Source organism: Falco peregrinus, chromosome 9, assembly GCF_023634155.1.
Source record: "Falco peregrinus isolate bFalPer1 chromosome 9, bFalPer1.pri, whole genome shotgun sequence".
Lineage (NCBI taxonomy): Eukaryota > Metazoa > Chordata > Aves > Falconiformes > Falconidae > Falco > Falco peregrinus.
In genome coordinates this window covers 27,277,331-27,349,419 of record NC_073729.1, presented here as the reverse complement: position 1 = coordinate 27,349,419, position 72,089 = coordinate 27,277,331, and the positions used below count along the sequence as shown (strand labels likewise).

Genomic DNA, 72,089 nt, shown 5'->3' with positions numbered 1-72,089 from the left:
CTGTGCGATTCAGGTCTTTACGAAATACGTTATTTTAAAATTCCAGGTATAGGAAAAAGGATCTATTATTGCTGAACCCTTTTCTCTTAGCAAACCATGGATTTACTGAATCCTACCAAGGAAAAAAAATAATTAAATAATTGTGGGTCTCTTGCCTAAAATCCTGATTTTTTTTTCAGTCAACGTAAACATCTTCACAGTAGTAAATTGCTATTAGACTTAAACCTGATGATGTGTTATTGTTCTACTCTGGCTGCTTTTAAATCACACGTACTTGTTTACCCATTCAATGCCATTGGCAATGCAGGTACAGAGGGAGGCACGTGCATGGATATGCTCAGTTGAAAATGAGCCAACTAAGCAAGCGGCATTGTTTTCCAAATGGAACACTGGATGCTTTGAAAAAGGGCTGTTCATCACAACCCTGTAAATTTAGTAAGAAGTGCCATTCTCCTCAACCAAAGGTACAAGGTAAGTATTTTGGATATTTTTTAATGTATTGAATGTTTAATTTGTAAGAGAATGAACGCTAGCAGTATCTCTGATATAAACCTGTTCCACACGGAACTGCAAAACCACTTTTGTCCTTTAGCATGTTCCGTGAATAAAAATACAATAATCTTGCACATTTTCAGAACTGAATGCACCGTGACTTTCATACACTTACTTACATCGGTGAATTTGACAGTTAGGAGGTTTTGAAAAACACATAACCTTCCACTAGAAGCCTAGACAGTTTTAAGATGGATCTTTATCAGTTTTTGAAACAAGACAGTATGTTTGCAGTATAAAACAAGTTTGGTGTGATGACTTGCTTTCTGTGTTTCAATGACCAGCCCCCCATTTAAGTAGCAGTATTAACACAAATGATGTTTATGCCACAACCATCTTGGAAGCGGGCACAGTACCTTGGGCTTGTTCATAGCAGATATGAATAGCCGTTACTTTGCAGGACAGTAATGGACAATAAAAAAACACCCCAAACCAAACACGTAGAAATAAATGAGAAAATCTATCAGGCTTTGAATAAAGATTTATAGAAAAAATAAAAACATAGAAGCTATTCCAGTGATATGTTGTGAAATTTAGTAAGGTCTAGCATGGGGGGGAAGTAAATATCAAAGTAAAAGTTTCTTCAACTTCTTTTCAATAGAAAATTACCTACACCAGCAAAAAGACACACCTTGTTCCACCTCAGACAAGCCACTTCGCAGAAGGAAAAAAGAAGGAAAGAATAACTCAGGAATATCTTCCCATACTGAAAATCTAAACCATGTTAAACAAAAAGACAAAATGGATAAAAAAGTAGGTATTGTACCTTAATTCATGTATTACTTTCTGTTGAAAGAAAAGATATTGGTGAAACTTGAATTATATTCAGCTGGTTTGAAGTTTAATTTGAGACTACTTTGTGTCACAGCGTTTGTTTAAAGATGTGTTAAAGTTTTTTTGGGGTTAAAATATAATTAAAACTTACTTATGTTAGAATTAGCTTTTTTAAAAGAACAATTAAACTTGCATCAATCAAAAAGGATATTTCTTGTCCTTATTGTCGGAGGACTGATTAGCACTGATGTTGGGGGTGCCAGTAGATGCAGCGCAGTGTCCTGAGACAGAGACAGTAAGCTTGAAATCAGAAAAGTGAGGAGGGTGGTAATGGCCACACAACGGTGGGAAGAGCGTGTATCCAGCATCACAACTGAATTTCTTTAGCCCTTTTGGAAGGCAGTGCTGCTGTGGTTTGAATGCTACCAACAGCTGCATTAGTGAGAGGGGTCCTTAGACACATCTGCATGTGCTGCAAATGATGCTGTTGTGTGCAGTGTCAGCACAGCTCATGGCAGCATTCTGTGCTTATCCTAATTATACTTTTCCCTGGACTTCTGCCGGCTGCACTTGAAGACACAAAGTACTGAGCCAGACTGCTGTTATGTAGCGTGAGCACTGGTACTTCATGTAGCAGAAGCAGTATCATATTTAGGAATGTAATAAGTGATTTTATTTCCTGCATCTCTTGCCAATCCTCAGACATTGCAATATTTCTTACATATTCATCACAAAGATTTTCCCCTACACTGCACAAACACCGTCACAATATGTATATTAAAATATCTTAATGAAAAGAACATCATCCTGGACAATACATAAGAATGCAGCTTGAAACCCCTAAGTCCTATAATCTATAAATTATTGGCATGGTCTGTCACCTACCCAAAGGGAAAAAAAACCAAACCCAAACCTAAGGAAAAAAATACATCCTTTACTACGCCTCCCACAGACATTGGGAGAAAAAAATAGTTTTCTCATCAAAAGAGGGGTGAGTAACTTGGTCTGAAGAAAAAAAATAAATAAAAAGAGTACAAATATAATCAAAGTTGTATAAATAAAGGTTGATATTATGCTTAATTACTCAGTTGATGTGAGTTATAGTAGAGGTAAATTTTTTCTACTGATATAGTCAGCTTAGTTACCATTGCACTTTTATGAAGGATGGAATTTCTCTGGATTGAAATACTTAAATGTAAATTTTTTCCCCCTCCCTAATTTCTACAGGACATTTCTGGGCAAATCAGGAAACACACAAGAACAAACTTCTCATTTCAGAACATTACAGCTCCCCTGGAAATCTCTGTGACAGCTCATTCCTTTTCACCCACCGTCAATACAGCCGTGCAGCAAGTCAGCAGCGATGTGGAAATCTGCTGTTTAGTGACACAACCGCTTGTGCACCAGCGATCAGTACCAGGGGAGTCACAGCTAAATGTTCACAGTGACTCAATGGCATCTTCTTTTTGGTCTTGCCCTTCTGATTTTACAAATTCAGGCACAGGTGACAAACTTGACAGCACAAACTCAGAGACTACTGGTCCTCTTTCCTTACATCTAGAAACAAGCCAGGAAAACATACTAAATGTAGAGTCAGAGAGTCAAAGATTGGGTATGTTAGACCCGGTGATCCAGGCCTCGGGAAATGAGAAACCTCCAGCTGAAGAAAACACATATTCGCCTCCAAAAGAAAACTCAGCTCCCGGTTCCCAGCCTGCATGTTCACATTTATTTGGCTCAAAAGCTGAGTCTCTCCCTGAGTCAGTCCCAAGGGCTGCATTACCCAGTACTGCATGCACAGAGCGGGCAAACTTTTCTCAAAACATCCTTGACCTTCACGGCAGTGCAGACAAGAATGGAACCCACTTGCAGTCCAACAGCTCCAGAAAGCCACACAGAACAGCTACTACTACCACCTTTAAAAAGCCCCCAATTACTCCCAGGTCCCCGGAGTTCAAGACTTGCTCTGCAACGCCTTCCAAGACGTACAAAAAGAGAGGTTTAGAGATGATGAGGAAGCAAACCAGAGTTGAGTACGATGACACTAGCAGTGATGACGAAGATAGGCTTGTTATAGAAATATAGCAGATAGGCTGCTAACAAGATGTTTATATGATGGCCCATTACAGAAGGAAGTACCACGGATGTTTGATCTGTATTTCTGAAGCACCTTACAATCAGAAAAGCCATTCCTCTGTGCAATAGGCAGCATTCTCTTCTGAGGAGTCCTTTCTTTCAAGGACTCAAACTTTTTCAAAAAAGCTTATTTGAAGCAAAGAGGGAGCTGGCATCACACATTTAAGTGCAAGTGGTAAACTTGTGTTTATGAGGGGTTTCCAGCATTGTTAACATTCTTACCAGTCGTGTGTAATTCCCACAAGTGCTAGCTGCCAGTGGCTATATTATTAAAAGGCTGCAGTGTGTTTATTTACTACCAACAATACAATAACAGCAGCGTCCTCAGTACATGAGCTAAGATTTCCTGGAAGGCTATGGATGTATTCTCTTCTAGATACTCTTTTTTTTTTTTTTTTTTTTCAGTCACTGCCATCTGTACTGGGAGTGACACACTGGCATTAAGGGGAAGATCTGTTCCCTAAGTATCTGTGATATTGGAAGAGTCTGGAAAAATGCTGACCTTTTTCCATGTTGCACAAATGTTAATGCTTTTTTGTGACAAATGACACAAGCATGCTTTGCTTTGTGTTTTGTGCCTTTTATGCCAAGATTTGCTCAAATATTCTTGATTTCTAGTCGGAGAATATGGGTGTTAGCTATTGATATCTCCTTGTAAAATTTCTGACAAGGATTTTCACATTATATTCATCACATTGTGCTCCAACTGATGTAATCTGGAATGTTCCATTTTTATTGTAATCTTAAATTTAACTGCAATGATGCTATTTTATTGAGAGTAAAGAAGCTATATGGCATAGATTGCTTTCTTTTTTTAACAGAAAGTTTTGTGCTACGAATCCTAAAATTTACTGGTTTCTATGTGAATAAATAATGAGATATTTTAATTTGACCAAGTCTACTCACTTGCTTGATTAAACTGATCAACATTAAAAACATGCCACTTCTACATTATAGTCACATTCCATACTTCTTATATTGTGAGTTATACATAGGGTTTTATAGATTAACCTACATGGGATATTTGGAATTGCTTTTATTTTAAACATGCACAGGTAAGCTTATATAGCTCATGCTTACAAAGAAATCTAGTATACTACATGAGAAAAATAAATGCATATGTGCAAAAAGATGCCAAAACAGCTAACAGAGATAGAACAAGTCCCATGCAGTTCTTGTGTTTTCAGATGTCTTACAAACGTGCCAAGACTTGAGGTTGTCCATACAGAGCTTCACCTTTAGCCTCAAATTATTTTCATAATTTTATTGTTGGTACAGAATACAAAAATCATGATCAAAATACCAATTCCCCATTCTAATGTGTAAAAAAACCCCAAACCAACAAACTTAGGAAAAAAACCCCTATCTTCCACAATAGAGGATAAATCATGAAAGATATTTTTCCTTTTCTAAAGAAGTTACAATATTACATCAATTACACCAATAATTGGTATCAGGACTGCAAGGAAAAAAATTGAGGAATACTAGCTTAAGGAATTGTGCATTTTTATTCTCCTGCTTTACTTCTCATTTACCAAGTGCTGGGGCTTTATAACAATGGTATTACAACCAATCTGTTGGGTTATGGTGAGAATTTGCAGCTCAGACATACAGAACCCTGTGAATCTGTTCTTTTGCTACACTTGACGGTAAAACTGAGGTTTACAGAAGTCTGTCTGTCTCCACACACCGCACAATGAGGGGCTAAGGTGAGGTAGTGGCCTCCTGAGCTGGAGAAGTTTAGTATTCAGTGCTCAGCAAGAACAGGCATATAGGCACCAGCGACGGTGGACCACAAGGCTGTGTGAATTCTGTATTTTGTTGATTGACATAGAGATGAACAGAATGATACAGCTGTAAATTGTTCTTATATTAGACTTTTCTCCTTATCCTGTTAAATTATTTTATCTTAATAAAGATGAAACATGAAGATCTTGGTGCATGCACTAGTATATAGTTCAAGCATACTACCATTTACTGATTCTTAATAGCAATTACGCTAAATTTCTTAAGTCTTCCTCAAACCTTAGCAGAAGAACTAACATGTTACTCTGGAAACTTCTGAGTTAGATTACTAGCAAGAAAAATGCTGATAACATTACTAATACGGTAAGTTTCACTAGGTTTGGTATCACAAGGACAAGAAATGTCAAAGAAAAAACTCTTGAAATCTTTTTTGCTCTGTAGTATTTGTGCTCCAAGACAAACTGGAGAGGTATTTGGGTGAATCCAAGGCTCAAGAATTTAAACAATGTGAATACAAAGAAGTACACTATTATATCTCCAAACTGGGAGAAAAAGAGGAAGAAAAGAGGAAGGAGGAAGGTGGAGGACATGCCATTAATATAGCCACAATATTGAATCATTCAGTTTTGGAACTTTTTTTTGACAGAATCACTCAAGGTTACACCTGGATTCTGAATCTGTAGAAAAGGCAGGAACAAAGGAAATGCACTGCTTACAGAGATATCCAAGTCATGGTGTTCCCAGAAATACCGTTGGCCAAGCTTTACTGAAGGCTGTGTGACTGCTGTCGCACAGGTACTCGCATGAGTATGTTCATTAGATAATCATATTAACAACAAAGCATATGCCTGGTTTCAGCTGTTTTAGCTTCAGATCTTTTCCATCTTCATTTTCCAGCTCCCTATATATCTTTGTTAACAGTAGTATGGATGACATGAAAGTGGGGGTTTTCAATTTTTAATCAGAATTTTCAACTCTCTGACATTCCATCAAAAAAATTGACAAAGCAAAATTTCAGAATGTTCAAAGTTCTGAAAAGTCTCTTAAAAATTTATAGTATTTTAAAGCTAATGGAAAATTTCCATACTTATTAAATCTATCTGATCCAGCTGTAAAGAAAAGCTTCGACAGCAACCTTTAGAAAGCACAGTACAAGAAAGCCATTGCATCAAACCACACCAGCAGCCTCCACAGCTGTATTCACCTCTTGCTTGTGCAAAAATTTTATTATTGTAATGTGTGGACATGTGATGAATATGCTATATGAAGTTTTTTGCATAATGTTTGTGGCTAAATGTTGCATTTTAAAGTGGAGTTTCTAAATCAGTAATTTAGAAATATTTTAATGACAGATGCAGAAGTGCTGTGCATAGAAACATTTATCCTGTGGTATATTTTACAGCATTAAATATAGATATTTCTTTGTCATACTACAGCTGTAGCTGGAAGAAAAATGGGACAATTTGAGGTTAGCTGTGAAAGTACATTTAAAACTCTATTTCCTCACAGAAGTAATTTGTGATATTTTAGCTGAGTATACAGTATAAAAATCTGACCTAATGTTAGAGTTAAACCAAAAAATCGTAGTTCTTTACAAGCACCAACAGGTCTATGGCAGCATTTTTAACAGTATTGCTACAGAAGGTTGTGACTTTAGCACAACTCCTTTTAGCCTTAACAGCCCTTGGAAGAGTAAGGTCTGAATCACATATGTCAGTGTGTGAGGATTGTGAGAAATGTTCTTGGTTTAAGTTAGGGAGCTCAAGGATTTCACACATCCAAATCCAACTGGCCATATGGCAAACAGTGTATTTTGGCTTTCCAGAAGATGCTGTAGCCACAGAAGAACAGACAAGGCTATACAGGCAAATCATTCCCCACCTTTTACACAGCAAAAGTGTCAGCCATGCAGTGATGTCTTCAATTAATTTGCAAGAAGCTGAACATCAAAGCCACATGAGGGCACCAGGCACAGAGGAAAATCTGTGTTTCTTTATCCTTCAAAGTCAGAGCAGTTCTGATGGATCATTGCTTTGCTATAAGCAAATTTGAAATTCCTTTGCACATGAATGCATCTCACCAACTTTTTTCTTCATCAAAGACAGCAAATGAATAAGGACTGCTGATCACTAAGATCTATATTCAACACCTACATGTACTCAAATAGACTTCACATCAGTGGAAGTTTCCGATTCTTCCTCTTTAGATATGAACAAACTGATCCTTACTGTTTCAAACTTTTATATTAGATCTTATTAATTATCAATACTTCAGTGATTTGCCTGGCAAACCCCAACTCGTACACAAGGCGGGGTGAGAGGGGTGGGAACCAACCAGATCAAGCCCAGAGATCACCAACAAATATAAAGATATGCCTTAAATACACAATTTATGAGAAAAGATAACAAGACCTGGCCAACTATCAGAAGCGAAAAATAAGGGAATATGCATAAAAAAGTTCAGTAGGGAGGACTATTGTAGTCATCTGTCTTCCATATCCATTCTGGGAGGACATGAAATGATGGGCTTAATTTGCAGCTTATAAACCAGATATTAAGAAAAGGTTCCCATTTAAGGAGTAACCAAGCATGTAACTTAGTTTTTCTTATTATAGGTACATGGGGTGGGCTGACCCTGGCTGGCGGCCCCGCGCCCCCCCAGCCGCTCTGTCCCTGCCCCCCTCAGCCCGGCAGGGACAGAACGTACAGCGACAGGCCCGTGGGTCGGGGTCAGGGCAGGGAGAGCTCTCAGCCATCACTGTCACGGGCAAAACGGGCTCCACTGGGGGAAATGAGTTTAACTTACTGCCAATCAAATCCGAGTAGGATAATGAGAAATAAAAACAAAATCTTAAAAGGCCTTCCTCCCATCCCTCCCTTCTTGGTCTTCACTTCACTTCGGATTTTCCCTCCCCACCAGCAGCACCGGGAGGGGGACAGGGCTGGGGTCAGTCCCTCACAGCTGTCCCTGCGGCTCCTTCCCCCGCACAGGGAGGGCTCCCACACCGCCCTGCCCCAGCGCGGGGTCCCTCCCGCGGGGGACAGTCCTCCAGACAGTCCTCCACACGCTGCCACAGCGGGAGCCCTTCCCGGGGGCTGCGGTTCCTCACACGCTGCCCCAGCGCGGGTCCCTCCGTGGGCCCTGCCGGGAGCTGCCCCAGCGCGGGTCCCACGGGTCACGGCTCCTTTGGGCACCCCCTGCCCTGGCGTGGGGCCCTCCCCGGGCTGGGGGGGGGGATCTGCTCCCCCGTGGGCTCCGTGGGCTGGGGGCACGGCCTGCCCTGCCAGGGGCTTCACCACGGGCTGCCGGGGAATGGCTGCTCCGGTGCCTGGAGCCCCCCCGCCTCTGTCCTCACTGACCTGGGGGCTGCAGGGCTGCTGCTCTCACACCGCCTCAGCCCTCTCTTCTGCTGCAATTTTGTGTCGCACAGATATTTTTTTCCCCCTTAAATCTCCTACCCCAGCGGCGCTGCCACCGTGGCCGATGGGCTCAGCCGTGGCCAGTGACAGGTCCAGCTGGGAGCCGGCTGGCACGGGCTCCACCGGGCGTGGGGGAAGCTTCTGGCACCTTCTCACAGAAGCCGCCCCTGCAGCCCCCCCGCTACCAAAACCTCTCCATACAAACCCACTAGAGTATAATATTATTCTGATATTAATAAATTCTTGTTTGTCAATAGCCTCCCCAAAACACAATGCCTGAAATATTTAGTACTTCTGTGGCGGCACACACGCCCTGACGCACACAGAGCGGTGCCCAAACACAGTTGGTTTGCGTTACTCGCAAATTGTATAGCTGGGTTTGTATGCTGCCTATGTTTTATATACACAACCAAATTTGTTCCCATTCATGAGTGTTTATATTATAATAATTTTCATGTAGTTAAGTAGCTTTGTTAAACTGTTAATTTTACCTTAAGGATTTGTATGGAATGATGACTGCAGATTAAGACTCCTAGCTTGTATTTTTCATTTACCATTAGTATTCCACAAAAGTTGCATGGATGAAAATGCCAATTTTTTTTTTTTTTTTTTTACTTTAAATACTATGAGATTTTAACAGCACATTTAAAGTGTTCTGATGAAACCAGATAAATGTCAGGTAGAAGCACATAACTTAAAAACTCTATCTTCCAGGGAACTGTCATGTTACCATAGTTTGGTTATAAACCATTCTCTTAAGCTTAAACAGTACTCAAATGTAAAAAAGTAGTTTTCTTTCTCACAGGCAAAATCAATGTACGTATTGACTACTCATGACAACTGCTTAAATATGACCTGTATTTATTTAATGCTTAAGTTTAGAATAATTACAAGAGCAAATTAAACAAGGTATGGACTCACTTGAGCATATTTGTGGGTGCTTTGCAAAGTAGTCAAAAAGGATTCTTGTGCCATGGGTGTATAGACTGTTTTGGCTTTCAAAAACCCACTATGTAAGTCTCATTATCACTCCCTAACAATTGTTAGGGTTTAAAAACCAAAACAAAACAAGGTGTTTCTAATACAGTCAAATAATTAATCCATAATCCAGTTTTTTACGCATCACAGGTTTTGTGTATATGCATTTGTAGCATGTTTTTGTTTCACTGATTGACAAAACAAGCAATTCTAAGTACCACACTGGATATAATATCAGGAGTTTGTACTTAATCCAGCAATGACTGGAAGTGTTTCAGAGTGAGCTAGTTCAGATATACTGGACTCTGATTCTCTTCAAAGATTCTTATGTCATTAACAGAACGAGCAATTGGATGAAAGCCATGGGAGCTGTGTTTCATAACCTACTGTGCTCGTTTGCCAGATGTCTTTGAATGCTACTTAGGTTCAGTAGTACTGCTAATGAGGTCAGTCATTCTAGACAAACATAGACAGCTGAACCTTTATGGAGTCAGGCTTCAATGTATCTTTCTGAATTATACTTAACCTATGCAAAGCAAAGCCTCTTACACATTACAGAGGTATTCATGTGGCAAAATTAAGGTCACATCAACAGCCCTCTCCACCCTTTTTATACTGATAGAGCTATAGTCAGTGTTGATATCTAAAAATCTTTCTATAATTTATCATTCTTCATTATACATATCATATTCAGATTTTTCTTGAAAACATCCTTCTCATTTCATGGTACATTCCTAAATAAAGCATTTTGTCTCAAATACATGGCTGAGAGTATGACAGGGTCATTCAGATGAGCTGCTGTTGTCATCTCACCTCTGTAAAAAGGAGCCGTTACAGAAACTTCCCCCTCTCCATCAAAATGGTTAAGGCAAAAAGAAAGGAACACAATTTATTTCCGTAGCATGCTTTGGCAGCAACCTAGGTTAGCAATTAAATAGGGGAAAGGGAGCCAGGGTTGTTCCTACCTATGTTAGGAAACCAGTCTGAGAGAGGAATACTTTACTGGGAAGCTAAGCCAGGGCTATAATAGCTCAGATCTTGAAACCTGTATGTACCAATGCAATTATGAGATTGGCACAACCAGCAATTTAGATAGTTATATGCACATACACGTTTATGTGTGTTGGCTGGAAGGAGGAACAGGGAAAATTAAACCTCTTAAAAAGTAATTTGACCACTAACTCTACAATGCCTCTTAATATTCCCATTGCTTACAGAGAGTAATTTGCATTGAGCTCCTCAAGTGGAAGGCAATATGGGCATAAAACATATCACCACAGCCTCTGCAGCCTAAGAGTGGTTTTTATTCCAACTCGTCCCTCTTATGAAGAGGTTTTGCATAACTTTTTTGATTCTAGTTATGGGCTATGCTAGCTCCAAATGGAGCAAAAATTCAAAAGGGAAATGATACAAAGGTCTCAGACCTCAAATCACTAGTCGTCCAGAAGCAAGAAAGTAAATACAGCTAAGCAAAACATAAAAAAGCAGCCTTATCCTGTGCAATATTATAAAGCTTAAGAGATTATATAAAAAGGATTTTTTTGATCTGGAACTTTGATTTGAAAATAAGAACAAAGGCAGGATGGTCATTATTACATGTTTGATATGAAAAGCACAAAAACTTTTTTTTATTTGTACCAGATGTGAACTGTTGGACAATAGTCAGAGAAGTGGAATTAGGGAAATATCCATAATTAATAACATGCCTGCGGAAATATGTTCTGTGCTTCAAAAAGAATTCAGGTGCTATCAGAACTGGAAGAACCTCCTTACCCTGAAGATGTTGACAAATTTGAAGAAACCCAACTGATCAGGGAAATAGATTATTTATGCTGAAAGATTAAAGGAATCAGTCTTCTGCTCTCAATTACAGTGATGTGGTCCAACTAAATTCAGTGATGATGTACTAAAATAACCAGAAGAAAAGCTTGACTGAAACATATGATATGAAGAATTTGTTTAGAAATGTTCAGATGAAGAATTCCCTCTAGGAAGGAAAAGAAATGGTAAAATATTTTAGGCAAACAATAGGTCCTATATTAAGATTTAAACTGAAAAGAAGGAAAACGCAGCCAGAGAATGTGCCACTGCCGTTAACATCTACTACATACCTCTGGGATGTTTAACATGAAGCTAGAACAGCCACTCATCGTACAAAATAATTATACACAGGAGGTCGCCAGAGAATGCGAACAGGCAGTTCTTCTCTTAGAAATCCCTGTCATTCATAGAATAAGACACAATGTCTACATTCATTGTTTCTATGCCTACATCCATTATTTCTCTTCACCTTAATTCACATAGTAGTGACTAATGCATTATGACAATTTATCCAAGCTGAATCAGTTAAAAAAAATATGTAATTGTACTGCCTTTATGTGCTAAGTCTACCAGATGCTCCATCTTGTATTAATCAAGAACACACTGTGTTAGAGAAGCTCCTCAATAAAACCCCAACCAAACAACGCCCCCACCCCAAATCACCACTCTTGGTTTAATTACAATGACACTGCAAAAAAATGGGGCCAGAAGGAGAGCAATCTTATCACTTTACCCCCGCCTCCTAGACAGTATGATCAAGAGTGAGTTTCTAAGATAGATCTGAAAATACATATATTTGCTGGCATTTTGCTTTTGGAAACAACAATGCTTGCCAGTATTTTAATTTACTAACCACTAGGCAAAGAGATTCAGAGCATGTGCACTGATGCCCAAAATGCATCAAAAATCTGCAAGTGAGAATACAGATAGAAATACAAAAGGCAGTAAAATGTTTGCAGACATTCATATTACTGTCGTGTTCAAGATTAACAATGGGAAATTTAGCCTCATTGTAAAAAGTACCCAGGCAGCAATCACCTAAACCTATTGTTCATGATTAAAAGTATCTGCCAAATCTCTGAAATTAGTCAGTCACAGTTCAGACTTGTGACTACATTCTTGGCTGTATTCTTCCGCTTCCAACTTCCCACTTTCCCCCTTAGGATTCCGTCCTCCTGTCTGACAACTAAAATCTCTGTCCAGCCCAATATTCCAGCCATTCTTTGCGTCCACCTAGCATTTCACCTGTCTACACTAACGTCCCGAGTAGGATGCAAAGATGCCATGGGAGACCATGTCAAAAGTCTTGCTAAAGTTAAGGCAAACAATATCTGCTGCAATTCCCGCATCCACAGATGTAGACATTTCATCAGAGAAGGCAATGAATCCATGCTGACTATTCGCAATCATGACCCTTTTCATGTGTCCAGGAATTTCTTCAGGATACGGCTGAGATTCACATGCTGAGTAAGAGATGTGCTTTACTCTTCTCAGGAAAAAAAACCCGTGAAAGATGTAGATCTGCTATTGTTTAAGTGGAACAAAGAAAACAAGCAGCAAGTTGGCTTGGTGCTAGCTGTATAGGAGCATCCACATTGCATGATTTGGAATTCCAGAAGCGCCGTGTTCATTGTACTTTTTATTCAGCTCACCTGAAACAAAGCTAGACTAATACCAAACATTTAAAAAAATTATGTGTCTTAGTCTACATGCAAAGCACATGTTGCATGCCAAGTTGCTTGAGCCATTCAGATGACTGTGCTGCCTGCCCACCTCTGCAACTCTATAATGTTTCTGGCTTCAAAAATCACTAGAAATCTTAAGCCAAAAAAATAACAAAACCAAATTTGGTCTTTATCATAGTGAAGAATCCATCTAAAATTAAATGGGATTTAGTTAGCCTCCCAAGCTCTAGGTGTGACAAATTTCAGAACAATGAGATATGAAACATTTAGAATTCAGTACTCAAAATAGCATTTCTGATGGAAAGATTCCAGATTGGTCTGTAGCAACAGTAACTATGTTGCAGTAAGGCCAAGTCTAAAAAAGCCACTAAGATATACAAAGAGAGAAAGCCATTTCTTCACACTTCCTCACATGCATGTCCACCACCCTTGATCCCATGCTGCGTGATAATAAGAAAAAAGAGTGCTTGAGTCAACAGAAAACTATTTAGTTGACTATCCCTAAGCTCTTTACATAGCTTGTATTGCTTTAAATATCTTTGCCCCCTGAAAAGTTAAATTCATCCTACATTCTTTTGGAAAGACTCAGGGCTAGCGTTCCAACGTTAACTTGGATGTTGAATTCCTTCTTTTTAAGTGTGTCAGATAATTTTGTTGAAAAAAAGAGTATGTTTAAATTACCTATGAATGGATCTTTCTGTTACTTCCTATACTTTACATAAATGATAGCACAGTAGCAAGCTACATGTCTTGTTTCAAACATCTGAAAAGAAAACCAAAAAAAGCAGTTATGTGCAATAGTTATTTAACTAGTGCCTGACTTTTGCTTTAAAAAAACAAAAAGTCTTTTTAATATGTGCGCACCAGTGGCAGAACATGCTTATAGCTTGCTCTTCTGTTGTCTCACTATATGCATTCTACTATAAAATCTGCTATTTGGCATTTTAATAAAGTAGTTTCATCAGAGACAGCCAAAACATTTATTACTAAATACAAACATAAAACCTAGCAACTTTTTCTCAAGCAGTCTGTTCACAGCAACTACTGCATCTTCTGGGACAGCTTTTCAGGAACATGTTGATTTCTTACTACCGTGTGTCCTTCCACTTCATTTCATTGTTTTCACTTCCCTCGGCTCCATTTCCGTGCGTTTTCTCCATTTCCATGCTGGGTGGACATTCCTACATGCCTTTGAGTTCAGGAAGAACTAAGCTGGCTCTGTCCAAACTCTCCCAACTCAGGTTAATACTGGAACTATGGAAGATCAGAACAGACATATCAAGTTGGCTTGAAGTAAACTGATTCAAGAGTCAAGTCATGCTTAGGGGAGCTGCACCTAAGCCAGTAAGGCCTGTTGAGAAGCCCTGGAACTTCCACAAATGATAAAAGAAGGAATTTCAAAGCATTTAATGAATCGCTGTGTCAGACTGCTTCTAAAATATCCTTGAAGACTGGTTTCAATGCAACATATTTCAGGCCTGAGTATGTTTTCAGTCTACTCACAAAATATCTAATTCACCAGGTCCATCTTCACTTGCTGAGTTACCATACTTGAGAGAACTGAAGAAAACACAGCAAGGGGACCCAGTCAGAGTTTTAACTCATTTGTTGGTTCTTTATTTCCAAATTCATAATGGGTGAGGAGGGAACTGGCTAGGCTGCGGCTCATTGTGGAAAAAATATCAGAGGAAGGATGGCAACAACCATCTGCCAGAAGACAACTCTGTTCTTCAAGTGACCAAGGAGAAGCAGCATCACTCGGCAGTACAGGAGTTCAGGACAGGAAACGAAGCACAAGAATGCAACAGCAGTGGGATGCTGAAGGGAGACTGGATATAGCCGCAGAGCAAAGTTCAGATAGAAAAACGTACTCAGCCATGGATATAGTTTAGGTAGTTAACGCTGAAGAGCTACATTTTAGGGCAAAGAGACCTCTCTGGTGATTTCCCTTGCTCTGAAAGATGGTAGAGGCTCAGGGGATCAGCTGATGAGCAGGTGCTAAAACCGACAGACATAACGGCCCGAAAAACAAGCACGGGAGTGAGATCAGCAGCAAATAAAGGAAAGCCATGAACATGAATTAGGAATGACATTTCCCAGACACATGGGGAAGTGTAGGTTTGTGAAGCTTCTCTCTCGGCAGCAGTACAAGCAGTGTCAGGAAGAAGCTCAGAGCACCACGGCAATGTCAGAGCAACAAGATAAGACCTTCCTCCATCTCCCACAGGACTGAGTGGCATATATGAGCAGCCATTTGCATACAGCACCTAAGAGGAGCATTCTTAAATGCATTCACAGGTACTTCGCCTTCCTCCACCAAGTGAGAAATCAAAATTATGCAATGCAGGGAGAATTAACATCATTTGGGAGACGAAGGCTTCATAGGACAGCACAACTTAAAACAGACCACAAGTCTGCATTTAACACACTCAACTAAAAAAAAATTAAAAAAAAAATACAGAAAGCAGTAAATTGCTCCAAGCGTTCCTAAGCCTATGGGTCTTTTTTTTTTCCTTTCTTTTTTTTTTTTTTTTTCCTGGTGAGAGAACATTAGCTATTCTGCAAAGAAGCAGAAATAAAAAGAAGTCCTAAATGCAATGAAATCCTAATAGTAAGGATTAAAATTCTTGCACTAAATGAATCAAGTCATAAGATTAATTAAAAAAACCCATACTTTACCAATGATAGTTTGCAGGATTCTATGAGCCTGCCAAACCTAAACGTTGTAGTCAATGAAAACAGGACTTGTTCTTCCACTTCAAGCCACAGATCTGATCATGCTTCAGGTTGTTTGTAGGGCTGGTGTGTTCTGGTATGTTTTAGAAGAAAGTGAGTCTGAATGTAAGAGCACAGGCTTACAAAATTGAACATTACTTGCAAATCATGATTTAGTGAAAACTGCTGTTTTCAAGTTTTCTAATTGTTTTTAGCCAAGATAGTGAATTTAGCATAACACTTTCCTCTAAGCACTGTCTGAAGGGGGTTACGAGATACAAACAAATGTGTATGGAAAGATTTTCAGGCAGGAAAGGTACTTTTCCATGTAACCTATAATTACTTTACCAGATCTCACCTCGCTGGGATTGCACAGAAGTCCCGGCTCCCTGAAAAGATCTCAATGTGTTGGAAAGGTGTAACTAGTTAATATCTTCACTCTGCCAATGCAACTTAGGCTTCACCAGTTTAGGTGGCACATTCACAGTATATTTGATGTACTCTGCCTGTTTTCTATTATATTCACCTTATACAAAAAGGAAATACTCTGCTACACTTCTTTCCCCTAAATGGGGATGAAAAGGAACTCTGGCAACAGCACATTTCAACAGAAAATGTAAACTCCATTGCTTGTGAATATTAGTAACCCAGTTTGTCCAACAGTGGAGCAGAAATGTGTTAGTCATTGCAGCTAAACCACTTCATAACTGGCCTAGTCAAAACTGATAAGAAATCAACTCCTTGTGCCAGCTGCATAATTTCATTCACAATTAAACTTCACCTTTTAAGTAATCTCAAAAGCCCTCAGGCCCTCCCCAGATGCAGAAAGAAGGAAGGCTGCGTTATTTTATTTTGAGGATATCCTCAATTTCTAGTCCAATTTAACACGTTACGGATTTCTATATATCCTGGTTTTTTAGGCTGCCATTGCAAAGCAGGTACTTTTACTCATAGAACAAAATTACCTCCTGCCATGCAGGACATCTGACTTGCATGTCAGGGTGCAGAGTAATTTTAAAATTTTCCATAAATATTTCTTTACTGTACAAACTTTTATTTCAGGTAATGCTGTGTGCAGATTGGCTATAGCCAGTAGCATTTGCAGTGTTTTTATTTACTAAATGAGCATTTTGAGTTCTAACACTGGATTCTCCTTCCACGGACAGTTCATGTTACATGTGTTAGTTCATAAGTTTCATCTTTATCTTAGTCATACAGGCCTTAGCATCTTCTGTGAAATTTTATTACATGGGAAGAATATGATCCCTTATGAAAAATATAAATTACTTAATCCTTAATTCTAGAGCTATTAATGTGCTAAGAAAGCATGCTCTTTGAAGTGGCATAAAGGTTTTAGGCTTCTTTAAAGGATAAAACAAAAAACCCTAGCATGACATAACTACAGTACTGTCCAACAATTCACACACAAACCACAAGTTTCCAGTTTTCTGTTGATAGAGAACAGCCATCCACAGTGCTAAAAAAACAGTTTCCCCATTAGGTTCTCTCACAAAGTTTTCAAACTATTGAAACACAGAAGCATAAATCAAGAAAACAACTCTGGTGCAAGATGTTACATGTAAGTTATACTAAGACGTTAAAGAAAACCATCTGGGCGTAAAATGTAAATACAGCCAGCAAACAAAAATTAAGAGGAAAATAAAACCAACCACACATTTCAAACGCCCCAAATATAGAGCCTTTATTCTGTAAGACCACTGAATTTTAATTCCAAACATCCATCTCAAACAAAACATTCAGCTTGCAAATTATCACCGAAACAGAATACTAAAGCTTATGCAAGATGCAGCTTTTTTTCAACTTTTTGGGTTATTTAGGATATGTTTCTTTAAGATGGGGAATAATCAGCATATCTTCAGTGGTAGTTATGAATCAAAGCTGGAGCTTACTAGTACCATTACTTATTTTATATTTCAGTTGTACTTAGGAGTCAAAATGCAAACAGCAAGGCAGCATTCACACCAAGGATGAGGAGAATTTGCCTCAAACAGCTTAACCTGAATAGACAGGCCTGAAGGACACCACTTGTCCAGCTTGTAAAACACTACCAGAAGAGATTGTGACTTTCTAAAGCATAATGGGAGATTTCTATCAGAATTAAACCTGAAAGGCTTGGTTTCCCTTCCTATGTTGCTGTATCTTCAGTTTCTGAATGGTAGAGCAACCCAGATAAGCTTTACAGACCCAAGAGATTATGAGTAATCCTGAAAAACAGAAAGAAAGAGAAAAAAAGTAAATGCCCAGATACACACCCCAAAGACAGAAGGAAGCTGCAGTATTGGAGGAAGATTAGAAAATAAACCTCAAAAGGCACTATATCTGCAAAGCGACTCTTTTTCAGAGGCATCTAAACCAAACCAAAACAAAAAAACCTTTTTAAAACCAAACCCTAGATTTTAAGGGAATAAAATAGCAGAACTCTGGACTTTTCATGCTGACTTAGTTCAGATCACTTGCATAAGCAACATACTTGAGATTTGATTACATAGCTAGATATTTTGTTTATTTATTTACTTTTAAACAGGATGCTTGCTTCGGTTTAACTTAGTTTGGGGAAAGGGAAGCAGGGAAGATTCTGAAAACAAACAAATGACTGACAAACAGACAAGTTAAAAAAAAAAAAATCTGTTATGCCAAAGCCCTCCCTCCCTCCAGAGGCTGGTACCTTTGGATCCTCAGCACGTTTCCCTTCCCTCTGAGCTAACGTACTAACTGGTAGTGACCAGCAGTCTCACCCTTGCCAGAGCCCAGCTCACAGATGATGAGACTCAGTTGGTTGCTGCTTTCTGAGATAATTATCAAGATAGGGAATCCTGGCTACAGTTCCCGATTCAAGAAGGGAGTACGTGATCCCAATTATAAACCATACTGTGAGCAGCAAACGATGTCTTAACAGCATTTATAGCTGAAGTTTAAAATACTCACGCAGTTTGTATAAAACAGATGGGAATTTTCAAACTAAACAATGGATTTTTACTAAGAGGAAAGAAGTTGAAGCAAGGAGGAAAGCACTGTGTCCTCCTCTGCTTCTGAGGAATCAAAAAGTGAGCGATGGTTCTCTGACAGCTAAAGTTTAAATTTTCCCGCTGATCTGTTTTTATTCTCTTTTTGCAAACAGATTTTTCCTATTCTGCTTTTCATATTTCTAGGAAATTCTAGCTATATATGACTTTGTGGAAAATTCTCTTCTGTTTATTTAAAAATATATGGGTTTTTTTCCCCACAGATAATGATTTTTTTTAATTACAGTCTTCTGTGTTGAAGTTATTGTCCCAGATCTTGTATTTACTTGGGCCTTTTGCCTAGAACCTGCATCCTTTCTTAACCCATCTGTAGGAGCCCTGATGTATCTATAGTAGGATCTGAAATCACCAATGTGCTAAGTTTTTATCTCTCTGCTCTCCTAGACCATGCAATGTGTAATAGCCTGGGCCATATCCTCGAAAGACTGTATGTTCTAGTGGATAGATCAGTTTCTGGATTTAATTTCACTTGGCTTCCTTATGCTTTGTGTAATAAAGAGGGACTGCTAGAGACAGTTCATATTGAACATGTTCTGTATATAAAAAAGGTATTGTCAGCTATTTATTCTATCTGATGTTAGGCAAACGTGTTTCACTGTATTTTCCTTTTTTAGTCAATCTTTTGAAAATCATCTGACCTGTCACTGCCTTCAGTTTTCCAACTGTGCAAACCTACTGTCTTGACCAAGAAGAATTAGAATGGAGGAGGTGAGAACTGCTTCTTATGCACGTGCGGTGCATCTAGCAATAAGATCCTTCTTCTGTTTTGGCTCTTTAGGTTGAGGCTACAAACCAAACATAAAATAAAATTAAAAAAAATAAACAGCTTCATGTAATTTTCAGGGAGGCCTGTGTAGCTGAATGACCTTACAGTCTGTTCTTTAACTCTGAAAAAAATATCCTGAAAAATTTGTACTGATCACTATTTAGCTCTGAAGTCATGGTGAGCGTCAGGAAGGCAAGAGCAACAAAATAAAACAAGTGTTCACTGAAAACTGGCAGCTAAATCTAAATCTTAATAGAAAACCACAGAGTTAGAGCAGACTTTTCTTTATGCATTAGAAAGAAAACAGTCTTAATTAATTAAAGCTTAACAAGTTTCTGCCAAAGGATTGATATGAATACACGCAGAAAGTACAAGATTTCCAGTGCCTGATGTGGCATTGCCTTGAGCAATATGGGACTGGAAGAAGGATTTTTTTAGAAACAATTTGAACTGTGACCCAAAACTTTTCATGAATGACAGTCTCAATAGGTTGAGACATTCTAAAATTACAGGAACTGTTTGTCTGAAAAACTATCCAAAATATCAGGAAAAAGAGTTTTATTTTTTTGAAAAATACACAAGGAGTAACAATGACACAGTGCCATGGTACCAGAACTCTGCAAAGTAAGAGTGCATTCAATTAACTCAGCATCCAACCCCCTACCCCCCCAAACCCACAAAAAATGGCTTCTGATTGTTGTAATAAATAATCATGGAGGATTTACTACATATGAGAAGCATACTGAGTTTAAACACCATTACATCCTTTATCCCACTGCAAATATCTGGACATTTGGCATAGCTGCTGTCCCTGTGTGTACTCACAGTTCAGTAACAAGAACCACAAACAATACGTCGGACAACTGTAAATTTGTTACATTATTTGTGTTGCTGCCTCATAACTTCACCTCCTTGATCTTGCTTTCTTTACTCATTTTACTGGCAGTAAAACTCAGCAGATTAATAATGCAATTAATGCTTTTCTCTGTCAGATCTTCTTGGGTGGCCAGTTTCCAGCAGTAGAACTCTCTTTACTTGCTCACATCTCCTTATTCTGGATGCCAATGCTTTTAAACATTTTTATTATATTCTGCAAGTTAAGTTCCCAGTGCATTTTCAGAACCCCAAATACAAACTATTCAAAGCAAATACATTAAAGCAATAGTTAGCTACAATTTATTAGTAATTCATGCATCTTTTCATCTAGTAACTAAAAGCAAATAAAGCTATCTGAATGAGTCTCTATCTGATCAGACAGCTTTTAGATTCAGTGAAATACTGTTCAATGAAAAACTGACAATCATTACTCAATTCATATTTTATGCTATTGAACTGGAGCCTATAATCATCCTCATCATCCTTTTTGCAGCTACTTTAGAATAAGATGGTGAATTTCTGCCCATTGCTATTATCACAATGATGGGCATATAAAATCCACATTCCCAGATTCTGATTCATCATAAAATGAGTAAGAGTCCTGCATCCTCTTCAGGATATCATATGGATATAAGTATATCATTACGACACATAGTCACTATCAGTCTAACTTTAACTGGTACAGACATTAGGTCAGTCTTTGCTTGCAGAATTGCAATTATCTCTATTCTTAGTCTGAGAAAATACAGATCAGTAAAAGAGAAAAATGTCAAAACAATAATAAATTATTTCAGAGCCCGGGACAATAAATTTCATTATGGCCCTTCTAATGTGTGAAGCACTGTTACTCAAAACTCAAAACTCAAAAGGCATGGAAACAATTGCACTTCAGAGTGAGAAAGTATGATCACAACTCCTTTGTTCTAGTACAAACACATGTACACACATGCAACCCTTGCTAACAGCTGTGATGCATTCTGTCTCATTAGTTCAGCAAGGTATATCCAGAATTTAGAAAACAGCTTGAAGCGTCATTGTTTCTTTGGAAGTGAAAGTCAATAAAAATACTGACAAAGGAATGCAGCCAGACTGTTAACAGAGTTGTACAAATTCAGGTCCTTCTTCATTCCCTCCCTCATCAAGTCTTTCAATCAATAAAATAGCTTTTTGAACTTGCCTGTTCCTCTAGTTTGCCTAGGTAGCCTTTTCCATGCTTGCCACAATGTATCTTCTAAAATATATTAAAAGTAACCCTGTACTAAGAATTGTAGTCTTACTCAGATTGCCTCTTTTCTCCATGCCCTTAACAACACTATCATGGCCTGAAAATGTTTGCAGCTGAAGAATTTTGGCCAGGGAAATGGCATAATACCTAGGAAGCTCAAATGACAATCAACTAATCTAAACAGCCTGGTGCCTGGTTAGCTATTTGCTTTAAAGGAGCACTCAGAGGCAAAAAACAGAAGCAAAGTTCTAGCCACACTGACTGGTAGGGGGATATACTTGACCCCTGGAAAGAGATTAGCATCTCATTTTCTTCCTCTATCCTGTTTTTTTATTCCTTTTCTCTACTTCCCCCATTAAGTCTCCTATTGTTTTGGCTTTTTTAAAAACTTTTTATTTCTCCTCCTTTTGTTGTCTTTATATAGAAAAGAATTCCTTGAAAAGTGAGTTAATTGCCTTTCTCTTTTCCCTTTCCTTTGCCTATTGTTTTCCCCCATTATCTTTCCTATTTTCCCACAAAACACTGCTACCTTCGTTGTCCTGTTTTGGTTAATGCCTCAACATTCTTCCCTAGCAGCTAGGGGAGAATGTTCTTTAGGCACCCACTCTTTTCTTATAAACTGACTTGCTAGCACTTTCTTTACCAACCCTGATAAGGTAGGGTGAATTGCAGTAGTGGAAAATATGAGAAAGGGAAAAGCTGTATCAGCTGCAGTCAAAATTCACATGCAGGCTGTACGGCACACTTCATCTTCCTCTGCCTCTCTTCCTATCCTGATGCTTCAACCACAGAGAAGATAATATATGTACTTAAATGTACAAAATGTGAAGAACTCCTGCTGTATCTAAAGTACTGCATTGCTAATATTCTCAGGCTTATGTTATTAAACTGAATGCAAGCTCAAGACCCTCCAGAGTAAGTACAATCATGTCAATGAGAACAGCTAAATAGATAAGAATTCCCATGTTCTATTAGGCTTATGTTCATTTTGTAACTGTATGCTTATTTTGCATACTCCTGCCTCTTCTAGAAAGAGCATTTCCTTTGGAACCATTCAGAACAATACTGCCAACTCTTGTTCTTCCAACAAATCAGACTAAACACAACATAGCTACAGACATGAATTTCACAACTATGAGTACCTTGGGTATCTGTGTTGTCTGTTATTTACCAACAGTATCTCAAGCTGAAAATGACCTGGTAACCTGGATCTGAATGGCAATTATCACTTTGCCATAAGATGTGCTAGGCCCAAGTGGATTTTTAGAATGCACAAAAATAGCTGTGCAGCCTGTATGCACTGCAGAAAGGGTTAGAGCACAGCACATACACTTTGACAATGCAGGAGCTTCCTTAACATCACTTAGTTAAACCTGCACCAGCCCTAGGCCACACAACCTGAGCAGGTGGTCTGCAGTTGTTACCCCAGATTTCATGCTACAGACTCGGGATCCCCACACAGAGTCTTTCTTGGTACTAGAATGATTTAACCTGCTCAGCCTCTGCACCAAACCTGAACACTCTGAACAAACTTGAAGACAGAGTGTCAGATCACTCACAACATTGATACCCAACTTGGCCTTGTCTTTGTGTTTGGAAGTTTGTGTGATATCATCCCAACAAAAGACCTGAAGAAAATCTGGAGGATTATAATACCATACTATTGCAAAATGTAATGTATTCACAAAGCTTGGTTCAGTAACTAAAGGTTCAGGTTCAATCAAAGCTTATCAACAAAGAAAGCTGCTTTCAGAGGGCTAGGTGTGAGCAGCACTTGCAGTTTGTCATGTCACACTGTTTAAATAATAAAGGTTCATTTTTCATTTTATTTTGCCTTTACTAGTTCATACAGGCAGACACTTGTTTATTTCTCTCTGAAAGTCTTTTCTTAGTGAGAGATAAGTTACTCGGGGAGAGGAAAGGTTATATATTCAAACATGGTGTCAAGGTTGTTGCTAGACTGATGAGACTCAGCTGTGGATCCTCCAGAAAAATAAATTGTCAGACTTGTACTCGTCTTTAAAATTGGATTCACCAAGAAGTTGCAATATGGAGACACTAACTTCATTAGTAGTTGGTAACTGCAGCAGGACTATTTATGCTATTCTACAAGGCAGCACCAGAAACATTAATCTCTTACTAATGGTGCTAAGTACAGATTTGAAGAGGAGGTTTGCCACAGAATAAAAGTAGTTATGACCAGCTTGTTTGATTTTCATATAGGTGAATAAATTATTATCACATGGTATACTGACTGCTGCATGTACATGAACAGCCTTGTCCACCTTGGGACATCATAGAAAATCAGTTTGGGTTTGGTTATTGATGTGCGCACTTTTTGCTACCGCACATTGTATTGAGCTTTGTTCCAGACTGACCTTATATGTGTAACAGGTCTGGCTGTTAGAAGATACCTATGTCATCAACAGCTTTGTAGAAAGATGTTCCTGCCTATCAGTGGTCCAACACAGGGTTTTTTAAACAACTGCAATCACCTGCATGTCACACCACAAAGCCACACTAAGAGAAAAGGCCTCAAAACTGCTTAACTAGTCAAACAGCAATGGCCACCACACACAGAGGCCAACCACTTCTGCAAAATCCATGCTCTTTTAAAATCCAGCAGATGTTGTAAAACTCCCTTCACAGCCAGAAGGGCTACAAAACCACATGATTTGCAACCCAAGCTTTAGGCTTTCATTCCGTCCAAGCTGCTACATTGCTGGACAAAGGAAGCTGTAAACAGAAGCATTACTGCAGTGCCCCAGCGCACTTCTTGTTGCTCCATCCCACTCCTAGGAGCACAGCAATGGCAATGGCAGGCACTCACCTCTCCAGTTGTCCAGTGTATCCCTCCCTGCAGACTCTGCTTCAGACAGGACAGCTGATTCAGAGTTTCTGGACCTTTGGCTTTCCAGCAAATGTCCTCTTCAAGGGCATCCAGGCAGGCTTCAGCTCAGTGCACTCCAAGAAGGGGAGCTCTCAAGGAAGTGCTGTCAGAGAAGGACATGAATTTCACTGTCTGTATTAGCCTGAGGGCCAGCCACAGTCTTCAGGACATACCTAGTCTCTAGTCACCTTCCTCCAGCTAATCTCTACACCTCCCTTTCCTCCCAGGACTACAGACTTCCCCAGACACTCACACTACAAACAACTGACCACAAGTTTCCTACCAGGCTGCTGAGGAAGGAAAACCAGGCCAGAACCCAGATCCTTACACATGCAGACCACTCCCTCCCCTCTTCTCATCACCCTCCAGACTGGCTCCTGCCCAAAGTGATTTGTTTTGGTACTCGTGTTTTTTTCCTCCTGCCAGTGCACCTCCAGAAACAAGCTGTCCCTCCCAAGTGGTCTGCCTCTCTGCCTAATTAATTTTTAAATGTGCCAAGTTCTTTTGGCAGGACAGGCACCTCAGTTTTCCACCTCCAGCTTGTTATTTGCTGGCAGCTCTCTGTCCATTCTTTACAAACACAAGAAGTGCTCAGATTGATCATATTTTGATATGGAATTCTCTTTGTTCAGTAACATGCCCAAACCTGAATATATGTCGATAATAATAATAATTTCACATAATAATTACAAAAAATTCTCTTCCTGTAAAATCCTGTTATTTTCACAAAGACAGAGATTGTTTGGATCCAGGAAGTGAGGTCAGGTTCAGATCCTGGGGAGAGTGGTGTGTAGTGATAATAACACTTAGGATTTTTGCAGCATTCCTTATCCAGAGATCTGAGCCCTGTCTCCAGTATATTACAACAGCAGGATATGTTATCTTATGCAAACTCCTTCCTAAATTTCACAATAGCTGAAACAAGCAGGAATCATTAAATTTGTGTGCTATTGCTCTACAGCTATGAAGGCTGAAAAACAGCCATACAGTTCCTTATTTACTTTGGTTTTATCACAATACACTGTGATACGGTCAGAGCAGAGGCATGTGTCCTCTTCACTGTTTACCAAGTATCTAGATTACTTTTGATGGTACATGTATATTAAAATAACAAAAAGAATGAGAAAACAGAAATAGGTGACAGAACTCTCCTCCTTTAAGTAAGTTACCCAATTGCAACCCCTACAAAACGCTCAGTTGCCCTTTTACTACATCTAGTTCAAAGGCCACTAAAAATGGGATTCTTTGCACTAACATCAAAGGGCTCTGAATAGAGCTGTCTGTAACAGGAGGGGAGAAAAGATTAACTTCAGCTTTCTGGCTATAGAACTCAAGCAAAAAGTAACAAATAATAATCAGAAGATAAGGTTTTCCTGAGAACCTACTGATTTCAGCACATTTTTTCAAACATCAGCTACCATCTATTAAGTTGCTTGCTTTGTGAGAGCGATGCAGAATGTGCTATCAAATGCAGTGTTTGCAGCGTAATAGGATCTTTTCTTTCAATAACGCTAAATAATTATTGTGATTAAGAAGGAAGCAAGAGAGTGGGAAAAGAGATACAAATGGTTTATAAACATAACAAATAGATTGGTTACCTTTACTTAGTATCATACCTGCATTGATCAGGCTTTCCTCAGCCTGCTGTGAAGCTGTAAGAATAGATACCAGTGCCAAAAAAATCTCCACTGCTGCCAAAACCCTACTGTACCTTTCAAATACAGGCTTTATTACTAGTATAAATATATCCTAGAAGGTTAGCTTTTTAAGTGGTTTGTCTCGGTAACCAACCTTATTTAAACACATCTGGAATGTCTTTATAACTCATAACTATTTGTGTAGCCACCTGTATGATGAAGGTTAAATGCTGTGGAATTACTGCTAGGATCTCTGATTGCTTCACAATCACAAGTGTATTTATAAAATAGGGATACAAGGGGCAGAGAAGCACTAAACAGAACCAAGATTATGTTCCTAATTGAAATGGCAGTCCAAGGTTTTCAAATATAAAATCTGGAATCTGAGCTTACTTTTCTTAACGTCATCTGTTTCAGCTGCTCCATATTCCAGGTCTCTTTCAGCCTTGACCTCATCTCTAAGATATATTCTCCCTTCAGTCAATTAGAAGTTCTCAAATATACAATATTTACACCCAGCAACAGGGTAGATCTGCTGACTGTCTTCCTTAAGCTGCCTGGGTGGCCCTAGGAATGAGGAAGTGTCCTGGCACAGGGGAATTCCCATGGTGTGTGGCTGGAGCTGGCTCCTACAGCACTGAGGCTCCTGCAGCAGGGCAGGAGGTGGGAACACTGGAAACTGTGAAGGGAAGGAGTAACTCCGCTCATTTTCTCCAGATTTTTGCAAGGTACCCATCCACTCTAAAGATCTGGCAACTGAAATAGAAAAAGGAGCCTACGAAGGTAAAACAGTTTGAAAGGAAAAGCTGTAAAATAATATGAATTGGATCTCTTGGCTTCTGATCTATGCCAGCTACCTCAATAGCTACTACTCTTTTTCTTTCTTTTCTTTTTAACCAAAATAAAATATAATCCTTAAATAGATTTACAAAACCATTTTGCATCCCATGTTAATATCACTGATGTGCAGGCATCATTTATTCCTACCCCAACTCAAAATGGACGTTGAATTTTTAAAATTTATTTGTTGCTACTCACTTAACAAGCATTCTAGGTTTCTGTGACTGCTACATTTATTAAATAAAAAGGTCTCAAGTCATTAGGCAATATGTGACACAAATAACTGGGTAATCAATGTAAATGAGAATCAGGCCCACAATGCCCAGAAGTATTAATTCCTTTGATGAGAGTCTCTTTCTTCCTGTAGAGTCTACGTCTTATCTTTTTTTGAAGCTTACCTGAGGTCATTTGACCAAAACCTTGCCCTTCTTATTTCTGAACCCTGATAGCTAATTTCAGAATATTTTTTATTACTTCTTTTGTTTACACAGTACTCGGTATCAGTGCTGATATGGCCTCTCCTGGCTTTTCAGAGGTTAAACAGCACATGGAAGAAAAAGTAAAGCAATGTAGAAGAGGCCTCCAAAATATAATTAGAAAAAAATAGAACAATATTTTGTAGGGAAGTGTGGTTAAATCAATTCACAACACATGACCTTCTTTTGCCATAACAAAACTATATGTATAACACAGTTATATATAATTAATTGTAAACTTTTTGTTACTATAACAATTTTACATCATTATTAAAAAAAAGTTGCAATGGAGAAAATTAAATTCGTAAATCAGAATTTGGGCTCATGTCATTGTTACTTATCACATCAGCAACATATAAACAGTACTTCCTACTTGCTGCAGTGGAGAGCTCTGTTTGACAGCAACTGTGTAATAAATCTCTACTTTTTTCTTTTTTCAAGTAAATTAAAATGCAGCCATAAGCATTTGTCAAAATCAGTCCTGTATCCAATGGTATTGGAGCACAGCAGCTAGAACTTCCTCACCAAAGCAATTGATTTTTCTACTTATATAAGAAATGGAAATAACTTCAAAACCATTCTTTTTTTTCAGAGATGTTTTGTCACAATATTTTTCAAAATAGCAGCAGCTCTATAACTATGAAGCCTAACTGTAACTCTGCTGATGCTTGGAGAGCATGACTTTAACATACACAAACCCACAATCCAGCAAAGCAAGCTATAAAAACATTCAAGTCGCTGCAGTTACTCATCCTTAAAGTTAGGTAAGCACTTTCCTAGATCAAACTTCAATATAATGCTAAGTTCAGTAATTTACATGGGATCTATTTTCCCTCCACCATATTAGTTATGAGAACATTAGTGACTGCAGTGAAACTATTTAAAATTAGCAGAACTAAAATCAATGAGGTACTTTCACAGTTCTGTTTCAGTACTTGAATATTTTCTGTACCTGAGCAAACTACTTGCAGTTATGTCCTCATGAACCGCACTCACTGCAGTGGGTACAAACCTTAGAAATTTATGAAATCTTGTCTTTCCTAACCGGGTTTTGGAGACAGGGCATGATTAATGCTTCTGACATTTCGATTCTGTATTGCAAAGGCTTGTCGTTTGCTCGGACTGCAAAACAAGAGGAATTTAGGTTTCCACAGAGAGCCATGGTCTCGGCAAAACTTGAGAAAAAGGAACTTTTTAGCTATTACCCCATCTTTGAGGACCATCGTGCTTTTGTTATTAGCCGGCAATATGGTCAACTAAAGTTTTCCCACAAAACTCTCAATCTTTTGAAGCTGACAAAAGGCAAAAGGCAAGGTTTGAGAAACTGACAAACATGACATCTTAATGAGGGTTTTTTTCTGTCAGAGTTGTTACTGAATAGTCCACGCCAGAAGCTGGAATTGGGGGCAGGGCTGGAGAAGAATGTGATGCAGTAGAGAACTGTTCCTCCTTTGGATAATACAACCTGAGTGATCCTGCACCTAAGTTTTCTACTCACAAAACATATATTAGTAAATATGTCAAATTGGCACAATACATAAAAGCAATTTTGGCTGCAGCTCTTTCTGTTAGTACTGAAACATTCTTAAATAAAACATTGTGTTTTGATTTAATATACCCACAATTAAAATTTCCAATCTTTTTTCCATGTGCTATCTACAACATGTTTCCTATCTATATTACACATGCTACTGTAAGAAAAGATAGAGCCAATTCCCTTAGACCCTTACCTGTTATCACTTAATAACTGATATTATGATAGCAAACGGGGTCATATGCAGGAGTGTTTTTCTAGGCACAAGCATCAGGTATTTCATACAGTGTGAAATCCCCTTTTATCTTAAATTTTGCACTCTAGGTAGGTTTGTCCGCAAAGAGGTGTTCATAATTAAGTGGGGAAAAAGAAAATGTTAATAAAGTGGTGACGTAATTTCACCTGGAAAATCACTGGCAGTCCTAAAAGAAAAAGCCCCAAACAATTCCCAAACCTGTAGCCCTGAAGTGAGTCAAAACTTTGCGCTTTTATCGCAGGAGCAATCCTGGGTCCTGCTGGAATTACACGCAGAACGACAGGACCTGCTCACCTAAAAGCGACGAACCGAGAGCAGCACCAGCAGCACAGAGGGGCCGCGCTGGCTGCCCTTCCCGGGGGGGATGCGCTGCCGTACCCCGGCCTCCCACCTGCCGGCGTGGGGAGCGGCCGTGCCTCCCCGGGGCACGCAGGGGCTGCCCGCGGGTGGGAGCAGGAGCTGCCCGCGGGTGGGAGCAGGAGCTGCCCGCGGGTGGAGCCAGGCAGGGGCTGCCCGCGGGTGGGAGCAGGAGCTGCCCGCGGGTGGGAGCCAGGCAGGGGCTGCTCGCGGGTGGGAGCAGGAGCTGCCCGCGGGTGGAGGCAGGCAGGGGCTGCCCGCGGGTGGAGCCAGGCAGGGGCTGCCCGCGGGTGGGAGCAGGAGCTGCCCGCGGGTGGGAGCCAGGCAGGGGCTGCCCGCGGGTGGGAGCAGGAGCTGCCCGCGGGTGGGAGCAGGAGCTGCCCGCGGGTGGGAGCCAGGCAGGGGCTGCCCGCGGGTGGGAGCAGGAGCTGCCCGCGGGTGGGAGCCAGGCAGGGGCTGCCCGCGGGTGGAGGCAGGCAGGGGCTGCCCGCGGGTGGGAGCAGGAGCTGCCCGCGGGTGGGAGCCAGGCAGGGGCTGCCCGCGGGTGGGAGCAGGAGCTGCCCGCGGGTGGGAGCAGGAGCTGCCCGCGGGTGGGAGCCAGGCAGGGGCTGCCCGCGGGTGGGAGCAGGAGCTGCCCGCGGGTGGGAGCCAGGCAGGGGCTGCCCGCGGGTGGAGGCAGGCAGGCAGGCAGGCAGCTGTCCGCGGGTGGGAGGTGTCTGCAGCTGGAAAACAGCAGCTCCGGTTTCTGATCGGATTTGGGGGTGGGGTGGGAGGTGTGTGTGGGAAAAGCCAAGCGATGGATCTTCCCTTCTTTTGTCAACGCTCTCCCCCTCAGGACTAAGTCTGCACTGGAGGAAATAACTGCGAGGGGGAACCACTAATCACACCTCCGCGTGGGAGCTGGCTCCGGGGAGCAGCGTGTGCCGCCAGCCCCGGGATATTCCCTGCCTCCAACCTGAACTGATTCGTCCTGGAACGGTTCAGTCGCCCCTGCAGTTCACCTTTGCCAGCAGTTAACAAGCGTTCAATTTGGTTTTAATGGAGCTGGGTTTATTGTTCCTCTTTGGACTTACAATTACGTCGACTTCAGGTAACGCGAATTTCTTTCTTTCTTTGCCACTTCCACGCATGCACACAAAGAAAGGCTGGGTTTTGGTTGGGTTTGGGTTTTTTTTTCCCTTTCCCTCCTTCTTCCAAAAGGCTGTAAGCAACAGCCCACTCCGGTGCGCGGTGAGCAACTAGACGCCGGGGACCTACATCATTTGGCGTACGTGGGTTTAAAAAGAGACCCCCTCGCTAGCGGTGCAGCCCCAGGCTGCCGGGGCTGCGGGTGCCCCCCAACCGCGCCGCGGTGAATATAAACATAACGGTGCTCCGAGCAGCCCCGACCCCCCGGAGGCCGGCGCGGTTCGGGCCCCGTTCCGGAGGGCCGGGGGGCGCCGGGGAGGGGGCGCTGGGCGCTGAGCGCTGCTCTTGCCTTCCCGCGGTGCAGGGTCCGCGCTGCCCCGGCCCCGCGCCCTGCCGCTGCCGGCCGGCGGTGAGCCGCGCTGGGCGGCGCCGGGGCAGCGGGAGCGGCAGCTGAGCGAGGCGGCGGCGATACCGGCCGGCAGGGCCAGGGCGGACGGCGGGGCGCAGCGGCACCGGGCCCGGCGCTGCACTTGCTACACCTACAAGGACAAGGAGTGCGTCTACTACTGCCACCTCGACATCATCTGGATCAACACCCCCGAGTGAGTGAGTGCGGGCGGCGCGACGCGAAATGGCGGGCCGGGCCGGGCCGGGCGGCGGAGGGCGCGACCCCCGCGGGCAGGGGGAGGCGCGGGGGCCGGCGGGGCTGCGCGGCCTCTGCCACGGGCCGGTAACGGGCTGGGCTCCCGCCCGCCCCCGGGAGGCCGAGTGCGCTGCGGGCGGAGCCGGCTCCCGCCGGCGTCGGGGTGGGGGTGGGCGAGGGGCCGGCGGGTCCCGCTGCCGGGGCGGGCTGTGCCGCGGGGCCTCCCCCCCGCCACCCCGCCACCTGCCGGGGGAGCCCCGGGCACAGGCCCCGGCGCGGCGAGCTCCGGCTGGGGGGCACGGCGGGCCCCGCTGTGCGCGGCCGGGGGCTGCGGGGGCGGCCGGGCGAAGCCCCTCACGGGGGAAGCAGCCCCCTGGCAGGAGCGAGCTGTGCCCCACAAAGCCGCGTTGGGAAGGGGAGAGCCGTGTGTGCGCAGCTGTGCTGGTCTTGGTAAAAATCCACGTGGGAAAAATACTTATGACGTTAAAAGACTAACTTTTGAAAAACTCAATAGACCAGATTTAAAATGTTACAAAAGACCATCTCTGACAATTACGCTTTATGGGAATGGCAGACATGACTTTTTGTTTCAACTCATGAGAAAAACAAATTTTGAAACCATTTCCCACGAACTAAAAATTCTGTGTTCCACGCGGGTCAGCGGGGGCGCAGCACGCGTGCAGAAAGGCAGGGTCGGTACTAGCAGTACTGAATGAAAAGAACCCACCCAGGAAGATTCCCTGCGTCCCAAAGGTTAGAGGCTGCCTTTTCCTACCCCGCAGTATATAGCCTGTCTCTCTGAGTAACTGCCAGTCTCAAGGATTTGTGAAGATTTACGTAGGCTAGTAGGTTTCAGTCCCGCAGCAGCCACAGCAATCGCTTCTTGAAAAATAATCAGATCAGGTGAATCTAAACCCAGATTTCTTTTGATGAACTTCAAGAATGAATGATCTGACTGCATGGATGTGAACTACACACACCAAGTACTCCACTGACTGCAGTTACGAACAGTTGTACTAACTTGGATCTGCCTTTGAATCAATTGCAAAGCTTTTAAGCAGATTAAAATAACAAAAGGAATATAAAAATTGAAAGTAGCAGTAAAATAAGTTATGTCAGATGGGGTTTAGGGTGCTTAATTTGTAAATTCATGTGTGTGTCCTGGCTAGAGGCCATGTCTGATGACGAGTCTTTTGAACTTCTACCAACCCGTAAGTATCATGTATTCACACAAGGCATTCAGTTCCTTGGGTTCCATACCTGTGCTAATCCACCACAGGATTACTTAGAATTATTTTAGCTAAATATTTATGACTCTATTTATGTCAGAGCTTCATCAGTGAAAATGAAGGAATGACATTCCTTTGCCCCTACACACTGAATAAATAGAATTCTGCTAATTTTAAACACACACCCACTTCTTTTTTTTTTTTTTTCTTTAAGGATATCCTGTTTTAAGTCTACAGGAATTATAACTTTCATTCCAATGGCAAAAATATTTGGTGTGCATTAATAGTGTGGAGTAAATTCAGTGATGTGGAGAATTTTTGTCCTACATGAATGTTTTGTGCAAGCATCACCAATGAAAGAATAAAAAACCAGAGAACAGAGAGAGATGTAACTTTCTCATGATGCATATTGCGTTGGGGCCATAAGTCTCTGCTTTCTTAACAGAAGTCAGTTGTACATAACAGCAAATCTCAGGTATGTGAAGTCTGCCTCCATGGTCTAGTGTATAGATTAGCCTGGAACCATTCGACCTGAGGTCTAGGAAAGTGTGACTGGACATTTCTGTACAAGCTATAGAATGAATATATTCAATTTGAATATTAAATACTCGCATAGAACAATACATTTTAGCTACTGTGATCCAAATACATGAACCTGTATAACCTAATAACACTGCTGGAACTAGGTTAATCGGGATGCTGAGGGCCCTCTGGGGTTGATAAATAGTGAGTGGATAACAGTGGACATTAGGGGAATTAGTCCAGTAGGAACTGAATTTTCTGGAATCTGTAAGTGCTCATTAGAACTGGAGAAAGGAGGTCCTCTCAAAATTGGCTGGCTGCAGTGCCTAGAGCGTGGTGCCCTTTGGCTGGAAGAGCCAGGTGTCTGAAAGGGGCTGTTTGCTGTCCTGCTCCTCTAGCTGTTCCTTGAGGCTTACCTGGTCTGAGCTAGAAAGGTGAGCAATGAAAGGAAAAGCTCTGTTTACAGGTGAGGTAGATGTACAGATCTTTCTCTAAGCTGAAAGAGCGCAGTCTCGATTTTCAAAATTCCTTGGACTCTTTCTAGGAATGTCTCTGTATATGAGGGCAGAGGTAGTCGCTGAAATAAGTATGCATGGAGATATTACACATTTTGGACCATGTTCAGTGCAACAGAAGCTGGATTTAAGATTTCATGTCGCATGGCTGTAATTCTGGCCTGGTGTCCTACCTGGAACGGTATCTCAGTCAGTCAAAAGGTGCTTCTGGATGTGAATGAGAGAACTCAGGCTTGCTTGTGCAATCTAATATCCCATGCACGTTATGCTGCTTCTTTTTAAATGAAAGTAACCACTGGATCTGTACAGACTGGTGGTTTGTAAATGGGGCTTTTATGTTGCTGTTGTATGCATGTTGTTGAAAGTTTTTCTATTTACTAAAAATCTGGCTCAAATGCAACTTTGAGGACCATACGCACAATGGGAGGCCAGAAAGATGGTGTTAAAGACTGGAGAAGTTTTCCTGACATCCGTTGATTCTGCTATTTTTCTTGCTTATTTACTTATCATCTTTTTTTTGGTTTTATTTCCTACATCAAACACTACAGTTGCTTTTTATTATTTTTTTCTTTCTTATTTCCCCTGACTTACGTCCTTTACATTATCATTTCTTATTCCCATCACAAATTCCTTAATATTTTCTCTTTCCAGGTTACTCTCTCCTCGATACTTCAACGACAAACTTTACTTCCTCCTCTGGTTTCTTCCCCCTGCTCTTCCCAACAGAAGAAGCTGTTAAGCATTGTTGTAATACATTCAAAACAAATTTTGGTCATGGCCTCTTCTGGAAAACCAGATGAAGTTTTTATTGAAACTGTTGGAGGCAGAGCGATGATAGAGGGTCTGTTCCTACCATGCTGAGAAACCACTTAGATCAGCAGGGTGACAGTTGTAGAAAAGCACAAAATAACAGGATATGCAGCCTCTGATTCTTTGCAGCTATTACCAATTAAATGAGAAATTACCTCTGCACAAATGTTTGAGTATTGCTTTATACTTGTTCATGAACCACTGCTGTTAGTCCAAACTAGTAAGCACACCAGTGTTGTTTTGACATAGTGAATCTTTTATCCTGGGAACAGTGGGACCCTTAAGTGGAAAACAAGACCTAAAGAAAGTCAAGTCAGTCAGGGTAGAATAATGCAATTATATGATGTAGGCAAAGGTTGCGTAACAAAGGTAATTAAAAGCTGGTAAATTATTCTCACTGATAAGATTGATTACTTAGGAATTAGTTTGCAATGTATCTTTTTTGTCAAGTGATTCATTATGCTTATCTTGATCTATAGCTACAGACATATCTTAAAGAAGAAAGAATTAATTCTTTTAAACAGTACCCACTGGTGTAGTACAGCCACAACTTGATGCTTAATTATGTAAGTTAAGGGAGAAAATACAGGCAAGACTTCTTTTAGATAGGCACTTCTTCAAAGAATATTTCAATATGAACTGAACTTGTGCTTCAACAGCAAAATAATGGTTCAATTAATAATAATGTTGCTGTGTGAAGCATTAGAGATGCTGGGAATGATTAGTGAAAGATTAAAAGGTGACAACTATAAGAAAGTCATACTGTCACGAGGACACAGTACCAGATACTCAAGTGGACTCAATTCTGAAATAAAATTGTAATGAGAATTTATGGCAATAATCCAGACACTTTCAAAAGAGTTAGTATAAATCCACACTGGTAAAGTTATTTCCTCAAACTAAGCACTAGAAATAATAATTTCTTGAAGTGTCTAAATCAAAAAAACCCTATTTTTTTGTAGATGACATGTCTTATTTCAGTATTTGCTGTTACGCTCAAAAGATGAGTTACTGAATGAGATTCTGCGACCGTGATATAGAGAACAGCTTACATGATGATCTAAGAGTTCTGTCTGCCAATTACATCAATTTCTGAATCGGGAGAACTGGGTGGACAAAGTGAAAGGAAGAACTGGATCTAACTTTGTGTTTGCTGCTCTGATCCTCTGTATTTACGTTCTGTTTCCCCCGTGGAAGAGCATGCACTGACTTGCATTCTGTTGCTTTGCTCTGTGGGATGTACTGATGGATGTATGGTGACTGTTTCACGGTGTGTGCTCACATGGTGACACCACAAGGATGTGATATTTTGTCACTTCAATAGAGAAGAAATTTGTTTCTGTAACACACCAAGTCAGATATTCCTTAGCACTAGGTTGTCTCCAGATAGTTCCCCTGTGCGAATCTGTTTTCCTGACCTAATGTGACCAGCCATTAGGGTGAGAAAGGCTTTTCATACACTTCCATTTTTTTGGTCTTCCCTGAAAGCGATGACAAATGGGTTTCTTAGGGGTCCAGGAATTGTCAAGCTGAACAGACAACAGCAGCTGATTCCACGTGTTGTCAGCTCTCTAACAGTTGTAAGTTAATGATCTTTGCTCATTACTGGCTAAGGTTACCATCAGAAAGTCATTTTAGAATGGAAAAAATTTGTACCCTATCATCACTTCACTCATAGCTTTGGTCATATAAAGAGAGGAAGTGATGGCTTGGGGGGGTTGTTACAAAAGAGAAGACTTAAGACAACCAACTGGATACTCTTGTTCTAACTGTATGCTCTGCTGGCTGATTTTGCCTTCGTAACATCTTCGTTGAATGGAAGCCCACATAACAATTTTACATGCTTTTCATCCTTATGGATATTAAGTTGTATTATAAAGTATTAAAATTACTCCACTTTTTGAGAATTATTTTCATAATTAGGTAAGTTCAGATGATGTCCTGTATATTACTGGAAATAAAAGTACACAGCTAAAGATCTCTTGCTCAGCAGAACAACTAAGCATGTGCTTAGAATTTTAACAGATCGGACTGAAAATACCTGCTAGCCAAAGGCAAGATGATAAAACAGTGGCTGCGAGCCAGGCAGTTCAAATAAGGAAGCTGATCTGTTGGTTAAACACTGCATATGGTTAACCATCAGAATCGAGTGCCAAAAGTGAAGTGATGAATATCCTGTTGAGTTGCTTTTATTTTTCTAAATGAAGTTTGCCCTGCATTTTGCAGACTTTACTATCTACATGTTCACCGAAATCTATTTGGCTTGTATACATGGATGCTACCAAGATTAGACTACATATATACGCCGTATGTCCTGATGTATTCTGAATGTTGAAGATAAAAAGAAAAATCTTAACAAGCTAGTAACTGAAATAACTCAAGCTATGGAACCTGTGGTCATACTGATAGGAAAAAATACCAAGCATAAAGCAGATAAAAGAAATTGATGGAGATAAGGAAGAGTAACTTCCTGGTTTTTTTTTTTTAGTTACAAATTTTTGTGCAAATTGAAATGACAGGGTAAATAGCTCTAATCCTAAAAACTGGAGGATCTTTGGTGTTAAAAAGCTGCACAGATCCTCACATCAAATGGAGAGTGTTTCAGATGGATTTACTGAATGTACTAACAGGCTTCTGCTGTTACTGTTATGTTTTATCATGGACAAACTGACTGGATTTTTAGGCTTGTTATTCAAACATAGTTAATTCTTGTTGCATGTTTAAGTCGTGTGTTGACTTCACACTTTCAGTGCCTTACTGTCTGAAACGTGCACAGCTTGCATGTCCTCCACAGTCTAAAAGCAGAGTATATCCTCGCAGTCTTCCTGTAAAGCTTATTTACAGTACACACAATATTGATGTTTTAGCAGCAGTATCCTCTGAAAGACTTGAAATGACTTGGCTCTGCAGGCTAAAATCCCATGTCACTGCAGGAGCTGGCCCCACAGAAGATGGGGTCAGGGATGAGGCACTAATAGCTCGTGTCTGAAACTTCGCTACTGCTGCTCATGTTGATCTCATTCTAAGAATAAATAGTCTTGTGGGCTGTCAAACCACAGTCACTTTCATCTGTCTTGAGTTTTAACACCATGCGTTTATTTTCCCCTAGGTTTTTGTTTTATTTGTTTTAAAACCAGCAGTGGGTTTTGAACTATATACACTGTGGAGAGTGGTAGAAATAGGGGTTGGAGCGTGTGTTCTTTGTGCGCGCTGGTATGGTGGCTTCAAAAGCTAGCAATAAGTACTCCGAATTTTAGTTTGAAAAAGCTACCATTTGAGACATAAATATGGATGAAAGTAATCAAATTTCCAGCTGCTCTGCCTTTTGGGATTTACCTCAGTGTATTTGTCTTAGAACCAGCCCACTTAGTAATAATACTCCAGCCAGTCAGAGGAAGGAAAAAGAATAATGGGAGTCTGGGCCTCACGAACAGAAAATGCTGCACTGGATTTTATTTATTTAAACCAAGAATCATATATCTTGCCACAAAACTGGGAGCAGATTGGGATTGGTATGAGGTACTGAAGGATTTTAGCAGTGTTGTTTCAAGAGAGGTATTTTTGTGAAACTGACTGAGTTTATTAGGTCAGGTGAGCTCTACCCAGCCTCTCTGAGTATTTGGGGTGTTAATGGAAAAATACCCACCCCCACCCTCCATGCTTCCTTCAGATTGCTTACCTCAAGAAATGTATCCCAGCTTTTCACTCAGCTCAGATATTTTTCTGTTCATGTTTGAAGAAGAAAACATCTAACACTGTTTTGACAGCTACAGGAGGAGGAGGACTAGTGGTAAACCCCCTTCATATTCGCTCACAGTCCTGTACTTGGGTACCATAAAGTCCCAGCAGGAGGGAAATCAAAGAACTCATGTGATCAGTGAAACTGGATGATGAAGGCGATGTGTGCAATCCTTGGCTCATTACCTGAATTAGGTATAACTAAGAAACTACAACTAATTTGGGTCCTCACAAATTAACAAGTATTAATTGAAGAATAAGACTGGGAAAAAAATTGAAGGTTAAACCAAATAAGCAAGGTCATGGAGGTGCATCTTTTTTGGATAACATTAGCCTAATTAGGTATCTAGGAATACTGACTACTACTAAATTGAGGATGTGCAAATGAAGGTGTGGCTATAAAGAATAAAAGTTTGTTTCCTCTGAAATGATTTTAACTGCAAAAAGCTACTCAAAACGAGTAGCGCTTCTGTGAATGGAGCATGTGGTTAGAATGGCAGAAGACCAGCAAGTCAAGCACTTTGAGGAAGATGTTTTACTTAAATGAGGAGGAAAAGGAAAGGGTGATACGAGAGGTACACCTATTGTGAACTTCTCTGTTAGAAAACACGCCTGTTACAGAAAGAGTTGTAGCCAGCTTTCAGAGCAGCCAACGATCTCTTCATCTACAGCTACACAATGTTACTGCAGGAGCTTTGTATGAAATATCTGTTATTTGCCCCAAGCATCTTTCATTCTAGAGACATGTTGTTTCACTTGGAGGTTGTTAAATTTTGCTACTTCTCCACATTTTTTTTTCTCAGTGGTCCTTACAGGGATCTCATACATTTTAAGATTGTCTGAAAACACTGGAGACTGTTAGGAGCCTTGCTGGCCTGGATGCATGCCAGAAAATATATTGCTGAATACTGAAATCACAGCATCTAAGATGATTGCTGCAACCCCCTCATCCCTTTGTTTTGCCTGAAACTCTCAAGTGCCCTGGAGCTATCTGCTGTGTGTAAGTGGCTGGGAAAGTAGAAAATAATAGCTGCTCACAGGTCAATTATAACATAGCCTGAGAAACTCAGCCACATGTTATAAAAATTAAAATAAACCAATTGGATTTATCTGCCTGAATTCTGAACACTCACTATAGTATAAATGATTGACAGCAGGACTTAGGCAAATCATACTTCCCTTGAAGTATGATTCTTCCACACAGACATGCAGGTAGTAGTCGTTCAATGAGCAGGTTATTTTTCTGTGGGAAATTTCCACTGATACCACTGGTTCAGAATAACTGTTTCACTACTGCTCAGTACTACTTGTCTTTTTCAACAAACAAATGCCTGTTTCTGTTAATGTAATGGCAAAAACTTGCTTCAAGAGCTAGCTGACTTTCAGGGGAGAGCTTTTATGACTGTGTTCTGTGGACACAAAGTACAGAAATAATCTCGGTTATTTCAGCATCTGAGTGTCCAGTCTGCAAATCTATACTTTCGTTCTTTTAAAATTCTAGGAGAAATACTAGCTGACCTAAAGATTGCTGTGTATTCCTTTTCATTGCAGAAATCAAAAGTATGTTTCAAATGAAAAAGGCACCCTGTGCTTTCTTTGATCAGCTTCGCGCTGCTCTATATTATGCATGGACTTATCTTTAGTTAACAGCTCTGTGGCACTGACTAATTGTAATTTCATCATATGGAATAATTCCAGGTACTGGAGAGTTGTGTTAGCATCTTCTTTTTTTTGCATACAGAATAAAGAAAAAACAGCTTATACTAAAGAAGAAGTTATTTCCTTAAACTCAGGCCTTCTGTAATTTAGAAGGTGCTTTAAAACTGAGCATGCAGGCTTCTATGCACCCACTTGCTGGCTGCAGCAATCATACTGGTAACTGAACTCCACAACAGAGGGTCACTTCCACGTAAATTCCAGGTTGTATGTTGGCACACAGATACCAGTTCAAAGTAGTACCTTGGAAAGGCTGATCCAGAATTGCTTAGGTTTGCTTGTTCCCCAGTTTGTAGAGAGGAAAGGCATAAAGGACACCCAGTACATGGTAGCTCTTAAACATGTGGAAACCTGATTCACTGTTTCAGGAGAATTTTGTTCTCCTAAAGGAAGAAACTATGCATACTGAGTTTGAGGTCAGAAACTAAAATTTCCTTTGAATTGTAAATGTTAAAAAAAAATTACAAATCTATGGATTTTGTGTAGAAATTTCCAAAACATTTGTAAATGGCTCTTAGACAGTACTTTGGCCAGGGACCCGGTCATAACTGCAAGGAGCAGAGTGTTAGGGAGCTGGTTGTTCAGGATCCCTAGAAGCCTAGCAGATGGCTAGCCAACAAATCTGCCTCTGCCTAGGTCAGCTGCTGCACATCTTTACTGTGGAGACACAAACTGCCATGCATATACTGAAGTCAGCAAGCTTTCACTAAAGAAAACAGATGCCTCACCTGAAATGGAAAGCAAAGAGACTTCTTAGCAACACAAATCCTTGGTGACAATTACATCTTGACAATAATTCCCATTCAGTGTGTAGAAATTGTGACTCTGCGCACCTCGTTTTGAACCTGAGTATTGCAGCACCATTTGTTAATCACATGCAACGATCTAAGATTAAGCATGCTGCTAGGCAAATGCTTCTGATACTTGTTCAACTGAATCTCTTCAGCATTTCCTCTCACTTCTGAAGTGCTGAGAAAGAGGCATGAACTAACTTGAAATACTATCATTTTCTGGAGTGATAACCATACACACTACCATTTGCTTAAATGTGATTTATGAGTTGCATCAGAGTAACTGACAGGCAAGAAAACATCTGCTATATTTTTTAGCTTTTTCTGAATACTGTTGGAAAGACACTGGGTTGCTATTGAACTTTATCTGGGGTTTGGATTTTTGGATTAGAAATCAAACTCAGGCATATTGGGATACCTAGTTACACTTTTACATACATCAGTGTATGTAAAAATTTTTGCTTGAGTGTTCTAGTTAAAATTCTTACACTTGAAAATATCGTTGGATCGGCATATATTTCTGGACCACTGATAATGAAGGGATCTTGAAAACATTTTCCAAGCTATGAAGCATACTTTCGTAAATATTGTAAGTTTCATAGAATGTAAGGCACTTCATTAGAACGATCAGGAACAGGATCTAAAACATCAGCCTCCTCCCTTGCTTAGGGCTGTGATGCGTGGTTCTTACCCCTTGTAATTATACTATATTCTCCACCCCTGCCTGTTTGCTGGAATTTACTGTCTCTTAAGAAAGGCAGCAGACTGGTAATGGGCCCATTCCTCAATCACTGTTGTTCACACACTGATGTGTTAAGACAAAATTGATGATGATTGTAGTCGGTCCATTAATTTTCAAACTGCAGCAATAAGGAATAAAACATGTGCCTTTCTTCCTCTCTGGCTATTCAGGCAGAGGCTCTGACACAGGGCAAACTGCAGCAGAGATTCTGATTTAGAGAGTAAGAAAAAACCAGTATCATGTTTTGGAAAAGTGACTTTTTAACAAGGAAACACTAAATAACGAGAATAACATACTACAGTATTATATGTCTTGTTAGCACAATATGGGATGGATGACATCTGCAAAAGCTTCATTTATCCCCTGGCAAGCTATCTGCCATGAAATAGGGGTTTCAAGTTTGGCTAGACCAAGCAAAAATCATCTTTTCATTTTAGCCTAAATCTGAGCGGGAAGTTTTCTACCAGGCAGTTTTCACAGAGGGTTCACCACTCTTTTAAAAATACAGGAACTTCCTCCTGGTTCCTGACTTAAAATATTAGCCATTACTTCATGAAAAACTTGAATGTATTAAAAACATGATCATGCAGGAGCTATTTATGTCAGAAGTTACCTATGTTAGCCATTTAGCATTCATTATTCTAAAGCAGATGGCAGGATAGAGTTTTTAATACTCTTCAGTTATGAAATGGGACTCAGTCCTAATCCTGAAGACAACAAAAAGCTTTTTAAATGACTGTGAAGGGGTGCCAAAATCAAGTCCTAAAAATATTTTAAGACTAACATGCATATTTCTTGGTCTCTCCCAGCGTCTAGACATAGCCGTAGAACGAAGGAAGCAGAGAAAATATGCAACAGTTTTTGCATATAGGTGAGGCAGATCAGCATCTGCTGGAGAAGGACCATCTCATGGTCTCAGACACTTGTGATTTTCTATCTTTCAGCATGATTTTATGATAAATCTATCTATGATTGGTCTGATTCAGGCTGTGAAAGATGAGATGCTGTTACAAGCTCACATGTACTGTAAGTGCAAAGGTTTGAGGAAGTGATTTGCATCAACCATACTGATGTTACATGAAAAATTATTGCAGAGTTTATGAAAGCAATGTTTCTGAACATTTCAGCCCACCATGTGTGTGTGAAAACAGAAAATTTGCAGCTTTCCAATTAATAGTCTAATGATGTTTTTATGAAAACAAATGAGATAAGTACAACTATTGAAGTTAGGGTTCCAGACTGATTATTCAGGCTTTGTTCTGTAACCTTTCTAGATATATTCTTACTTTCTCTCCCTTGCCTTCCACCACCGCTCCCCCCCTTCCTTCTTGCTTTTGAACATGAGATGCTCTTCAGATTTTTAGTGTTTGTGGATTTGTGGGTTGCTTAGCCCATCCCTCAGGTACACAGGAACTTTTATGGGTCTCCAGCATGTGATGTACACCTGCTATCAATTGAGATTCTTTAACAACTTGTAGGAGAATAATTTATGACATCAGTCTAAACTGTCCAACGCTTTTTTTGGCTGTTAGCAGGCAGCGATGAAGCACGTCCTTTTCTGCTAATAACATTGACTATAACCCATTAAAGAACAAAGCATGCCAGACTGCAGGGAGGTAAAGAGAACTACCTCTTGCTATTTCTTGGTGTGCTGTGCGGTACAGAGTATAATCTCTTGTAGAAAAGTACTAGTAGATATGTATGAGGAAGATTATCTGTCTGTTTCTCACATTTATAACTCCGTGGGTCATGCTCCAAACATGATGCAATAAACAAATCATGTTGACAGTTTTCTCAGTGATAAAATTGATGGCAAATCGGGCTCTGAATCATGAATATGATGACAACAACATGATGTTACTTATCTGGTGGAAATCAGCACAGCTTGTTTGTCACTTCATATCAGCTATGGCACTGAACATAAATTTTGTGCATTTGTGGGGGGTAACCAACAAAATAAAGGAATAAGCAGTAAAATAAGCAATACCCTGGGGATGTATTTATATGAGCTCTTAGGTAATCAGAGTTTTTTTAAGATAGCTAATGTAGTTGCCAATTAATTCTGCCTGTTGAGCTGAGTGTCTGCTACTTCATATAACTGTGTGGAAGGCTGAGTTGATTGAGCAGGAGTTGTGATCTGTTATAGGCAGAACTTCTTATGTAAGCATAGGGTTTGATTTTTGTACCGCTATTTATTGCTTTGCATCAGTAGATCTATTTTCTAAACGAAAAGATAGGGAATTTCATTTTAATTGGTTCCTAAAATATACAGTATTTGTGGTTCTCACAACAGGAGAACTGTGCCATATGGGCTGTCTAACTACAGAGGCAGTTTCAGAGGCAAAAGGTCTACAGGCCAGTTCCAGAGTGCTCTCCAGCCGTCATTTCGGTGTTCTTGTTTGGACTCCTATGACAACCAGTGCATGCAGTTTTGCAGAAGAATGCAAGACAGAAGAAGGTGAGTCTCTTAACACTGCAAACTATCTATATGATTTGACTGTTTCATGGAGATAAATTAATCAATTTGCATGTATCAAATGGAAGCAATTAACAAATACATTGATTTTAAATAAAATTCTCATCTGCAGTTGTGGTAGGTTAACCCTGGCCAGCAGCCAAGCACTTACACTGCCGCTTGTTCACTTCCCCCTTAAGTGGGATGGGGGAGTGAACATGAAGAACAAAAGTGAGAAAACTCATGTCACAATAAAGAGAGTTTAATAGGTGAAGGGAAGAGGCCAGACCCAGTACAGTACTGCTCTGAATTTTCTTTTTGCTGTTTCTTTTTATGATGTGGTATTTTTGAAACAGCAGATCTCCTGTCCCGTTAGGGACACGCTTAATGCTGCACTATTTTAGAGTGTTGTAAGTTTTATCTAGTCTGATGAAGAGTATGACATTGTCATTTGATGAATGGCTTTGTAAAGGTAATTGATGAGAATGCAGTGACAAACAGAAAATCTCTCTTCCCCAGAAGTCATGGATCAATGAAAAAGACAGAGGAGAAAGACCAGTGCAGGGAAGAAGAACACACTTTCATTCAGTAGCACAGAGCTCAGAGGATTCTCAACAGTCAGGTATGCTAGAGGTGTTCAACGTTAAAAACAAGAAATACTAATTTTCCACACATTTTCTTTGTATTTGCAGAACTCTTAAATCCTTTCAACTGACTACTACCGCTTCTTGCTAAATAAGGGCAGAATTTGGCCCATGAGTTGTTTGGGTTTTTAAAATGTATTTTTTAAAATAACCTCTAGTATACAGAGAGCTACTACAACTTTTCTCATGCTGATACAGCTTCTTCAGAAACTGGATTCTTTGGCTAGAGGCCAATACATATTTTGGCAACAGTGGGCCCCCCCCTCCTTTTTTTTTTTTAGGGCAAGGTCTGTTCCTGTCTATCATCTTTTTGCTCATTTAACACTGCAACAACTTAAGCTACATGTCCCAGTGCAGTGCTTTAGTAAAACTTAAATTGTCAAGGTAAAGAAACAGAACAAACTTTGTGGGAAAAGTATTTGGAGGGAAAATAAACCTACTTTAAATGTTGGATACAAAGAGGTTATTGTGACCTAGTAGCCAGTTTCAAAAAGTTGCAGTTCCAAATCTACCCTTAATACTATTGCTACAAGGAAATGCAAAATGATGTCAAGATAAGCACACAGTTGTTTTCTGGGTAAAAGCAGCTGCCACTGGATGTGTTTAAAATAAATAATAATAATAATAATAAAAAAAATCACACCATTACCCAAATTTTTTTGCTATGAAGGGAAGCACTTGGATTAGAAGTCCCCAGACTGAATTTATTGCTGTGATTATTTGATCAGAGCTAATTAGACAACTGGGTAGCATTCACTCTATGTATGCATATTAAAGGAGGTGAACCATAGTTCTATCAGGAAATAGAGATTTAGGTCTGAATAATTAAGATGTTTGGTTTGTTTGTTTTTCTTTTGGTTTTTTAAAGCTTTAACATTTATTTGCTGAAGCTCAGAAGCAAGAACTTAAACTACAACTCTTCCTTGAGATGGACAAACTTGATGCTTCAGTCTGATGCCAGTGGAGATTTCAGCAGTATGCAAGACTTTCATTTCAACAATGCCACTTTGAGGGCATGTGAACCTGTACGAAGAAGCTTTCTCCCATGCTCCACTCGCGAGAGTCTCACTAGGATAATGTTTATCATGTAACCTGGCAGCGAGTGTATCACTATTGAAGAAGAATTCAAAGGTAGATCCAAACTTCAGCAACACAGAGTTTCAGCAAACATTTTTCTATACGATTTTAAAAAGTACAATAGAGAAACATACTGTTCCACTTACTGCTTGCTGTATGTCTGAAGAATCCATCCACAGCTTTATGCAGGCAACTGTAATTGGAGAACGTGATGAGTTAGAGAGAGATTGCCTATACATGAGTTCTCATAAAGAATAAACAGATACAAAATATTTCTCTTGTTAATGTATGCAAGCCTGAATCATCATATTGTAACTTTGTGGCAGATGTTTAAATGGCAGTATCTATGCAGAATAAATATGAATGGCTAATATAAATACTATTATTAACTATAGCAAGTTGAGTATACATTGAGTATTCAATAGATTACCTAATTTAGGCACAAATTATTCCTGCACTTCAAAGTTCCATTCAAAAACATTCACAGTGATTATTTAAGGATGCACTGTAGTTGATGAACTATTCATCCCAAAGAATTCCCTAAAGATGAAAGGGTAGGACTGTGGAACTTCATACAGTCAGAGTAACTTACTGTACTAGACCATTTGCTATTCTAAGGTCCTACATACGTTATCATCCACATACATTTGTCTTTGATAGTACTAGAAATCATATTTTTATCTCTTCATTGAAACATCACTGAATAACATGGAAACTTGGCAATAAGCATTATATGTAACCCTGGACATTTTTCAGTGTAAATGACTTCTTCAGAAATTATGGACTTTCTTTTGATAGGAGGGTGCAAGAGTAAGCTAGGAAAAAAAGAGTAACTTTTGGAAATCCTGTTCTATATTATTTAAAAAGAGAGGAAATCCCTTACTTGTGACATTATAGATATATTATTTTGGTTTGACTGAACTTGATGCAGACTTTCCCCAGGGCACGTAGATTAAACTATAACCTGGTGACATGAAATTATATTTTGTCAGGAGAAAGATGGATACCAAAAGAAAAATGAAAAGAAATTAACAGTAAAAATGGTTATATAGGCTTAAAATGGTGGTAGTAAACTTTGTTTGAAACAAAAAAGGGAGGTCTTTGCCAAAATATATATGATATATTTTATATATATGTGGATATATTTCATAAATAAATTATTATAGTTATAAAATTAAATATATCTTTCAGTTACTGCATTTGTATCAGTTTCTTAATTGCTGATCAGCTGATTTTGTACATTTATAGAAAATAGGTTATTTATTGTATAAGAACACTTCACATGCTATTTTCCCATAATTTTTAAAGACACTATTGTTTTGGGTTTTAAAAAAATCAATCAAGCTTTGTTATGATGAATGCTTAATCATTTATAACCACCAACTAGAACTTTTTATCCCCCCAAACGCATATGCCCAGGTCATACAAAAACTTGCCTTCAAGAGGTTACAGTTCTGACAGTTTGAGAATTGAGTATGAAAACATAAGAAACATTTCTTTGATATGCTTAAAAAGTTACATTAGAATTTTGTGTCCCTTTTGGTATAAATGTAATCCGCATCTGGCCTGATTTGTATCTCCGGACAAGGAGGTGATGGCCATTTGGACTGTGAGTTCTTCTCCTGAACAGTGTTTACCTACCTCAGTTTCAGTCGGTATTTTTTATTTTATTTTTTTTTCCCTGGAATTACAAACACGTCTCGGTGCTAACAAGACTGTCAGTGCCTTAACTGATAGAATTCAGCTTTCAGATGAACTGCTTAGCCTGTGTTTGGATTTCTACCGTCTTCCCCTCTGTGAGTTTGAAGAAGGATTCACACCTTCCCCACTCCCACATGCTTTCACTTTATTTTAAACGGTCACAGAAACAAAATCATCAGAGTGGTTTCTTTCTTTGGCATGCAGGTAGATTTAGCACTTGAGCAGTGGGCTACGGGTGTTACTGTTGTACTTTCTTTTCAAGAAAGAAAAAACCAACTTTTTTCTATGTCAGTTCCACATTCAAGTAGTTTGGGTTTGGGACTTGGCACAGTAACTGAAAACATTGTGCCAAGTTACTGCTAGTGGTTAATGTAAAAATGAGTCCATCATGAACACAGCAAAAGAAAGAAAATGAGAAACGAAAAGAAGCGTGGCCAGCAGGCTGTGGGAGGTGGTTCTACCCCCCTACTCCACTCTCATGAGACCCCACCTGCAGTACTGCATTCAGCTCTGGAGCCCCCAGATGAAAAGGACACGGACCTGTTTGAACAAGTCCAGAGGAGATCACGGAGACAACTACAGGGCTGGAGCCCCTCTCCTGTAAAGACGGGCTGAGGGAGTTGGGGTTGTTCAGCCCGGAGAAGAGAAGGCTCCAGGGAGACCTTACTGCACCTGCCAGTACCTAAAGGGGGCTTATAAGAAAGATGGGGACAGACTTTTAGTAGGGCGTGTAGCAACAGGACAAGGGGTTTAAAACTAAAAGAGGGTAGATTTAGATTAAATATTGGGAAGAATTGCTCTACCGTGAGGGTGCCCAGGTTGCCCATAGCAGCTGTGGGTGCCCCATCCTGGCAGTGCTCAAGGCCAGGCCGGACAGGCCTTGGAGCAACCTGATCCAGTGGAAGGTGTCCCTGCCCAGGGCAGCGGGGTGGAACTAGATGACCTTCAAGGTCCCTTCCAACCCAAGCCAGTCTATGATTCTACAAAATAACTGTTACGTCAAATCCAGAAGAGATTTACTATAGGTATCTCCAGATAAAACTATAAACTGCAGCACATACCTGAAAATTGCGTGTGCTGGGTTCTGGAGTTGAACTACAAATATTGTGTCTGGGAATAGTTAACAGCCACGAGATTGTTTTTACCTCATTTCATATGTTTACAGGAAATGTCACCATTAATATTCCTCAGCTGTTAGGGACTCAGCTTGCCTATTTTTAATTCATAACTAGCAGACATTAAGCTAATTTGAAATCCAATTCTTTAAAAATTATACACAAAATTAAATTCATATACCACTAATGAATGCTTTTAGCTAAGAAACAACTCTTAAAATGGGATATATCATAAAATGACTGTCTGCAAAAGTTAGAAATAAATGCTTTTTCAACACACAACATTAGTATAGTTAGTTGTAGTGCAGAAATACTCCTGGTCTCTGGCATTATTTTGAGGACACTTGGGGTTTTTTTGCAGCAACAAATCTGTTCCAGTTCTTGCTCTATTCCATTTACATGTAACTCTGCTCTAATTCTGTCAGAGTTGCATAGCTTTCATTCTAGTTCCTATTTATAAAAGTTCAGTTTTCAGTTGTTAACAGCAATAAGAACAATAAATCATCAAAATTCTAGAAAACAATGTAGAAGGGAGGTGTGGAAGAATTTCAGGCTTTTAGTCTACATAGGAGAAGGAAGAGAGATGTGAGCGCAGGTGTCAAATGCAAAGGGCTGTGTCAGAGGGGAAAGCAGTATTTTGTTCCCTGTGTTCGGCAGAGGAAGTACTAGTAGGGGGCTGTCAGGTAAATGTACTGGGCCTGGCTGAGCCCCACAGCAGCCCTCAGTGTGGTGCTTTCTGTTGGTACCTGGAAAGGTGCTGGTAACACACCCGTGTTTTAGCTACTGCTGAGCAGCGCTCACCCAGCACCCAGCCTGGCTGCACCATTCCCCCTCACCAGTAGGCTGGAGGGGGGGGAGGGGTGGGGAGGACCTTGGGAGGGGACAGAGCCACCTGACCCAAACGAGAGGGATATTCCACACCATATGACTTTTGCTCAGATAAAAAAGCTAAGAGGAAGGAGAAGGAAGGGGGCACTGATTATTTATGACATTTGTCTCCTGGAGCAACCACTATGTGTACTGAAGCCCTGCTTCCTGGAGGGTGGCTGAACATCACTGGCTGATGGCAAGTAGAGAATAGTATCTTCTGTTTTCCTTTGCTTCTGAATGCGTGACCTTTGCTATTGCTTTATTAAACTGCCTTTATCTTGATCCACGAGGTTTTTTCCATCTTATTTTCTGTCCCCCACTTCATTCTGCTGAGGAGGGGAGTGACAGAGTGGCTTGGTGGGCACCTGGCATCCAGCCAAACTCAACCCACCCCATAAACGTATTGGCAAGAACGGTTAAGTGCCATGAAGACAACGGTCTTCATCACCACCTAACTCCTTGGCTGTGCCTTGTGAAAGGCATAGGCTTTGATGTCAGTCTAAGAGGCCCTTAAAGCTGTGAGTGTGAGCGGGATATCTTCTTACAGAGCTAGGGGACTACTCCCCGAGCACAGCTCATGCCTGGTTTCTGTATGTTAGAATAAATGGCTCCTTGCTTGCTGTGCCAGCTTCTGGCAGTACTATTCTCCTAGCTTCTAATTCTTCCCATATATAAAATGCTGTAAAACCCAGGAGTCAAGTTCTTCTGTAGATCCTTGTCAATACAGGGATGGCAAATAAGGCATGTAGGAGAAAAAGAAGCATTTTTAATTGACTTTTCCAGGAAAGATGTTTCATTTTATAAAGAAATCTGCACAAATTAAAACAGACCCTTGATTTAGTCATTTAATTATCCTTACCCTTACTAAGAGTTTTTTGTAACACAGTGAAGTCTACCAGAGTGGGAGAAGGTGTTACATTTTTAGGGTTATTTTGTCATACAGGCAGAAGTAATTCCCTCTTGGCTGAACTGTGATGACTTAAATCATTCTTCATCTGCTTTAAAAATGTGCTAATGGTATTTACTATATCCTCCAACTATTTATTAAGTACAGCAGAACTGAATTGTTTTTTCTGCATAGTAAAACCTGAAACTTCTGGCATGATGTGCCAGCAGAGGTTGAACAAAATGCTTTTCATGGTTTTAAAATCCCCAAGTTTGACATGTAAGCCTTTCTCTTTCCCCAAATCTAGCTGAGCAGAAAGAGCTTGTAAGAATTTCTCTTGCTACAAGACAAGAATACAAATATTACACGCACAACACTCTTTTTATAGCGACCAGAAGCAATGGTGGCTGCAATTCTGGGATGTGTTCTTACCAGATCCACTCCAAATACTTTTAGATACCTAGCACCCAAGCCTGAAAGATCTTTCCCTTAGCAGCATCTAGCACCTTTCACACATACTCAAGATGTTGCTTTTAGGAGCTGTTTTTCAGAAGAGCTAGGCAAAAATAACTCTGATGTGTAAGATTGCTGAGGACAATCATAACAATTTGGTTCAAGATTTAAGATGACAAAATTGTGTGTCAATACAAGTAAAATGTAGGATAACATTAAGTAAGACTGAATAATGCAGCTGAAATTACTGTTAGAAAAGGAACAAATTCTAGCCATATGAACACTAAACCTTTAAATCCACAGCTTGAAATCTATTGGAATAGTAATCAAGCAAAATTGTAAACAGATGAGATTGGAAACAATGTCTTTTTTTATTGCTAGAGTTTTACAATGGAAAAGATATAACCTGACCTGGAGAGCTTTATACTACAAAGAAATGTCAGGACTGAGAGACTTAAAATACATTAAGCATAAAATATATTAAACAAAGCATATTGAACTTTCTGTTTACCTTGCAGTACTATCTTGCCAAACTTTGTTTAAAATCACATTTTAAGAAGTATTTTGACTTCCAAGATTTTCAGAAGTGCTTTAGAAGACAGGTGTGCCTTGATTTGTATTCCAAAGGTGTATCTGTAGCTGAGTGACTCACGTTGATAGTAGCACAGCTGACTGTCCTGCTTTCAGCTGGGATAAAATTAGTTTTCTTCTTAGTAGCAAGTACAGTGCTGTGTTTCTTATCTCAACCCATAAGTTCTACATTCCTTTCCGACTCTCCTCCCTATCCCTCTGGGTGAGGGGGAGTGAGCAAGTGGCTGCGTGGTGCTTGGTTGCTGGCCGGGGTTAAACTACGACACTGACTTTCAGTAGAGGTTTGGGATGAGGTTCAAGTCTGTTCTGCTGTGGGAAGCACCTCACTGAATCCTTGGGCTCTTACTGGGTTTTAACCTAGAGTCACACCAGTATCCACATTGAACACCCCTCCCCATATCTAGGTCTTCTAGCTTAGTTCTCTAATTTTATTTCAATATGGTCCTTATCCATTCTATAACAGACTAGGTTGCTAGTCATTTCCTGTGTGCACCACTTCCCAAAATCAGGTAGATACGTAAGCCCACCTAAAATCTTCTTCTGCACCTCTGTATTTCTTTAGGTACCTAAACATTTTTACCACACACTATCATTCGGTCATCAGTAAATGACTCAGACTTCCTGCAGATGCCTCGGCCAACATACATGGCGCTGTATTGACTTGCAAGCGCTGAATTTTGAGCCCCTTAATAATAAGTTGATTAGAAGGCTCTGACATTCAAACTCTATTTTTCCTATGAATATTTTAAAATCCTGTAAGGACAAGATTATTCAGACACTAAAAGGCCACTATGTTAAACAGTGAAATAATCTTAGAGAAGGTAAGAGTTTCATTTTAATTGGTTATAAATGTGATTTGATGTCTAATGGACTATCCATTATTAAGTAATCATTTCTGTTAAAGCTGTTTCTCAAGAGTGTGAACCATCTCTCCCTTAATTTAGTGAGTGTTTATGTGTTTCATGCATAGTAATGTTGCCATACTTGTCCAGGAATTATTTATTCTATTGCAATCAGTTAAATAATTTTATTTTTTATTTTCATAGTTCATTTTCACTTAGCAGTCTTATTTTTATAAGTACTCTCCCTCAACCCCCCAAACAACTGACTACACAATTTGGAAATGCTTCAGTGTCTTACGAAGTTTCTCTTTGGTATTCCAGGCCTGGCAATCCATATGGCTCAAGAGGCAAGCCGCTTTCTCTTACCAGTGTGAGCTCTTAGACGTGAAGGGGGTTGGAGCCTTTTGTCATTAAAAAATGAATGTGCAAAGTATTGTAACAATATAAAATATATATTGAACAGCTAGTGGATTAGGTGAACTATATAACCAGAGCAAAGCAGATGTAAAAATTAAAGCCCCAAGACTCTTTTCGAAAATTCCTGGAACTATACATGTATTCATGCAATTCTGATACCATTAAGATGCAGTTCCCAAAATAGATGTTTTTCAAACTTGTACTTTGTTTCCCTGTATCTATTACAGAAGAGAATTCCATTAATTTCACAATGAAGCCAGTTTACAGCTCCTTCTGGTGTCAGTTTGGATGGTCACGGGTCAGCTAAGGGTCATGCTTTCAGTGTTTTTAAGACACTACAATTAAGAAACAGATTGAATCTAAGCATTTGAATTCTTAAATGTAAAACCTTTCTTTATACAAATTTGATCATTAATTAAAACATTCAAAACACCTGTGCCAGATCCTGAGGTCTGTCTTTGATTAACATTCTTTCTTTAAGCAGAGTTCCAAAGAGAATGGATAATTCAGCTCTGTATTCGGAGGAGCACAGAAGAAGAAAGCTTAAGGAGAGGAAATCCTGCATTAGAGTTCAGTAATCCCCAAATCATAGTTCTGATTCTGCCACTATCTCGTGATGGGTTCATTGGGCAAATTACTTGAGCTCTTATTGCGTGCACTAACACAAGAGCAAGACCAAAGGCAAGGTCCATGTTAGATCCTACAGGCCCAGCCCTAAGCCATGTTTCTCTCCAAATAACAATCTTATAAGTGCTCTGGTTGTCTTAGAGAACACGCGAAGGATCAATGTCTTTTGGTAGAACCATCACTGTACCTCTTTGACCATTTTCAAGGAATTGGTCACCTATTGCCTACGAGAGAAAAAAAAAGGTATTTACAAACCCATACTGTATGCAGAGTAGCATGCACGTGAGAAACCAAGTGTTTGGCTCTGGAGGTGATTCAGACAGGACTAAGGCATATGGAAGGTTTGAATAGCTGTTCTCTTTAGTTATAGCTGCCTGTGCATTCACGTATATGTTGGCTGTCCTGAAATAATGTTGGTATTGCTTTGGCTGGTTGGTTCCAGTCCCCCTGCATACTTTCAACCAGAAGGGTTAGAAACATTTTTAAAGGAAAGCTAACATGTTATTACCATTGTCTAAATTGAGGAACTGTAGTATTAGGTAGAAACCTAAAGAAAACTAAGCAAGGGGCATGAGGTATTTGATTAGCAACTCGCTAGCAATGTACATGCCATGCAAGAATCTTGAGGAAAAAAAAATAATCCCAGAAAGTAAGCTAATGTATATACATTCACTATGCCAACGTGCTCAGAAATGTCTCATTATTGTGACATCTGTTACTGGTACCAGTAATATTAAAATGCACATCCTAGTTGCCTGAATCCAACCCCTGAGGTACCACTTTGTGTAATATCTTGCACACATTGCTAAGGGCAGCACGCGGTGTAGCATTGGGCCTCTAGTAAGAGAGGCCGACAGCATAGGCACTAGGCCCTCTGTCTTGAGATTCGGAACTGTGCCACCCAAGCAAAGGATTCCAGAGGAGGACATTTCATTGCAACAATTATTTATTTCTGTATAAATAATGCTGCAATGTCTTGTCCCAAACATCACAGAGCAAACTGAGTAAACATGTTTTTCCAGTCACATGCATTGTCTTCCTAAAGAGTTCCCAATGTCTTTATTTCCACATATGCAGCACTATCAGTAATTTTCTAGTACTTTTATGGTGGGGTTGTCTAACAGTATGAATTGGAACATTAGCCATCCAGAAAGTTCCTAAGTTAATCAACTTTTGTTTTTCAAGTGTTCTGTTTGTACACAACTTTTTGTGCTTCATCTGTTTCTCTTACTGCAGATTCCACTGTTTGCAGATTTCATATATGGAAAACAGCCTCAAGATGTTTTTCAAGCTTGGTTTTTGCTTAAAAACCATAGGAACATCGTTGTACAAAACATCACAACATCACTTTCTTGAAAAATTTCTCTGGAAATCTCTGTCAAACATGGATATTTACTAATCTGCGTGCATCCACCAAAGGCTGCTCTTGAGATCTTGTTTCTGCCTCAAGGATCCTTACCGTCCCCCTCACACTGCTTTATATTCCATACAGCACGTGTATTAGCTCAATCCCTCATGATTAAAGGGCTACCTTACTGAGGAACCTCACTTGCTATGTTGTTAGCACTTGAAATGTACTTGTAAATAATCAACTGTTGCAGATGTAGACCCATTAGAAGGACACTATTCATATATTTGTTCATGTTTTCTGTTACCAGCATCTTATGAATGGTATTGCAAAGCAGTTATTGTTCCAGTTTCTGAAATACAAAACATTTTCTAAATTATACAGACAAAATCAGTTCTGATCTCCACTGCTGTTATCATGCCTGCCTCTACTCAAGGCAAAGAGAGACTTGTTCAAAGATAGCCTAAACATCACTAAAAAACTCCTTACATATAATTACGGAGAGAGGAAATCCTAAGTGACATGACTCAAAGTTTATGTATTACAGCAATATGAACACTAAACCATTAATTCTACGTAAACAGATCAAAAGAAATCTGACATCTTATGGATTTGTGTTTTTAAAAATAAACTTGAATTGTGCACAATATCTGTTAATTCCTTGCATACCTATACAATTCTGTCCTTTCCCCCCTAACCCCTCCCTGGTTCTCCAGAGGATTTTGGTAGAGGCAGGCAGCCTGCCTGGAATGATTGCAAACACTGGTTAGGGGGTCATTAAGGACAAACTTGTGAATGAACTTTCCATTGCCTGGAGACCTGCTTGTACGGAACTTCTAGGCATTTAAGTATACCTAAGACTAACAACTCATCCAGCCATCTGCCAAAAGCGGTTGTAAGCAGCCGAAAGTTTGAAAGGTTCAAACACTCACAGCATTTACCTAAAAGGTAAAAGTTTGCTTTCTATAGGAAGTAAGCTAAAATGCTTGAAATTTTAGAATTAGGCTAAATGAAAATAAAAGCATAACACATTACCTAACTAAATAGCTTTTTACACAGTCTTTCCCTCCTAAAAATAGTAAGTACATTTCAAAACTATAATAAAATATTTTATTTGAGTTACAGTTTCATGGAAAATGGCAGCTCAAGCAACATAAAGGAGTAAGTTTATGGTTAAGAGAAACTGTAAAAAAAAATAATAATCCAAGATAGATGCTTTTTCTGTAATGGTGTTGAAGCAGCAGTTACCTAAAGACTTCACTCTTGTAACTGCCCATAAATACGACATGCTGCTTTCACTGTAAGACCATCTATGTTCTGGCATTCTCACCCTACACCTCCTACAGGTTAAAGCAGCTAAACTCTGGCATTTTCCTTACTGCAAGACAGGCAAAGCTCCCCATCACAGTTAAAAAAAGTTCCTGTGAGACGCCTCATTGAAAACAAAAATTCCTCTATGTGGCAGCAGCAATGTTGCAGGGTGTCTTTGCTGTTCCAAAGTGTTTCATGTGAAAGAACAATTCACGTGAATATAGTTTCATTTCTGTACTCCGTTGTCCCTTTCCTCTGACACCACCACTGCAGGCTAGTGGCAGTCCTGGTTTTGATTACGGAGATTTATTTATTGTACTCATGGAGAGGCCCTCATGTGGGAATGATTTGTGGTCATGAATGATCCAGTCTGGATTTAATCGATTTAGCGTTAGTCCAAAAGTATCTACACAACTACCCAAATGCTTGTGTAAGTTACTTCCACATACTGTTACATACCACTTCACACCTCCTGTTACATTTTGTGCTTGGAAAGAAAAAATAAAAGGAAAAAGCACTGAAGACAATAAAAATTCAGTTAGATTTAAGACTATAATACGTGAGATAGGCAGGTCATGGTCTGTAGCTGTAGCTGTCTGGTAATAATAGTTTCTCAGTACTTTTAAGCCTTGATTTTATAAGCAAGGTTTTGGTATGACAGTTACTACCCGCACTGCCTTCCACATCCCCATCTCTTTCATCTAAGGAAATTAATTTAAACTCTGTGACTTTTTTTTTTTAATTCCCTTTTTTCAGTGATTCAAGTTTTTAATGCAAAATTGAAGAGTAAGGGGATGTTGAATACTCAAATTACCTTTATGATCAATATTTAATCAAAATGTTTTTGTCAACATACAATTTTCTGTCCATTTGAGATTAGTCTTTAGAACAAGACAAAGATGATGACTATTCCGTTTTTTCTATATGGGAAATTATCTTCAATTACAGTCATACAGTCTATCTAACCCTTAAGGTTTTGCTCAGTTTTTGCAGCACACCTTACCCTCAAAATACTCAGTGCTAATCACAACATCCATTGGAAACAATGGTACTACTCCAGTAGTATCTAATGTAAAATATCTTTTGTAGCAGACAAAGATACACCGAGGAAAGTTGAAATAGCTGTTTACTTTTGAAGTGTTGCCAGAAATGAACTTCAGATTCCTTGAGGACTAAAGAGATTCTACTGTACAGGCTACAAGAACAGTACTAACTCATTCCTATGTGCCATAATTTACCCACAGCTCTCAAAACAATTCACAGTCAGCATCATTTCTGTTTCACCAACAACAAACTGAGGCTGTAAAACAGTCAATGCCTTTTCCAAATTCACCATCAAGAAATAAAACCCTTTTCCCACAAAACTCTGTTCACCTCTCAATCTGTGAGGCTATCCCAGTGTTCTAGGGATCAGATCCAACTTTCTATTTTTTTAGTTACGTGATATCTTGCAGAATTCAAGTTCACTTTGCAAATACTTCTGTATTTATAGAGCCTCTCTTGAACGCAGTAAGAAGACTGCATACTCCATAAATACTACTGAAGCATGGGAAAAATGCTGTTCTTGAGAAGTGCATTTTCAGAAGAATAAACAATAGCATGTAATTACTCATCTGCAAAAGCAGTGAACAAAGACAAAGGGAAGTGGCTGTCTTGAACAGTTTTGTTAGCTTCCAGAGCAGAACGTTATGCCTGCAAATGTTTCTCAGACATGCAACTAGTGTGGCACTGTCCCTACAGCACTGCCACGTGGACTCAGATTGCAGAGGGGCTCGGAAGAAAGAATGAACATTAGCAAAACAGTAATCAGTCGTGGACAGAAGATTTAAAAAGAAAACTTACTAAAGCTTTAGAAAGAAAAATACAGGAAATAATAGTAAACAGAAAGGGAACTTTATTTCACATTAACATTGCAAAAGATGTTTAGAGGGATAACCAACACTTAATTATTCTATCCCAATCAACTCCTGCAGTAGCATGGAGTCCTGTTGTGTAGTTGGGAGGGGTGTGAAGTTGAATATACTTTCACAGCTGCTAAGAAATCCCTTACACAATAATTAAGGATTTTGGAATTCAGATTTAAGGTCAGGTTTTTAAGTTGTTTTCTGATTTCCTAAATATTTTTCATTTAATCTTTAGTCACTGGAGCTTGGCTCTGAAATTCCAAAGTTGAACTAAACTTGGACAGATTATCCATAATTCTTACATGGTACTGCTGTCACAAAAAGGTAAGTATGAACTGCAAGGGGTACATTTCTACCTTAAGAAACTCGAGAGAAGTGGTGGAATGGCTGGACTTGTGCTTCATGAGGCTAGTTCTTTTTCCTCCTCAGCCACAAACTCTGTGGTGATCCCAAGTTGTTTATGAAACTCAAGGCTAGTAGAAACATGGATAGTTTTTCAACTGGCATTGCCAACTGCAGTTCTACTGGTATATATTCCTGTTCAGGCAGTGTTTTTAACAATTTTGATTGATTCTCAATAGCTTGTTTAAATCAATTTCCAAATTATAAAACAATTCCTAAGCAACAAAAACTAAATCTGAAAGACCATCTCTTATCAATAAATAAATAAATGCCCACATATGGATCGATACTTGAATACCAAGAGTGAGTTATATTCAAACTTTTTCTTGTGTAAGGAAGTTTAAAAGCTCTCCTTAAAAATTTTCATATAACCCTTGTCCAGATTTTGAATTGAAATACAGCACTCAATTATGTTGTGCTAAACCAGGAATAAAGTTGGTATTTGTTTATCACAGTGATCAAAGCAACGCGCTAATGAAATGGAAGTAGTTATTGATTTAAATGATTAATAATTATATATGCTACTAACATAACTAATCATGAAACCTTGACATAAATAGCAGAAAACTGATTACAAACATGTTTATATACAAAATCAACATGGTAGTATTAGCTGGAAAAACATGCACCTATGCTTTGCTTATGAAAACCTTCAGTCTAAGTCTGGGAATGTCAACTCTGTACATCCTAAGAAGTCCTGAGGGCAAATACTATCAAGAAATAAGAATCTAGAGACTACAGGAGAAAGGAAGGTGCTGTGATGGCATGAGAGGCAAAGAGAACAGCTGTATCAGTGTCATCAGTACCTTGTATTCATGTTGTTTAGGCAATTTTTCCTTATTGGTGATTTCCATGGAATAGTCTTTCCAAATACAGGAAACATCACTCTATATCTATCATAGGTAGTTTCCTAAATATTCAACAACAATGACATTTCTAAGGCCAGACACAGAACCTTCTAGTGTTTTCACTGAACATAGCAAGATTTAGACATCACTAATAAACTACTTTCCTGAGCAACCGTGACTGAAAGGGAGGACCTGCATTTATAAGCACTCTTGATAAAGCAAATACACATCTCTTATTCAGCAGGAGCAAAATGACCCTTCTGGAAGAAGAATTCTAAAATGAAGTTGTTGAAATTGCTTACACTCCTTACAGACTGAGTATCAAAATTTATGTTCAGGTTCAATCCAGACTTGGGAATTACTAGCCAAAATAGGAAGCCAAATAAAATTAGGATAAAGGGGAAAGAAAAAAAAAAATCCATAACCTGGAAACATCTGGAAATTATGCATTTTCCAAAAAGTAGATTACGAAAGCCTAAATTATTCAGTTTTCTCCTCTTCCTCTGCCTAGGAAGCTAGGAGAACACAAAATTTGTTTTTATATAGTATTCTTTTCATATTATTTTTTTTTAGGAACGTGAAAGGAATCCAGAATTTCTAGTCCAGTTTTATGTAAAAAAAAAAAAAAAAAAAAAGTGATAGCTTAGTTAACATGGAAATGTGAAAGGGGAAAAGGGCACATCATTCCACATGTAGTAAAGCTTACAAGACCATTCAAAGTATTCCTAACGCACACACACTCTGAGAAAACCTTTGGTGTTTACTATCTAATAAACAAGACAGACTAGCAGGAAAAATGTGTAAACACACATCAGAGGGATGGGCCTAACCAAACAGTCCATGGCATGGACTACCAGAAACAAAACTATTAAAGCCAAAACCAAAATTGTATAAGAATCCTGTAACTTACTAGTGACATTATCTTCTCTTTCAGCCAACAAACCTTCATCTGTACCTTTGAAAACCTCTTCTAAAAGGAGAAGTTACTTTATGCTTCTTGCCAGTGGACAGTTACGGTATTAGCCTCATGACTGCGCTGTGCACGTAGGAAAGGCTATAAGCAGAAGCAGTAACAGAGGACATATGCTTATCATAATCTGACTTTCTGTCATTCTTGTTCCTACCTACTCATTCTCTTCCCTTCTGATTTGGGGAAGGAATAAAAAATTACCAGCCTTTGCTAACACACAGGGGTAAATAAGCATCTCGTCTAAAACAAAGTCATGGCATGATGCTGAGGATTGTATTCTGCTTTTAATTTATCTTGCTGTAAAGTTAACTTAACTCCACAGATTTGAATAGAACTCCAGTGAAAAACCACCGAGAATCAATCTTTTCTATGATGAGTTTATTTAAAAATAAACTTTTGATCAAAACTCTGATTTTGAGTTTGCATTTATACAAACTGCTAAAATTATTGCACTTCTATACTGAGAAAAAGACACCCATGAAACGGACTCCTGAATATGGCTTTCAGTTTGCTGCATGTAGTTGCAACAACTTTCATCACTTCTGGCATTTCATCTCCATGAAGATCTGACATCAGTGTGACTACTTTTTTTATTCATCTCAAGTAAGTTTGCCCAAGCAAGGACACAAACTAGGAGAAAGTCTGTTTTCTACCATAAGGTACAGCAGACTTTTGTCCAGGTGTAAACATTTGTTACCATAACAGACAAAAGCACAGGCAGACAACATCCCAGAATTGGTTTATTGTAGACTCTGTTCATTGGCATACCAGTAAAGACATCTGGAATGTGATAATTTAGAAACTATGATTTTGAGTCACAGTGTAGGCTTTTTAGTGATTCCTACAATTTCTTACAAGAATACACCACATGTCCTGCATTGAACCCTAGCTTATTAAAGTGCAAGAATGACCTAAAGGCTGAACAGACACACTTTGATTTATTACCTTTAAAAAATAAATAAATTACGATTCATATTGGGAATTGCTAGCTTTTAGTAGTTACAACAGTTTTTTCAGTTATTTCCTCATTTCTGCAAGAATCTCAGTAAGTCTCCCCACATACTTACCTACATGTGCATTCCATATGTGCTTTCTTCCCTTCTCAAATGTGATGCAGTATTTTTTCCTCTTTCTGTCATTCAAATACAGAGCTATAGGATTACACATCGCTGCACTTTTAATTAAGGTGTAGGTGCTGATGTGATTGATAGACTCATGACAAGGAAACATTTATCAGAAGCCAAGATTAAGATTTTCACTTTTTTTGTGTCAAAGCTGGGAGATAGACTTTTGTTGCTTTGACTTTTGATCAGCCTGGCCTCTGTACATGGCACTGATCTATCACACTGTTCTTGACTTTCCTTATAGAGCTCCCAGTCCCTAGATACTATCCAGATTTAAGCCATTAGTTCTGCACAGGATGATCTTTGTCTCGTTCCCATATGGCATCTATTAAGAAAGTGATCCACAAACTGTCAGTGGTGTGGTGGCACTCTTGGCATAGAGCAAGAGTCGAGGACAAATGCCAGGAGTGCCTGGTGACACACTCCCACTTGCAATGTGTCCAGCATTGGGACCTATCTAGGATACTGCCTTTGACTACTACTTTTCTCCCTTTCCATCCCGAGCTTTTTTTCATGTCACAGTTTACTGCCCCTACAGCTGTGCTTATGCAGCCATTTGTGGGACCACATGGTGAATCAGATTGGTAGAAGGAAAATGTTTCTAAAGATGCTTTAACATGCATTACTTGTTATTAATTATAAAATAATGAATATTTTAGAGGAAACCTCTAAAGATTATCTGGTCCAATTCACAGCTAACTTCAAAGTAAAAGAAAATGTCAAGTTTAGATCAGGTTGTTCAGGATCTTGTCCAGTTGAATTTTTTAAATCTCCAATCTTCCAAAACTTCTCTCAGGCTCTATTTCAGTGACTGAACACCCTCACTTGGAAGACTTTTCACCTTCTATCTAATCAGAATTTTCTCTGCGGTAACCTGTGTCTGTTGTGGGTCATCCAAGAACCAGTCTGTTTCCTGCAGGACCACCTGTGAGGTCACTGACAGACCCTGCAGCCTCTGCTTCAGGCTGAACAAACCCAGCTCTCCCAGGCTGTGCTTGTACATTAAGTACTTTATGTCCCCAAGCAGTTGCTGGCCCTCTGTAGGAGTTCATCAGCATCTTTCTTGAGCTTGGATCCCATTCAAGCCCCCAAGCATGATCTCACAGGTGATGAACATGGGTTATAAGATTTCCTTGGCCCTCCAGCAACTTTCTGCATGCAGATAGCCTTCAGCTGCACTGACAGAAATGAAGCAGCAGTAAAAATCAGATGTGTAGGGATACCTAGAATGGAAGTTTCCACTGAGACTTAATTCAAAACTTACTGAAGAATAACAGAATCTTTCCTTACTTTACACAGCATTCATTTAAGTCCTCTCTAGGGGAAATCCTGCATGCCCTAGCGTTTATCTCATGAATGCATTTAACTCAGAACAAGATGTATCAAAGCAATAGAGTACTTTATAACTGCTTTGATCAAAATGTGTCAAAATGAACCACTGGTCTTCACCACAAATCCTACTTCCCCCAAAAGGGCAGATTTTCCCCTATGGACAAGAAATTACTGTAAAAGGAACAGAATAGATTTCTACAGTTATTTGTGTTGCTACTATGGGCATGTTGACATAGTACAATGGAGAGTCTGGGACTGCACCTGGTCACAAACTGAACCTGGGACAGACAACATCATACTTGCACCAAAAAAACTATAGCGTTGATAGGTTTGGATAACAGTGTTGCTAGAAATATGCATGATGTAATCCTTCCCCTTCTGCAGTACCGTGTCTAAAAAGAATGCTCAACAAGTAAAGAAAGATCCCAGAAGAACAATAAAGGCAGTCAAACTTCTTTGCAAACATGCTTGTGAGAACAGAGAGATAATTAGGAGAAATTCTGCTCATGCTTTTCCACACTTTCCAGTCCAAGAATCAGCTAATCCTTACGCAGAATTTCTTGGGATTTACTATGCAATGTTTCCATATTAGTCTCCACTTCAATCATATAAAAATTAGACTGAACTTTAATTAATTGAAATTTAATTAATACTGTTTGTTCCTCTTTGCTTTGCTTGTATGCTTATTCATAAGTGCGTACCTGGTTTTAAAAAAAATATTGTCTACACAATCATTTTACAAACTGTCTGCAGGCAGAGAAAAGCTGGTTTAAAGAACAATCAATCAGGGGAGGACACACATGGAAACAATCCTCATCTATGTTTAAGCTACTGCAAAAGGAAAGGTAGTATTTTTTTTCCATGTTGGCTACTACAATGGTCTTAAATTACAACAAATGTTATTCACGTCAAATATTATTTCAAGGCTTCTGTCTTCTCATAAGCCTGGATGCCAATAAGAATGTGAGCAAGAAAGATGAGTCTTAGGAGAATTAAGACCACAGAATCACGATGATGCTTTAAGAAATACTCTTTCTGGTACAGATTCACCCTGCACACTGTGCTGTGCTGCTTCTGAGTCTGAAAAACTAACATGGCCACCATATGTTATAATGTTCGTCCCACCCCATGAGATTACAAACAGTTTTTCATTCACAAGATTTCTGAACTGTATTAGGGAAACTGAATAAATCCGTATTGTCGTGCTTTCCCTTTGCATGAGGCCTATGAGCTCATAAATGGAAAGGGAACAAAGATCTCAGACTTTGGCTAGTCACAGTAGGTTTATTAATCACAAAGCAGTTTAGCCTAGGAACATTTACAATACTAGAATTTTTGAGAAATATCTGTAGTCTTCCACAAAAAGAAAGTAAGATGACTTAGGAATGAGTCATACAGTACTAAAATTACCTGTTGTAAGCAGATTTGATGGTAAACCGAAGACCTAGTTAGAACTGCCATGATAAAAACCCCTTTGTCTGGACTTCTGGTTCACATCAGCTGCAGGGTGACTCAAGTGTGACCGTAGGGGACCACAATGCAGAAACAAGGTGCCTAATGGAACACCTGAAATAACGGGGCAGTATCTGCCACATATTATAGTGATGTGTTGGCAGAACATCTGCAAGAACAAAGAACAGCACCTCACCTAAGAGCAGGAGCGAGCAGTTTTCAGTACGGTGTAAGCATCCTAAATGCCACGTGTGGAGGCTCCTTTTTCCCCTTAAAAAAAAGCCTTGTTTGGTAGCACACACATAGGTTTCTGTCTGCATCATGTTAATTCTTCATGCTTTTTGGTCGTCTGGTTGTTTAAGCACAGCAGAATGCAAAAAGTAACTACTTAGAGCTTTATGTATGATGGATATGTGCAGTACGCTATAGTACTTACAGATATTTTCTTAAAAGTTCAAAACTATGTGTTTCTAAATACTACTTTTGGAACAGAGATATGAAAAGAGAAAGAAAAAGGGAGGGGTACAAGGAAGATCTTTTTTCATAATTCTTTAGGTAACTAACTTCACTTTATGGATCCTGGCTATACGAATATCTGTCCTGATATTACTAATCTACTTAAACACTTCTTTACATTTCTCCTTCAGTATGAGACCTGACAGAATTTTTTCATTCCTTAGCAAGCTCCCTTGGTAAGAACTTTGACTTTTGTGTTTCTCATAATCTTTATGATCTACTTGTGCTCCCAATTTGTCTGTCTAATCTCACATGTTGTCCTTCCATGGCCATCTGTTTATTATATGCATTCAGTACAGGAAGGTATTGGTCTTCTGCACAGCTGAAGGCTCTACAGCAAAATAATATGGATTTCTTTTTGTAAGTCCTTGTTATATGATGATTTCAAATTTTCTGGGACAGCTCTTATCTTTTCCAAATACATATTTTTAGTAAATCTACATTCTATGCAATAGTAAGATTAATGCATACAAATACATCAGCACAGAACTGCTAGACTATCTTGGTTGTAATGACATTTATCTTCCTGGTTTATTTTTCATAGTGCTTTCATCCTATAAGCAGTCTATGTACATGATTTTTTCATATGAATAGTTCTGTTGAAGTCAGTAAGAATTGCACCAGCCTGTGTTTGAATGCTGAATGATTCAAGTTGCCCAGAAGCAAGAACTTAAAATCCACATATGGCCTCTCTGAAGAAATTAAAGCCATATTTTAGGCTATTATTTTAATTTTCAAAATATAAGCAGTGACTTCTAGAATACAGGGCTCAGTTGAAACTGAAGTACATAAAAGGTACAGTAGAAAACAGCTCTGGCATATTAATAGAATTATTATTTGAATACTTACAAGCATTTCAGAATTACAGTTTGTTCAAACAAAAGTCCTTTTCCTCTCCGCCATACCAAAATATATCTAAATTTCAAGTATTTTTATATGCTTCATTGAAAGTTGCTGTTCTCGGCAAAATTTAGCATTGCACAGGTAAACCCCATAAGCCCATTATTTTCTTGGCAAACAGTTCAAAGACCTGATAGAGTTATTCCTTTGTTTCAAGTCAGATTGTTTCACCTTTCATCTTGAAAAGAGATTGGAAAACTGATAAATGTCATCTGCTGAAAGAGGTACTTATAAATGCCTTTTCTGCTCTAAGTCCACTGGAAAGCTGCTGATCTTCAGAAGCATCATCACGTACCTTTTCAGGAAAAAACCCAAAACTGTACATGAAGATCTCAAAGTGAAAGACACTTCAAAAGTTGTTTAAAGAAGAAACCCCCAGTGATAGAAATTTGTTCTTATACCATGCAATCTCTTACTCTGTTGCTAGGTTTCGTTTAAAATTAAACACATTACCTGCACTGGAACCTGAATCAGTCATCCATCTAGAATGACCCTCATGACCTCTGGCTCTACAGAATATTCCACAGTAGACACAGCTGGACCCGAGGGGAAGACTTGAGAAAGCCTCACGTCATCTCTTTGTTTTGCCCACAGAAATTTCCCAGGAGAACATCATAGCATCTACTAAGCACCCGTGGAAGGCTTGAGCACGGCAAGGAGTACCACAGCATATTTATGAGTGAGGGGAAGGATCACCACGAGTAATTTTATAGAAATAAAACAAATTAAATGTTTCAGAAACTAGAACAAGAGAAGCAAACACAAAGAAAACTCAGAGATGGCCCCAGCCCCGGCTGGTTGATAGGTGGTTGATGTGATCACTTTCAATACCCAGCAGTGAAGCAGACTCTTTACTTGGCAGTTAGGCATTTCACTATCCATTATTTTATCTCTGCTTTTGTTTAAGTTCTGTACTTACAGTTTGTTTACAATGCTGTCTGCTCTTCAGCCTAGGGATGGAGGAATTATCCTTAACATTTAAGTTTTACTAGCTCAAGTACTGAAAGTGGTTTAGCCACAGCAACTCCTTCTCAGCCGATTTACCTTGCATACACACACAGAAAAATTAAACTACTTTTTTGAACAGTTAATTAGCTTCCATGGTGTTACACACTACTGTGTCTAAAACTGCTGTTACCAAGCTGATGGCTTTAAAACTAATTTGGTCATCTCAACACTGTATTTCGTAGACACACGATCATTCATCTAAGACTGGATCTGCAAAATTAAATGTTGAAAGTCTGAGATTCTTACACCAAAAAAAAAAAAGTATTAGGAGAAGCGTGTATTTAAGCTGTTCAAAAGCTGAATCTCTTCACATATGGGGAAACTCCCCTTCCCCCCCAAGAAACTGTCTCTGATTTTGCCACACAATTGTGCTTTATGTTTTTTTGCCTGGCATTCTACATCATAACACCACAGAACCTTGCAAACATTACAGACTTTTGTGTCAGATAGGGACACTTTTCCTTTTTTTAATTAGGAGGAATCATCAAATATATTAACGTACAACAGTATTCTTGTCAATTTTTAAAAGCATAACAAAGGACAGTGAAGAACAGCTCTGTAATGTGTCTTTATCACACAGCAAAGAATCACTGCAAAAAATAAATGCTAACTTTTAAAAATGGATAGCAGAAGTAACAGTGTTCAGAACAAGCTTCAAAGTAAACAGAAAATATTTATGCAATTGCAATTTAACAAGACAATTTTAGAACCAATCAACAGGTAATACTGTCTGCTGATTTCTACATATTGGAAGACATTAATTCAAAATTTGTGATAGAGTGATAAAACACAAAACTTCAAAGAAATTAGTAACAGAGTCTACTGATTTTTACTATTAAATTCTCTCTTAAATTTTTTTTTAAAAAACATACAATGCTAATAAAATTTTGAATAAAGTAAAGTAGTATCTTCCTGATAGCTGCATAAAATTGAATGAAATTTGAGGGCATAGGAGGAGCCACATCCTACTCTCCAGGGACAAGAAGTTTCTGAGAACATTACAGCAACATGTATTGTATTTGTGTTTGTTTTCCAAATAGTTAAAGAATGAATCCTTCAGGAAATGAAGACATTTGAGGTATTTAAAGCATAGCAGTAACAATAAAGGAGGAGATGAATCTTTCAGTATTTCACCCCCAATCAGGAGAGTTGAAAGAGTGATTTCACTCTGTTCAGAACACGTGACACAGCACAGGACTTTAAATTTACAGTGGGAGAATACTGACTCGAGAAACGTGGATGTGGAGACACATCAGACTGATTGCTTTTAAAAATTGTTTTCTCTGAAGTGTTTTGTTTTATAAAATATGTTGTTCTTCAGAAAGAAGATGTGTACTATAATGCTGCAGAGAATGGAATTGCAGGTGTTGACCTGACCTGTTGAAGGAGATCGCAATGAACAACAGAGGTTTAGAGCCTAAGGCTTCGCACTGGAATGAGTGAGCTATGGAACTCTATACCAAGAAAGGTGATAGCTGGAGGCTTAAATGGGGCACCCTAAAGACAACCATGAGCAGGGTCAGTGAGGCAATTTATTTAGGAATTGTCACACTATTAACAAACACTTGTCAGGGTTTGTGGCTCCACTCACCTCTAATTTGGCAATTCAAAGTCTCTCAAGTATAACAGCACTCCTGACGCTCTTCCGCCTTGTGATCAGCATCCGCCAGTGCAAAAGCGTGACAGGCGACTGCCCTGCATAATCTGCCTAACACGGTCCACAAAAAGCTGTTTTATGGAAAAAAGTCCATGAAGCACTATAACCAAATCAATGAGACTTCTTTTGAGCTTTACAGACTTGTCACAGGTATTGGCATTACAGCAGTTCCAAGCCATCATTCTAACAGGACTCAGGAGAATTCCTCAACGGCTTAGTTCTAATCAGCATGTTCCTTCCAGGACTCGATTGCCACTGTGAACTCTGAAGGGCTGATTAGGTCACAAGGTATAGATGCACTTCCCACCCTTCCACCTAGAAAAAACAATTCTTACCATAAACCAGATTTAAATATATATAAAATGGTAGATGCAGTGCCAACACCTAGTTAATCACTTTTACTTTGGAAATGAACCAAAACCATCTGTGTTTGTAACAATACCTGCCCCTCCTAAACCATAAGACTAGCTGTAACTCAGAACTGAGAAATGCATTCATTAAAAAAGCAATAAGCAAGAACACTTACAGAAGATTAGATGTAATATAGTGTAATGATGGAAAAGTACCAATTTATATAACAATCTAACAAGTCTGTTGAAAAGTGTTTTGTTATTTTTCCAATGCCTGATGTTGTAGAATATGTAAAATGCAAAGTCTTACTCCTTCATACTTACAATCTGATTTCAGATTAGTCTACTGAGAATCACCAACAAGCACATGAGAAAAGCTAGCTTTATGTGGATGAATGCAAAATAAAATATATTTTCCATTACTTGGCACTGAAATGTTTTGACTGGCTATGAGTAATTTCTCAGGAACAGCTACGCAGTGTTTTAGAAAATTCCCTCCAGAAGATTATATCCAAACACACACTCTGTTAATCACTCGAGATACTATTATTATTTTATTTAGTTTATCAGGGTATTTTTCACTACTGTATCACTAGAGGCACTAAATGACTAATCTTTACAGACTTCATTGAGACTCTTTATACTACTCAGTGAAAAGAAGGCTCTCAAAAATCTATCCCAAGCATTATACTCCTCAAAGACAAATGGGCTTCAGATCAGAACCTGAAAACTAAATTATTCTTTTCTAGAGAATTCATAGTTTAGTAACTATTTTTAGTTATTTTAATATGCAGTCTTCACCCAGATGCACAAAGATTGTCCTGTGGAGATATCCACATATATTTGCAGATATTAGTCAGTGTTTTTAATTTAATCCCAGAAGTTTTCTGTATTTTCTGTCCTCTTCCGCATTAAAGGGGTCCATTTAATTGAAATGATAGCCCAAGCAAGTATCTATCTGTCCTTACAGTTAGATTGACACATGCAATGTGGATTCTCAAAAGTAGCTAAGAGACTTGGGAGCACAAATTCCTTATGCTGTTAAGACGTTCGAAGCTTTGAAGAGTCCCTTTCCTAAAGCCAGTTACAACATTAACATCCTAAATATGGCAATACCTAGAAGTTCTCCAGCAGCATCTTTGAAGGGAGCCTTAAAAACTGCTGGGTCACAAAAGCCACTCCTGTTTGTTGGGTTTTTTTAATATATACAATATCTCCTCACCCAATAAATACAGTCTATGTAACTGGGAGTGTCAAAAATGTGACATATTTGCCCAACACAATTACGACCAGTTTGCATACAAGAGATTCAAATCAACATTTGTCAGCAAAGACAATTTAAGGTGATTACATTATTTAGTCATAACCTTAACAAAGCTGCAAATTTAAACACTTTTTAAAAATGTTGCAAAGGAGTTCAAAAGGTTTATCATAAACAAAAAAACCTAAAATTCTGGATTTGGAAAAAACATACTCTTGTGCTAGAAATACCAAGATCTTTGACCTGGTAAGAAAAGAAAAAAAAATAATCAAAATGAAATAAAAATTCTCAGAAGAGGATGTTACAGAATATTAGCATTGACAGTCAACAATATCTGCAATAGCCTGCATGATTGCAACCAAAGAATAACAGTATTGAATTCAGTACCAATGAGTCTTTCATGTGAAGAACATAATGCACTTGACATCACTGATTCAAAACTGACAATAATCTGTGTTATCATTTCAAAATATATTAATGAAATACTCTGTGGAAAAACATTTATGGTGTGTTATTCAAAAACATGCATTCAGAGCTTCAACTGAAGTACAGACATGTCAGTAGCACAAGTCCATAGTATGCACATGCATTTGGTGGACAAGGTTTTTGCATTTTTGCCAAATGAAAAAAAAAACCAACAAAACACCAGAGCAAAGATTATCTCAAATAGCACAGTGGGATTAACTGAAAAATGAGTAATAATGAAATAAAAGTTTCAGACTTGCTGCCATTGGCCAAAGTATCTTTAAATCCATAGTGGCTTATAATAGTTTATTATTCCAATTCACAGAACAAATATCTACAAAGAATTCTCCCACACACAGAATTTATGCCTTATGGGGAAGACTCCTCATGAATCAGTCCAATTCAAACCAAATGAGGAAGCAGGAAATTACAGTCAGAAAATTATAATAGAACAAGAAAAAGAAAACTCTGTACTGCAGACTCCATCCCAATTAAGTTATTTTTACAGATGGACCTACAATAAACACTCAAGGAGTTTATCACTAAATGTACTGGGAGATCAAACCCAAATAGTTCTTTTCTCAGTCTGCCACATTTGAAAGATGCTCCACCCTTACAGGAATTCTGTGTCACACTGCTGCTGGAAACTGCTCTGCAACTACTTTCAGAATCCTAATTTTGCCAAAGGTTTGGGACTAGTTTGTCTGTGAGAGCTGCTGTTCCCAGTGCTACAAGAAAATAATTTCCTTGGCTAACTGCAGACATCTTATTTCTGATATTTTTGGCTACATCTCAACCTGCCGCCTTTTTCTGACTACTGAAGGTAACGTTATCCAGTTCAGCTTAACAGTAGTGCAAGGAAAGTTAAGAGAATCTGACTAACAACACAGCGAAGCCTTTTGTTCAAAAGTTATTTATTCTGTGGAAAAAATAGGGCTCAGTCCAATAACCTTTGTATAGTGGGATATTCTGAAGGCTTACGTTAGAGTACAGATAATCTCTTCCACTTCAGACAAACAACAAAAAAAGAAAAAAAAAAAAAGAGCATAATAATAAAAAGAAACACTAGACTGGAATATTAAAAGCTTGGAATATGTTACAGTCACTTTCAAAGACTGCACATAACCTAAGGCAAAGTTTGTTACATAATGAAATCCAGTGACTTATTTGCATTTAAACAAAATAGGCTTGTTTTATGCTATGGGAATATTTATGAAGTAGGGACACAATGCAGGCGAACACTTGGCATATGGAGTCACAAAGAAATTATTTACCAGAGAAATTTGATTAAAACTGTGAAAAGTCAGAATCAGTGCTAAGTAATTCTATTAGTTCATCAATATCTCTGAGAAGCCTTGCTTGATACAGACTCACCTCACCTTAACCAGAAATGTAGTAGTGGTTATACAACATTCATCAGAATTTTCTCTAACACTGGCACCATGATCCAAAAATTGGAGAATCCACAAAATGTTTTGGTTTGGAGAATATGAAACTGGATAGAGTGCCTTGCCCAAACAGTCCTCTGGTAGGATTTAGTGGTAGAGAGGAGTGGGAAAATTTAAGCTCTGTTTAGCTTAAATCAACCTATTATTATTATTATTATTTTTAATCTTTGCTTCAATCTTTTGTGAGGATAGCAATTATAACAATAAAAAACATTGAGCTATCATTCCAACCAAGTCCTAACAGCTGACTCTCTGTTCTTGGGTCTCATACCTGGCTTTTAGAGAAAACGTCTCTTTTTTGTGGTGGGGCAGGTCTGGAAAAGGGATCTTCTACATGCTTAAGATCTTTAATTTAGCCTTCTTTTAGCCAAACCTGTTAACTGCATTATCTTTTTTTTTTGTCTTTAGATTCTGATTTTTACTTATTCTTTTCTTTAAAAAGTCCTCTCAAGAAAAATCCTTCATCACTAATGAAATATTCACAGCTTATTAGCCTGAACTTCCCCTCCCCTACTTTTTCTCTCCCTCTCACCCCTTCCTCTCCGATCAGGAGA

General features: G+C 39.3%; 2 protein-coding genes across 5 annotated transcripts in view; both read left to right on the top strand.

Moving 5' to 3' along the window:
• Positions 1-4,354, top strand: part of ZNF831 (zinc finger protein 831) — a 20,338-nt gene extending 15,984 nt beyond the window's left edge. For all 3 annotated transcript variants that reach the window (XM_055814511.1, XM_055814510.1, XM_055814512.1), the window contains exons 4-6: positions 308-471; positions 1,154-1,305; positions 2,554-4,354. In XM_055814511.1, the coding sequence (XP_055670486.1) occupies positions 308-471; positions 1,154-1,305; positions 2,554-3,411 (1,174 nt within the window). In that variant the 3' untranslated portion in view covers positions 3,412-4,354. The remainder of the gene's footprint in view (positions 1-307; positions 472-1,153; positions 1,306-2,553) is intronic.
• Positions 4,355-30,492: 26,138 nt separating this feature from the next.
• Positions 30,493-47,241, top strand: EDN3 (endothelin 3). 2 transcript variants are annotated; one of them, XM_055814664.1, is made up of 5 exons: positions 30,493-30,817; positions 31,220-31,457; positions 43,855-44,019; positions 44,539-44,638; positions 45,529-47,241. In XM_055814664.1, exons 1-4 carry the CDS (start codon positions 30,766-30,768, stop codon positions 44,606-44,608), a joined length of 525 nt encoding a protein of 174 aa, XP_055670639.1. In that variant the 5' UTR covers positions 30,493-30,765; the 3' UTR covers positions 44,609-44,638; positions 45,529-47,241. The 2 variants fall into 2 exon arrangements, with proteins under 2 accessions (XP_055670639.1, XP_055670638.1); XM_055814663.1 differs by having other exon boundaries at positions 30,494-30,817; positions 44,536-44,638.
• Positions 47,242-72,089: the final 24,848 nt, after the last annotated feature.

Excerpts from the sequence above, each read along its gene's own strand:
- EDN3 (XM_055814663.1), top strand. The coding sequence starts at position 30,766 with ATGGAGCTGGGTTTATTGTTCCTCTTTGGACTTACAATTACGTCGACT. Across the intron at positions 30,818-31,219 it reads TACAATTACGTCGACTTCAG|GGTCCGCGCTGCCCCGGCCC; the intron begins GTAACGCGAATT and ends CCCGCGGTGCAG. Across the intron at positions 31,458-43,854 it reads ATCTGGATCAACACCCCCGA|GAGAACTGTGCCATATGGGC; the intron begins GTGAGTGAGTGC and ends TTCTCACAACAG.